The 64,600-nt window shown below is 31.4% G+C and overlaps 1 protein-coding gene across 1 annotated transcript; it reads right to left on the bottom strand.

Annotated features, from left to right (window-relative positions):
* Window positions 1–18,723: 18,723 nt before the first annotated feature.
* LOC132713214 (secretin receptor-like) lies at window positions 18,724–54,559 on the bottom strand. Its single transcript, XM_060695703.1, has 13 exons — window positions 53,929–54,559; window positions 38,691–38,793; window positions 34,793–34,906; window positions 34,333–34,487; window positions 33,741–33,835; window positions 31,221–31,386; window positions 28,793–28,949; window positions 23,196–23,256; window positions 22,475–22,547; window positions 21,599–21,684; window positions 21,014–21,152; window positions 20,569–20,610; window positions 18,724–20,257 (listed from the first exon to the last, which is right to left on the bottom strand). Exons 1-13 carry the CDS (start codon window positions 53,989–53,991, stop codon window positions 19,730–19,732), a joined length of 1,782 nt encoding a protein of 593 aa, XP_060551686.1. The 5' UTR covers window positions 53,992–54,559; the 3' UTR covers window positions 18,724–19,729.
* Between the last annotated feature and the right edge of the window lie 10,041 nt (window positions 54,560–64,600).

Raw genomic sequence — 64,600 nt, forward strand, 5'->3', positions numbered from 1 at the left:
TTTCTTTAGTCATGTTTGTAGTTGTGTATTTGTTTATGTATTTGAATAAAAAAGTCTTGAACAAAGTTTTATTTTACTTTCTTTTCTTTTATTTATCAATTATCATTTGACATGATTTTAAAAGTAATTGGTTTGGTCAATTTATCACTCTGTTTAATGATTTAAAATGTAAAAAGTTTGTCATTGTCAACGAAGTTAAGCCCTAACTAAACTTTCATTTCATAAAATGACTTTACATGTACTTAATTCCGAGATGTAATGTACGTGAATCCATTTTGTAATTAAAAAGAAAAATGTTTATTTGGAATTAACATTTTGAAGATGTAAATGGCCATATTGATAACGTAGTTATTATTTGTTTTTGCAAAAAAAAGTCAAACTATCTTTTTCTTTTTCAACAGTTCACAAAGAGTGACAACATGATACATTCCAAAACTTAAGAAAACACTAAATATGGTTAGTAAATTAGTATATACTGTAGGCTAACAAAGATCGGATTTTAGAAGAATGAGGATCCTTTCTGCATACAATTTAAAGCTAAATTTTATTTCCGAGAAAGTGTGAGGAAATATGTTCAAATTAGACATATTGATAAAATGATAACAAAAAATAAAAAGTAAAAGGCTCATAGGTGGAAAAAAGTTAATTGATACGAAATTAATGTATACCTAACGATTTTTATTTTTATTTCCATTCGTCTTGTTATGTCGATTAAGTTTTTTATTCATGGTAAATTACTATAATTATCCCCCGCCGATGGAATCGGGAGGGGGATATAGTTTTGGCGTTGTCCGTCCGTCCGTCCTTCCGTCCGTCCGTCCGTCCATACGTCCGTCCGAATTTCGTTTCCGGAGTAGTTCTCTGCAACTAATGGCTGGAATTCAACGAAACTTTATGGGAATGTTGATCAGCATGTGAAGTTGTGCACCTAGGTATTTTCGTCTGGATATTTCTAGTATTTTTAGAGTTATTGCCCTTGACTTAGTTAAACGTCCGAATTTCGTTTCCGGAGTAGTTCTATGCAACTGATGGCTGGAATTCAACGAAACTTTATGGGAATGTTGATCAGCATGTGAAGTTGTGCACCTGGGTATTTTCGTCTGGATATTTTTAGTATTTTTAGAGTTATTGCCCTTGACTTAGTAAAATTTTGTAATTTTCAACTTGTGTCGCATGTAAACTCAAAAAGTATTTGACATTGAGTCATGAAACTTTACAGGAATGTTGATCAGTATGTGTAGTTGTGCACCTGGATATTTTCGTCCGGATATTTTTACTATTTTTAGAGTTATTGCCCTTGACTTTAGTAAAATTTTGCAATTTCAACTTGTGTCGCATGTAACTCAAAAAGTATTTGACCTAAAGTCATGATACTTTACAGGAATGTTGATCAGCATGTGTAGTTGTGCACCTGGGTATTTTCGTCTGGATTCATTTAGTATTTTAAGAGTTATTGCCCTTGACTTAGAAAATGTTTGCAATTTTCAACATGTGTCGCATGTAACTCAAAAAGGATTTGACATAGAGTCATTAAACCTTATTGGAAAGTTGCTCAGCATATTTAGTTTGTTCCTGGGGTTTCTCTTGTGGATTTACGCAGTATTTGTAAAGTTATTTCCCTTGACTTAGTAAAAAACTGTTTCATTAATGTTATTTGATCCTTGAGTGCTTGAGTTTAGAATCGACCAACTTTACAGGAATAATGATCAACATCACTAAATTACAGGAATAATGATTCACCTCACTGTGAAACTATGAACCTGGGACTTTGCATGTGGATTTTTTTTCAGTTTTGTTAGAGTTATTGCCCTTGAATTACAGTAGTTTAAACTTGCAATTTTCAACTTGGGGTTTGCTTGGGGATATATTCAGTATTTGTAAAGTTCTTGCCCTTTACTTAGTAAAAAGATTTTTAGTTTTCAAAAAATATTTGACCTAGAGTCATACGATTGACAGAACAGTGGCGCGGTGGGGGGCACCCGTGTCCTATGGACACATTTCTAGTTTTTATTAAAGAAGAATTAAAATGATTTGTTACAATAACATTTAAAAATATTTGAAAATTGTGAGATCCCTTCTTGATGCCTTTGAAAATGGCAATAAAGTCTGGAGATTAAGATGTTTTTACATCTAGGTGAGCTATTGTGATCCCCCACCGTCCATCGTCGTGCGTCGTCAGCAATTTCTTTTAACAACATCTCCTCAGAAACAAATGACTGCACAGCAACCAAACTTTATAGGAATGATCCTAGGGTGGTCCCCTGCAAAAGTTGATCAAATGGTTCCGGTCTGTTGCATAAGTAGGTCACAGGGCCAGAAAAGGAGTTTCAAAAATGCAAAATTAAAAAATCTTGTCTGAAAGTACAAGGCCTAGAGGCTTTGATATTTGGTTTATGATATAACCTATAGGTCCTCTACCAAAATTTGTTTCAAATTTAGCCCTGGCGGTCAAAATTGGCCCCACTCCAGGGGGTCATAGATTTACCTTATATGTATATAGTGAAAACTTCTTTTTGTTTGAAGGTACAAGGCTTCAAGTTCAAAGAATATTACAGTTTATGCCATGATTAATATATAAATAAAGCCTTATGTCTTCAGTTGTTGTGTTAATAATAACCAGTACTCGGCGGGGGATATAAATTCAACAAATTTGCTTGTTAATCAAGCCTTTCTAAAGGCAACGTTTACATCTATTTACAGGCTAGTGTCAGGTCAACGGTAAATGCGCGTGTAGCCCGTGACCTATATATGTGTGACATATACCCAGTCTTTATTAAGTAACAGAACTCTTTCGCTTGAGTAATTTAATTGTAAGCGTTGTAAGCAGTATGTTTACATAAGGCGGTGGAAGTATTTTTTGTTGAAATTAAGTTTCAAAAAGCTGTGGCACCAGTATCTCACTTTAATGTTTGTTTAGACAAGCAGTAACAATGTTGATTTATCGAAGGAGATTAAAGTATGTTATGATTGTTCCGGCCATTATGGCTAATGGTGTCGGGATTGTTTCTGAATCTGAGGAAAATAATTCTGCGAATTCAATGACGTTTGGATGCCTGTAGAAGTATGGTTTAATAAATCGCTTTCTTTCATTATCAAAAAGTGGACAGCGGAGGATATAGCGATAGTCTTAGTAGGCTCATAACACCACATTTTTATGCATACCATAACTTTTTTAAGTTAAGCATTTCTACCTTCTCGGTAACAAATTACCTATATTCACGTTCATTAATATAACTTATTCACAGATCCACTGAAAATACAGTCTTTCAAAATAAACATTGAATGGCATATTCATACAGTCTAATGAAGCAGGGTCAACGTTAACATTATCGTTTCTCTTCAAGCCGACACATACACAAGAAGTAGTAGATAAGTAGTAGATAATTGTTTATTATAGTAACATATGCAATGAACATTTATACAATACAATACAATTTAACAAAGAGTTTTGCACCCGGCCCAATGGACCTATTAGTCACCTTTTATAATAACTTACATTAATCATATAACTTTACATGATATGACAAATAACATTAGGAAAATAGTTATGGCTAAACAACACTAAATTATAAATATGAAAGTAAACACGTACTAGTATAACAATAAATAGTTAAGTGAGACATAATTCTTATTGAAATGCAAAACTAAATTATTTTCATAATCTAAGAATAAAGTATACAACGTTTAAACAAGTAAGCTTTCGTTATATATTTGGCTGACTTTCTTAAAGTGATCAGTCATTAACACACATACTTTTTTCAGAAATGGTTATATTCATGTCCCTGACAAAACAATCAAACATTAAACAAATATATCGTTTCTTATGTGTCTATAAATATCACATGATAACAAAAAGTGTGTCTCATCCTCTACTTTATTTCTTTCACAAAAACGACAAATTCTGTCTTCTACTGCCTTCTCCAACGACAATACGTATAGGTAAAATCTGAAAACTGACATAAAAGTGACCGTTAATGTTTTTCTTAAATTAAGTGGAACATAAATCTTCCTAATCAAAGGTATCTTTAAACAGTTTATATGTACGAAGCTTCCTAAATGATTGCAAATCGGTCTGCCATTTATTACGGCAGGCCGCAGGTCTCGAATTTTATCGCTTAGCAGTAGACAGACTAACTTTGTTAAATCTGTAAAGTGCTGTGTTTAAAAAAATCAGTATCAAAGTATCGAAGTATCAAAACGGACATATAACTTTTTCAAATAGCAACAAATTGAATATCATAATTGTCAGTAAGAAATATAGGATGGAATTTTTTCACTTTTTACCAATCATTACAAACCGGTGACGTTCAATAAACAAGACCTATAACTAGAAAAACGTTATTAAGGTTTGTCTCTCTTTTGATGATTTTCGGTAAGTGTAAAAAACACTGCCAAAAGTAATTTATTATTATTTGACATCGAAACACTACAATTTACAGTGACTGGTTGAACCGTGATATGATTTTGCTTTCAATTAACAATTATTTTTTATGCCTTACTCTATATTCTATGTTAACTTTACTTTGTATCTTGAAAAAGGTTCAACCGTATTATATTTAGGCCGTAGGCGGTTTATTTACAGCTTGACTTCCGGTGAATGTATGAGTTATATGTTCATAATCAAATATTAGAAAAAAAGGTATTGAAATTTAATAATGAGGGCTTTTTATGTCCTGTACGTGTGAAAACACGCAAAAAAACCACAAATGTCAATATGTGCTGAAGACTTATCTTTAAAGAAAAAACCCATAATACGACTTTGTATGTACGTATACAAACAAAAAAGAAAACGGCAACTTTTTATTGTGATAGACTTTTAATTAGTGATTTCACTTACAAGGTAATGGTATTAAAGATATTCTTTATCAAAGTACGTACAAAATCAAAGGATGAAAATGGATTGTGTTTCCACATAGGTTTCCTTTCAAACATTATGCTATTATGATCTTAATTGCTGTGGTTTTATCTTATTAAAACGAAACATTAAAACATAATAAATTAAAAGCAATACATTTTAAACGATTAAAAAGATTTTTAAAAAAGTTCTTTTTCCATCTCACGATTTAAGTAATTATCTTCAGATATGTAGAAAATAAAGAATTAAAGTATTAAAAATATGATTTTAAAGTTAAATCTTTTGATATTTCTTAATAGTCTTGCAAGTGGGTATAAATGTATCAAAAATAAAAAAGAATCAACATGACAATAAGTCATATACATTTCTTGAACAAAATGCGTGCATTTCAGATTTATCTTTATCTTTGATTACTCGAGTGATATCTTAAATGAGATGAGTAAAGAATTATGATTTAAAACACGGTTTTACTAAAAAATTTTGAATAAACAAATCAATCATTCAACAATATTCAAACGCAAAAATGGATTAGGGAAGACGAATTTATTATATATTATCAAGTTTTCTCTCTAACATAATGGCATTTTATCAATATGATTGAATATTATGTTTTATCATTATATTATTTTGTTTAAAAATCACTGGAGGTCCATTATGCCCAGAAAATTACACTCGGCGTTCGTCTCTATACAAATGAACGGGTAGTACAAATAATGGTAGCGAAATTTCAGACTCTTATGCTGTTAATTGCAAATGCCGAAAGTAGTCCGCTTTTTTGAAGCGGTTACTTTCCTTTAAATGTACACTAACGGCGAAAAATTCAGGGGAGATCACTGCGTAAAGATGGTCAAATGAAGGCGCATTAATTTTCAAGCAAAATAATTCCCGAATGGTGGAAAATTTATAATATTGTTTTATTCTTTATAGATATACATGCTTATGGTAAGCGCCATGATTACTTACACAAGTGTTAAACAACAGTAAGCATCGTTACAAACCCTTATTTAGAATAATATGGTTTTCATCAGGCCGTAAACATATAAATTCACCGTGGCCGAGGGGTTTGCGCGCCGTCGCTTAGGAAGTGGAAAGTTTCTGGAGTTCAAATCCCAGTTAAGGCCAAACTCATTTTTTCCTTCAAATTCGTTTAAGTCAAATAAAAAATTGGATTGAATATCATGTTGCCAATAAGTCTTATAGCCAATTTACTACAATTAAAACGCTGGAAAGCAATGGTAGCACTATACAAAAACAAATTGGTTTTATAATCTCACAACCTTCACCTTTCTGACATTCTGAGACCCAAACAAATTCAGCGCCTTCTGTGCTTTGATTTGTTTTGTTTTCTGTTGGGTTTTTTAGTCGCACCAACACAGTAGATATCGTCTAGGGATTTCAGGGAAAGGCGTATAGTGCCCCTCTGTGTATTTTTTCAGGCACGAGCGAGTAGAACTGTCGACGGTCCGTTATCTTCCACGGTGGTTGAAGAAAGAAAATGCCAATAATGAATTTCGTGTTTTTGTGTATGTTTTCTGCGGATAGAAGTGGAATTGAATTGATATAATTGAAACAACCTAGGAATGTTTGTATTAATGTGTGTAGTTAGCTAACAATTTCATTTAATCGGTGAACGTGCGAAACAGACAATAATTGGGTGACGACGAATTTCATGTCTAAAAGAAATACTATTTTTTTCAATTGTGTAACCAAATACTGGATCGCATATGTAGAAATATAAGTTGCCCTTATTTGAAACTATTCAAGACACTGTTTATTTGGTCAACGGTAAACTTCTGTTTACATTAGCTCCTTACACTGGCAAAAACATTTATTAAAGGCATTTTACCGTGACCGTGTAAACAACATATATTTCACCAAAATTGGCTTAAGACCAACTACTCAGAATACAATAATTCCTTACATAGGTCAGCATTTAAATGACGTACTCTGATAGTGTATACGAAAAGACAAGTGAGATAAAAACATGGATACAGTGGTGGAATTTGAATAAGTGTAACATGTAACACTTTTATATAAACGTCCTTCTTTTAATGATGTTCGCATTATTGAAAAAAATAACGTTTCAGGTACATTCATTTTTACAACGTCTGTGTTAGGAAACGTATTATTCTCTTGTCTGATATGATTTAAGTGCCTTTAAATTATATAGTGCCTCTTTTTAATTTTATAGTATATATGCCACTTTAAGTTTCATACCTATTAAAGCTTCATTTAATAAATTTCATAAATACAGAAATAGCGACATTACTTGAATGAATCGGGTTTCATATCGACTCCAAATCTTATTTTGGTGTCCAGACAACCAAAATGAGTTTTATAAGCATAACAAATAGACAACCTCATTGTGGCAAAATCGGAAATACAATATCTGTTTGCATGAGAAACTCCGCCTTCAGGTCATCCGTACATCAATATTACATCAACGAACATGACTATAAGTAGCAGTCCTAATTTTACGGTATATTTCCGCATTGTAACGGATGTTTTGATACAAATTTAATCTTTTTTTATGAGATGATTATTTTTTCTAAACCCCAGGCCTAGTGCACCGTATACTAAAACGGTTAAAGTGTGTTTGCACAAGAAAATATCATATTTGCTGTGTTTTGGATAGCAACTATAACACTGTGACGTAGTGCAAACACGAGCTGATTACTCTTCATTCGCATGTTAAAATTCGTATACGAAACTTTTGTGTTACCGTGGGGTTTTCCATTTAAAATCCTTTTTTTTTAACAATATTTGACGAGATTTACAACAATACTGTTAAAAAGGTTAATGGAACTGTAGAATGCTTGGTTTTTAGGCTGACGGCAAACTATTTTTACATATTTATTTAATGTAGCTTTAAACAGTTTGAGCAAGTTAAGAATGAAGCATTATTAAAAGCAAATATTCAATGTAATAGTAAAAATATTTATTATCATTTTTTATATGTCTGTATCTACCGATCGAACGACGTCTATACAAACAACTAATGATTTTCTGTTTTTAAGAATACATATGAAACAACATTGTAGGAGGAGGACTATCAATGACAGCTTTATTTCCTTTAAGAAAAATCAATTCCCTACCATTTGGTACCAAGATATTGAAAATTGGTGACAAAATGTTGGAATTATGGAGTTCATATTAAGATGAGTGCTGAAAAATGAGCGGCGAGTTGCATACCTTAACTAAATATATATGTATCAATTTTTTGTGAGAAATGAATGTAATTGAATTAAAAGCATATACCAAATATTAAAACATGTTTCAAATCAAATATTAAAACATGTTTCAAATGAAAAATACTGCATTTTACATGGTTTTGAGAGGTAGGAGGGTTGTAGAGTGGGTGTGGGGGTGGTAGTGACCAATCTACGCGCCGACCACCTATGTTTATAACTAGAAGAAGTAGGCATTTCCTAGCTTGGCTACGATCCAGACGTGGAAAGTTAGTCGATTGTTTGTATTGTCAATCCCTTTATAATCAATCGCGACAGATCTATTTTGGTGGCAGCGGTAATTTTTACGAATTCCGTTCCGATAGACGCTACCAAAGCTCCATAATTTTAGGGATTGTGCACGAATTTGCCCTCAAAAAGTTTGTTGTCCAATACTGTAAACACCTTGCATATTTTGCATGTGACATTTTGTGTATTCATTCACAAAAGTTATAAAGAAGAAATGTTCCATCAAAATTAACCCTGCTGTAGTGGTAATTTTGCATTATTTTATTCTACATAGTCTCATTGGAACACACTTGCAACATAGATATTTTTAACAAAGCCTTCCAAATATTAGGGCAAAATATTTAAATTACTAGAAGGGCAAGTAAAAGTTGAGCTGGACTGGTCTTTCAGCAAGTTCATTTGAAAAATAACACTGAAAAACAGTTGTTTCTGGTGAGCGACTCAGGGCCATCATTGCCCTCTTGATTATATCTTCTACGTAGGGGTTTAAAATTCCTACGTAGGAGTTTAAAATTCTTATTTAGGTTTTTTATCTCCTACATTTTTATTTTATATAATATTTCAAATAATAATTAAATAATAGTTTATATAAAATTGTGAATTGGCACCAGGGCGCTTCCGTATGTAAGTGATTAGAGACAGAATTCAATTTGATTAAGTCCACTGCAAATAAATGTTTTTCAATTATTTTAAGTGGGAATTTATTAAAATATTACAATTCATTCTGAAGATCAAGAAAGCTTTTAGTAAAACCTTTGACTGATGAAATAATATATAAATAGGTGCTCTGTTTAGAAAATGAAATTTATGATACAATGACGGTACATATTGCAATATGCACGCAGTATATAAATAGGTGGAGATATTAAAGGCAGTAATACTTAACAAGAAATTTATTAGTAAAATGAAATGATTGTTTGATTGCATCCCGCTTTTACTACACGTTTATTCAAATGTTTTGGGAAGGAGAATAGGAAAATGTTAAAAATGAAAGTGTGTATCTTATTTTGTATGCTTTATCTTAACAAAGTGGATAACGTTTCTATTGGAGAAGGTGTACCACGACTTTCACATGAAGATGTGGATCAGTTTATATTACGGCCTGAGACACAGAATTTTCTAGCCGGATTTACCAATAGCTTCCAGCAACAAATCATTTTAAAACAACTACAAATGTGTCCGTTCACACCACTCTGTACTTTTTCATTTGGTTTAACTTTGCCATCTCAGTTTGTAAGTTGTTGCGAAAACTGTGAATGTAACTTCCCTCAATGTTTAGCCAAAACAACGTGCTGTCCGGATATTTTGTTTATGAACAGCAAAGAGAGGAATAATTCCATAAGCAAAATGGATTACTTGAAGAGTCTAACTGAAACTGGTTCTCGCAAGATATGCATTCCTCTGCTTCTGTCTCAAAGAAAAACTAGTGTGGATCAATTAAAGGGGGCATTTGGGTTAGGAACGTGTCCTGTTGGTTCCGACAAAAGTCTTGTGCAAAACTGCACAAGGACATATTCGAACCATATAAATTCTTTGGCCGATGTAACACCAGTTATAAGTTCAGGTAAATTTTATCGAAATAAATATTGCGCTTTGTGTCATAATAGAACTGAGGAACACATGGAGTTTTTAAGACATAAAATATCATGTAGATCAAGTTCAAAGTCAGAAACAAACGGTGTCAGTGGAGTCATTTTAGCTCTTAACAGCGGCTTTTGTGAGCTAAAGTTTGTAGACAAACCTGAACATAATTTAAATAGCTGTTCTATTGCAGAGTCCAAATGCAAATCTGAGAGTAACAGCAGCGATGTCGAAGCGTGTGGTTTATACAGATTATTAATTGTGAATAGTACTGGAAAGGTTTTCGGTAAATATCAAAACGTCCATTGCATGACATGTAATGGAATCAAGCATGAGATTTACTGCAGACCAAACTCATGGCCCGGCGACAAAAAGGCTTTTGCATTTTCTGGTTTGTTGAAGCAAAAAAGTGTAGAAACGGAAAACACAATCAGCAATCCTGGTGAGCTCTGTTTAGAAAGTGAAATTTATGATACAATGACGGTACGTATTGCAATATGCACGCACTCAATTTCTTTCCTTTTATAATTGCGTTTGATATTTTAATATTCAATTTTACTTTCATTAAAAAATTTATTGAATGTAGTTTTGGAAGCGGTCTGAAATATGGATCACATTTTTTTTTTTATTTCAAATATCCAAATTATTATATCAATTGTGCAACAAAAATGATAATCATGCGTCATATCATGAAAAAAAAATGCAAAATGTGAATATTTTATAAGAAAAAAACATAACCAAAAATATTTAAGTAATGTTAATAATGTTTAGATGTTTGTAACTCGTATGCCATATAACTAGTTGGAACAAATCTTTTACGCTATGAACACACCTAGCTTGCAATAATTTCAATTTTGACATGTTAGCTGTTCAATTGTTTTCTTTTTATTTTTATTTTTATTTTGATCTTTTAATGAAAACGGGAGGCTATGATGAATTTGATGAATATACTTGTACAAGTCTACGAATCGGGCCTATGTCAACTTCTGTGAATATCACATTAGCCAAGTCCATAAACTTGAATATTTTCTTGATCATCATACAATAAATACATATTTTATCACAATCAAAGTCTCTCTTAATGTCTTATCAGCAAATTAGAGATTATAAAATATAGTCTTAATAGATACATTATTTCCCTGAATTGGTATCAAATATAATTGACAAAAATTTAGATAAACACCAACCTATATGTTATCAATTGTATTAAAGTGTGTGATTATGTTAAGTGAATGTTAAACACAAGTGACGCCATATTGACTTTTAATATACGACATACCATTACTTTGAGCCAAATTAAATTCCGATTTTTTCCAAAGTAAATTATCTTCTACATAACTAATTACTGCGTATGTATTTTATGAGAAATGATATGTTTTTGATTAAATCTGTTTTTCGGTATACTGTAGAAGAAATGCAGAGAGCTGATATGTCCAATCACTATGGATTTTTCACACGGATATTGCGTTGACGTATTTGATGCCGTCGACAATGTGATGTACTTGGTACTTTTACGTGTAATACCTATGATCAGAATAACATTACAGCAGGCGATAACTGTCTCTCAAGATGTGCTTCACTATGTTCAAGGATTCTCTCCACATGATGTGAATTGGGTTTCGCATGAAATGATGTTTCAAACAAATCAAGAATTCGTTAAAGCTGATGTCAATTCTTTCATAGAACAATCAAGTAATTCCCACTTATTATTCTTTTATTTCAAAATACGGTATAATGTTGAAGATTTACACATCCTAAAACACCTTCTTTATAATACATTTATAAATCAAACATTTTCACTTCAGATGATTCCTTTTACATTTATTGTTTTTGACAACGATAATGGTTTGTTAAACAATAAGAGTATGGAAAGAAATGAAGTATTTCCTGGCTTTCGAAACCTTTCGGCATTTATATTTAAAATAGATCCATATCATCTTCAGTTTTTTTCAGATGATGTTTATCCCAGTCTGAATGTACTCTGGCTTATGTCATGCCCAAAGGTACAATTATCTTTTCCCGAGTTTCACTGGATCGACAATATCAATGATATTACTTTAAAACCCGGAGACTATCGTCTAAAAAGCGATGCTTTTCATTTTTCAGGATCGAATAGCATAATGATTTGTTTAGAATCTTTTGAGGACTATTTATCGCAACAATTATCCAAACAGCGCAGCTTTAGCCCCCAATCTGACCACGACTTTATATCGACTATTTTATCTCTTATTTGTTCAACTCTTTCTATTGTATCACTTACAATTACTTTTATTATATATTCTACGTTTTCACGGTTGCGATCCAAAATTCCAGGTAAAATCAACATGTCATTGGCGTTCTTTATGCTGATTGCCCAGGTATTGTACATGATAAGTGGCTTCGGAAGTCTTAAAACTGACTCTAAGGCATGTTTTGCATTAGGTATTGCACTTCATTTTTTCTGGTTGCTATCTATATTTTGGATGAATATTTGCATGTTTCAAGTAACTCTAGTGTTAACAAACGTGAGGGTTATAGCAAACGAGTCTGGGAGGAAACGATTTGTCGTCTATCTTATGTTTGCTCTTGTCATCTATTCTGTTTTCGTTGCGTTCAATATAACCTTTTCCATTTTTTCTTTGGACATAAACGGATATGGCGAAAATAATTGTTATATTTCATCACAAATAATGATAAACTTTACTTTCGTTCTTCCTACAAATATTGGTATGTTTGTGTACGTAATCATTACCATAAAAGCAAAATCTTCCATCCAAAGGCATCTTCAAAATGAAAGAAATGATTTGAACGTTTTCTTAAAACTTTCAACAATAACAGGGGCTACTTTGATATTTGGTTACTTGTACACATTTACAAACGTTCTTGTTTTTTCATACCTTTTTATTCTTTTGAATGCTTGCCAGGGCGTTTTTATCATGATTGCTTTTATCCTGAATAGACGCATTTGGAATTTATTGAGAACTTTTTCACAGAATTTGCTTTCAGCTAAAAGTCAAAGTAATATCACTTCTTCTAGGCAATAAATGCAACAGTAAATTTGGTAAATTTTAGGGATTTTTGTTATAAGGCTCTCTAAGTAGAAAAATGGTCAAACACGTGTTAAAATGGATGAGATTGGGTAACACTTTTATACATATTTTATGAATTTTTAGTAGAAAAATTATGTTGCTTATATCGATTGTTAGCTGAATGCAACTTTTTGTTTCTTACCAAAACTTAATGGAAAAACATTTTTACAAGGATGATATTGGAGATTATTCAAATGTACTTTATTTCTGAAAAGGGGTCATTCTAACATCCAAGATTAAGTTCAGACAAGTAAACATAACTTGATTCCAGTACCGTAAAGTTTGTTTAAATTTTGCATTAAGATTTTCTTTAAAGTATATATTGTTCCTATGTTGTCAAATTTTCAGTTCCTTAAAGTTATATAAATCAAAGTTGTGTTTTCATGCACATTTTCTTTAGTCATGTTTGTAGTTGTGTATTTGTTTATGTATTTGAATAAAAAAGTCTTGAACAAAGTTTTATTTTACTTTCTTTTCTTTTATTTATCAATTATCATTTGACATGATTTTAAAAGTAATTGGTTTGGTCAATTTATCACTCTGTTTAATGATTTAAAATGTAAAAAGTTTGTCATTGTCAACGAAGTTAAGCTAACTAAACTTCATTTCATAAAATGACTTTACATGTACTTAATTCCGAGATGTAATGTACGTGAATCCATTTTGTAATTAAAAAGAAAATGTTTATTTGGAATTAACATTTGAAGATGTAAATGGCCATATTGATAACGTAGTTATTATTTGTTTGCAAAAAAAAGTCAAACTATCTTTTCTTTTTCAACAGTTCACAAAGAGTGACAACATGATACATTCCAAAACTTAAGAAAACATTAAATATGGTTAGTAAATTAGTATATACTGTAGGCTAACAAAGATCGGATTTTAGAAGACTGAGGATCCTTTCTGCATACAATTTCAAGCTAAATTTTATTTCCGAGAAAGTGTGAGGAAATATGTTCAAATAAGACATATTGATAAAATGATAACAAAACATAAAAAGTAAAAGGCTCATAGGCGAAAAAACGTTAATTGATACGAAATAAATGTATACCGAACGATTTTTATTTTTATTTCCATTTGTCTTGTTATGTCGATTAGGTTATTTATTCATGGTAAATTACTATAATTAATCAAGCGTTTCAAAAGGCAACGTTTACATCTATTTACAAGCTAGTGTTAGGTCAACGGTGAATGCGCGTGTAGCCCGTGACCTATATATGTGTGACATATACCCAGTCTATATTAAGTAACAGAACTCTTTCGCTTGAGTAATTTAATTGTAAGCATTGTTAGCAGTATGTTTACATAATGCGGTGGAAGTATTTTCTGTTGAAATTAAGTTTCAAAAAGCTGTGACACTAGTATCTCTCTTTAATGTTTGTTTAGAAAAGCAGTAACAATGTTGAATTATCGAAGGAGATTAAAGTATGTTATGATTGTTCCGGCCATTATGGCTAATGGTGTCAGGATTGTTTCTGAATCTGAGGAAAATAATTCTGCGAATTCAATGACGTTTGGATGCCTGTAGAAGTATGGTTTAATAAATCGCTTTCTTTCATTATCAAAAAGTGGACAGCGGAGGATATAGCGATAGTCTTAGTAGGCTCATAACCACATTTTTATGCATACCATAACTTTTTAAGTTAAGCATTTCTACCTTCTCGGTAACAAATTACCTATATTCACGTTCATTAATATAACTTATCACAGATCCACTGAAAATACAGTCTTCAAAATAACATTGAATGGCATATTCATACAGTCTAATGAAGCAGGGTCAACGTTAACATTATTGTTTCTCTCAAGCCGACACATACACAAGAAGTAGTATATACGTAGTAGATAATTGTTTATTATAGTAACATATGCAATGAACATTTATACAATACAATACAATTTAACAAAGAGTTGCACCCGGCCCAATGGACCTATTAGTCACCTTTTATCATAACTTCAATAATAAAATAACTTTACATGATATGACAAATAACATGAGGAAAATATATATGGCAAAACAACACTAAATTATAAATATGAAAGTAAACACGTACTAGTATAACAATAAATAGTTAAGTGAGACATAATTCTTAGTGAAATGCAAAACTAAATTATTTTCATAATTTAAGAGTAAAGTATACAACGTCTAAACAAGTAAGCTTTCGTTATATATTTGGCTGTCTTTCTTATGTGATCAGTCATTAACACACATACTTTTTCAGAAATGGTTATATTCATGTCCTGACACACAATCAACATTAACAAATATATCGTTTCTTATGTGTCTATAAATATCACATGATAACAAAAAGTGAGTCTCATCCTCTACTTTATTTCTTTCACAAAAACGACAAATTCTGTCTTCCACTGCTTCTCCAACGACAATACGTATAGGTAAAATCTGAACTGACATAAAAGTGACCGTTCATGTTTTCTTAAATTAAGTGGAACATAATCTTCCTAATCAAAGGTATCTTTAAACAGTTTATATGTACGAAGCTTCCTAAATGATTGCAAATCGGTCTGCCATTTATTATGGCAGCCGCAGGTCTCGAATTTTATCGCTAGCAGTAGACAGACTAACTGTTGTTAAATCTGTAAAGTGCAAAAATTAAAGTATCGAAGTATCAAAACGGACATATAACTTTTCAAATAGCCAACAAATTGAAATTGAATATCATTATTGTCAGTAAGAATATAGGATGGAATTTTTCACTTTTTACCAATCATTACAAAACGGTGACGTCAATAACAAGACATATAACTAGAAAAACGTTATGTAAGGTTTGTCTCTCTTTGATGATTTTCGGTAAGTGTAAACACTGCCAAAGTAATTTATTATTATTTGACATCGAACACTACAATTACAGTGACTGGTTGAACCGTGATATGATTTTGCTTTTCCAATTAACATTATTTTGTATGCCTTACTCTATATTCTATGTTAACTTTACTTTGTATCTTGAAAAAGGTTCAACCGTATTATATTTAGGCCGTAGGCGGTTTATTTACAGCTTGACTTCCGGTGAATGTATGGGTTATATGTTCATAATCAAATATTAGAATAAAAGGTATTGAAATATAATAATGAGGGCTTTTTATGTCCTGTACGTGTGAACACGCAAAAAAACCACAAATGTCAATAGTGTGCTGAAGACTTATCTTTAAAAGAAAAAAACCCATAATACGACTTTGTATATACGTATACAAACAAAAAAAGAAAACGGCAACTTTTATTGTGATAGACTTTTAATTAGTGATTTCACTTAAAGGTAATGGTATTAAGATATTCTTTATCAAAGTACGTACAAATATCAAAGGATGAAAATGGATTGTGTTTCCAGGATAGGTTTCCTTTCAACATTATGCTTATGATCTTAATTGCTGTGGTTTTATCTTATTAAAACGAAACATTAAAAACATAATAAATTTGAAAAGCAATACATTTTAAACGATTAAAAAGATTTTTAAAAAGAGGTTTTCTTTCATCTTACGATTTAAGTAATTATCTTCAGGTATGTAGAAAAATAAAGAATTAAAGTATAAAAATATGATTTGAAAGTTATTTCTTGATATTCTTAATAGTCTTGCCAGTGGGTATAAATGTATCAAAAATAAAAAAGAATCACATGACAATAAGTCATATACATTCTTGAAACAAAATGCGTGCATTTCAGATTACTTTATCTTGATTACTCGAGTGATATCTTAAATGAGATGAGTAAAGAATTATGATTTTAAACAGGTTTTACTAAAATTTGGATAAACAACATACATTCAACAATATTCAACGCAAAAATGGATTAGGAAGACGAATTTATTATATATTATCAAGTTTCTCTCTAACATATGGCATTTTATCAATATGATTTGTTTATGTTTTTATCATTTTATTATTTTGTTTAAAAATCACTGGAAGTCCATTATACCCAGAAAATTACACTCGGCGTTCGTCTCTATACAAATGAACGGGAGGTTCCGTGGTTAATGGAGGTATTTTTTGTTTTGTTTTCTGTTTGGTTTTTAAGTCGCACCAACACAGTAGATATCGTATAGTGATTTCCGGATTTACTATTGAAGGAAGGCGTATGGTGCCCCTCTGTGTATTATTTCAGGCACGAGCAGGCCCTTGAGTAGAACTTCCGACGGTCCGTTATCTTCCACGGTGGTTGAAGAAAGAAAACGCCAATTACTAATTTCGTGGCGTTTTTGTGTGTTCTGCTTTTGGTACAAAGATAGAAGTGGAATTGATTGATATAATTGAAACAACCTAGGAATGTTTGTATAAATGTGTGTAGTTAGCTAACAATTTCATTTAATCGGTGAACGTGCGAAACAGACAATAATTGGTGACAACGATTTCATGTCTAAACGAAATACTATTTTTTTAATTGTGTAACCAAATACTTGGATCGCATTGTAGAAATATAAGTTGCCCTTATTGAAACTATTCAATACACTGTATCCGGTCAACGGTAAACTTCTGTTGACATTAGCTCCTTACACTGGCAAATAACATTTATTAAAGGCATTTTACCGTGACCGTGTAAACAACATATATTTCACCAAAATTGGCTTAAGACCAACTACTAAGAAAACAATAATTCTTTACATGGGTCAGCATTTAAATGACGTACTCTGATAGTGTATACGAAAAGACAAGTGAGATAAAAACATGGATACAGTAACTGTTGTGGAATTTGAATTAGCGTAACATGTACCACTATTATCAAAACGTCCTCCTTTTAATGATGTTCGCATTATTAAAGGATATAACAGGTACACTCATTTTTACAGACCTCTGTGTTAGGAAACGTATTATTCTCTTGGCTGATATGATATAGATATAAATTTATAAATTATTTTTAGCAGTAGTAAAACAAAGATTAACAGATACATTTATAGAAAATTGGTTTGCAACTTTAAGAGATTCATCAAGAGCAAGAAGTTATGTATTATTTTGTGATTTTGGTTTTAAATCATATCTGTCAATGGTTAATATTGAAAAAAAAATAGGAAATCTTTATCACGTTTCAGGACTTCTTCACATAGATTAAAAGTAGGAACTGGTAGATGGCATAAACCTGAAGCAATTCCTTAAAATGAAAGAAAATGTAATATTTGCTTAAAACTAGAAGATGAATTTCATGTAATATTAGAATGTCCAAAGTACAATGTTTCGGGAAAACAACTCATAGATAAATATTTTTGGAAAATCCCAAATAAACCAAAATTTATTGAATTGTTAACATCTCAAAATGAAAATATTTTAAGAAAATTATCAATGTTTATCATTAAAATGTTTGAATTAAGAACAAATGTTTAATATTCGTAAATTTTAGTAGAATGTTAATGTAATGTTACTTAATTGATATCATTATGCAAAATTTGTTTATTCTGTTCATATTAAACCAAACCTATGTCTCAAATATACAGTAAACGTTAAATATATGTTATATATGTTTAATGACCTTGATATTATGTTTCTGTATGTATGTATGTTTGTATTGTATGCTGTGTACTCATGAGTATAATACCCACATGTATTTGGAAATAAAATCTATAAATCTATATGATTTAAGTGCCTTTAAATTATAAAGTGCCTCTTTTTAATTTTATAGTATATATGCCACTTTAAGTTTCAGACCTATTAAACAGTTTAACCAAGTTAAGAATGAAGCATTATTAAAACAAAAATTCAATGTAATAGTAAAAATATTTATTATCATTTTTTTGTCTGTATCTACCGATCTACAAACAACTAATGATTTTCTGGGTTTTTTTTTGAAAATTAAGAATACATATGAAACAACATTGTAGGGGGAGGGTCGACGCTTGTACAATCAAAATACTATACAATTATATTAAATTACTGTTGACATATTACATTCATCAAATCTATGTAATACCTAGTTCAAAAACATTTTGTCAAGATAATCGGCAGGCACAATATCGTAACAATGACAATTTAAGGTTAAACACACATAGACATACAATTATAAGTATACCAAATTCCGAAAGCGAATGGAAAATATATCAATTGTATGACATATATTATTGTAACTAAAGAGTACTTATGTAACCTTTGGAAACCCCAGTAGGTCCCGTCTCACAAGTTCCAGACCATTTTAACCTCTTCTGATTAAATTGATATCAAAAAGATAGTCGTTTCAGTTTCAGTTTCAGCATATTATTCTCCAATAATGACTCTATCACTCCTTGTGTAATTGGTATTCCGTTTTATATTTGACACTGACCTTCAATATTTCAGAATATGTAAAATGTCATGTTACAAAAAAGACAGACACAAAATGATTGTTTGATGGTCACATTACGGACAATATATGTCCAAACAACAGTAAGAAATTGCTTGTAATCTATATATATATATATATTGGTAGTTACAGACAAGTCATCTCCGTAATACCTTATCTCTATGTTCATCGGAACATTCTTGTTTCCCTATATTTCTGTTGCATAGATACAATTTTATATTTCTATACTCTAACCATTCTCATTCAAATACATGTAACATACCCGTAAAATTATTTTTGGTTTCTCGTTTCTTTCTCAATAATACACACTATTCAGTGTTCCAAATAAGCAATCATTAAATAGAGTATATCACAAGAAGTAGCACTTTATGGATGTTGTATTATCTTGACTGTCGAATTCGATTTGGTAAATCAAGAGCAACACCAATTTTATATTATTCTTATTAACAGACAAAGTAAACCAAGAATCATTACAAATTAGTCCTTTTCATCCATATAGAGCATCCCGTCATCATTTGGGACAGTGTATGTTGTTTCTGCAATATTATTGTTTAAAATGTTTTCAGCGCTTACTGTGCGTCCATTTTTTAATGCTTCGATGTCCAGGGAAGTTGTGTATGTGCTGATACCATCACGCGACTTGCACTCAATATTAACAACATTTATTTTCAGTTTAAGTTTATCAGGATTGAACTGCGCTGATCCATTTTCAGCTGGTGCTTTTGTAGCATTACATATTTCTATATTTTCTATTTTCGTTTTATCATGTTCATTCTCGTCGTCGTTTATTGTGATGAGAGTGTTAGTAAATGGAACCGTCTGCTCATTTTCAGCGTCTGAGCTTTGTCGGCGTCTGAACGCTGAATTCACTCTGCTGACGTCAGATAACCTAGTTGTACTCATTGACCTTGACGTATTTGTCGGATACATTTGACTCGCTCTTGAAACAGTACTCATTCGACGTAAAGAGAATCGGTGCCAGGACTTTCTTATTTCTGTTCTCACCTGAATTTGAAAATGTACAATTCTTTGTACTGGGTTAAATCCATGTCAAAAATAGATATGAAACTGTTTTGTCATAGTAATGCTAGTTGAATAACTTACAATAATTGTAAAATAAAAGTATTGTTGTAACTGATTGTTATTGAATAATGAACGGAATAAAAAAGTGATATGTTTTATTATTATAATATTATTTATTTATTATTATTATTATTATTATTACATTTTTTGCTTTAACATACATGTTATCGCTGAAACTACAAAGTATCACAAATAGTTGTTTTATAACGACAACACAAACATGTATACTATACCTCGGCGTTGGTAAAACATAATAATATAGCGATGAACAGTCCCTGGAACAAAAATATAAAGATTTTTTTATATCAAATATAATATTCTAAAACAAGCGCTTGAAAAAAACTTTCTTAAACTGCTTTATATCCAGAAATTCTTCCCATAAAGTAGCTTTTTTAACGAATTTGTTTTAAAACTTTTTCTTATTAATTTTATTTAGAAAAGCCAATGAGGCGGTATACATGTACAGCCGATAAAATTAAGCTATTTTCAACATAATGAAATTGTATGATTGTAAACCTTAATAAATGTCTCGCATTGATAAACAAATATTTACAAGAGAGAAAATAAACATATTTACAAGAGAGAAAATTTCCTTCCTCTACTGTGTTTAAATAAAATAATATTCAATTTAATATACACATTAAATCATTTTAACATCAGAAAGGAATGTATAATCACCTGGTATGAATTGAAGAACATCTCAATTATAAGCATTATAAATGATGTAGTTGTGTCAACTTGTTTTGTAGGTATAACCACCAAGATATAATAAACACCAAATAACGGTATTAGAACAACAATGCTTTTGGCTAAAGTCCTGAAATTTGAAAAAACTAAAAATGTTAACATAACTTTTTTTTTATTGTATCGTAGAAATATTATCACAGTATGATTATATACGTGGCAAGACAAAAGTTGTTACTACCCGTTTTAAAATAATTATTTACTATAAAGTTATTATAAGATAATTTTAATAAGCACAATTTTAATGCTTCTTAAAATAATGGATCACAATTGTCGTGACGCGATAATAAATTGTGTAGCATTTTCGATTTCGTCCAATATGATCAGGATCCATGCTGTTCGCTATCAATTTCTCTATTTGTTATACGGTTTGTAAGCGAACGGCATGGAATCTGATCAGGTTGCGCAGATGCGCAGGCTGGTCTGGATCCATGATGGTCGCAAACCCATTATGTTGGTTATACGCGGCTTATATGTTACACAAATATGAATCAAATTTGTGACTTGCGGAATATTTACCTGTATCTGTTTGTATCTGAATTTGGAAAAGTATTTAGTTTTGTTAGAAGAACTCGCACGATGTTTATGAAGAAAACAAAGTTAAGCTGAAAAGAGAAAAAGAGGACGCTGTACAGGTGGGTATTTTACAAACATTTTAAGTCCAGTTATGTACAGAAAGGAACCGTTTGTGTACGATCAAAACTTTTCAAACCTCTTTTTAACTAATTAAGATTTTTTCAAAATAAAAATAAATTCATGATTTAACAGCGACTGCGTATAGAAGTTATTAACATGAAACCTGTATATATTCATTTTTGCTTCCTAATTTTACCCAAACTATTGTGGTCTGTCATGAAAGTATCCTTAATTGTATTGTATGTATGATATAAGTTTTTTCCAGTGACAAGAATCAGTGAAAAAAAATCAAAGAAATGATTTATTGATAAGAGTAAGATAATGATGTTGCATTAAAAGTGTTGACAATGGTATTACATAATTAAATGTGTAAATACAAATACATGAACATATTAATAAAAAGTACACTAGTCATTTTTAAACGTTCATAATGATGTTTGACATCTGGCATTAAAAGACATAAAGCTGATCACCCAATAAACAAACATACGTTTACATACATTACTTCTTATTCAACGTTCCAGCTTTAAGAAATACTGTTTGAAACGAGTTCTTTCCCTCGTTAAAAGTTTTGTTTTGTACACTGATCAAAAGTTAAAAAAAACTTTGTTAAAATGATTATAATGTTACCCCGTGAATAAACATTTATCAAATATAATGTTTAAAACAATTTTTTATAAGAATCACATAAAGAACATCTTACCCACAGCTGCTAGTTTGTTATATTTTTTTTACAACATAAATAATTGATATACTTACAATAACAGTAATCATGACAGGTGCCTGTATCAACCAGATTATACCAGTGTAACTTTCCGACAAATGCCAGCAACTAAAATATAGTCACGTGATACAAACTATTGCATACCATTTGGATAATAGTGAAATTATATTACTGCATCAAAGACATGTTATAGAATAAGTTCTAATTCTAACAGTACCTAAAATTGTTTATATCTGAAATGCATGTATAATATGTAATGCTAAGGTATTGTTGAGCTTACTTTACAAACGATAATTGAACGTGAAGTAATGCATACTGAATCATCATTGTAAAGTTCTTTCAAAATACAGCATAGTTACACGCTGTTAGGTTGATAAATCTCAATCTCGATTAGTGAGTTCTAACCTACGTGTATTTACATGAGTATCACAACGAAACCTTACGTAAAAAAAGAAATTTATATAAAAAAGTTGAATTTGTCTATTTCATTATAAAATATTAATCCTTTTTGAAAAAGCATATAAAATAATTCAGATAATAAAAACTGCCTAACATATATTATTAAACGTACAAATACAATTACACACTGAATGTGTTATATTATCAATACATTATCTAATAAGATTTAAAGCTGCAAAATGTTTAACTTCGATCAAAACTTTATACAACATGTTACTTTTAATCTTGAAACAAAATCTCTGATTGTAGTATGTCGTGTGAAAGATATAAGAATAAAAATATAAAAATTAATCTTACTATGTATTGTCCAGTACTGCTCGGGAAATGGCCCATGATATCACAAATGGTAAAGGTAAGGCTGAAAACATTGACAAATATAAATATTTCATATATTGGACAATTCTGAATATATTTGTTCTACATAAAAGTAATGTATTAAAGTGTAATATGACCTAATCATATGGAATAGTTGATTAAAAGATGACTGAAGTATTTACTGCAATAGAATAATAACTTAGATATTTAAAGCATAGATGAAAAAACAGCTAATACTTAAACAATGTCATTATAAAATTCATATGGTGCTGAAAGTAAACTGTTTGTTCATCATTTATTGACTTTGGTTTAAACAAAGGACAATGGAGAACGCTACAAAGTATTTTCTTCCTTTATCACCAATTTGACTGATTGGACGTAAAATTTATATCATGGGTCAAGAGTTCATTTTCATGCAAACAGAATGCTAATTACATTGTGAGTGATATATGTAGTTTTTATAGTTTTGCATGAACAGGAATTACTTCTTTAAATATTTTAAGATAAATTTAATAATGCCATACATAATACAAGTATATTGTTTTTTAACGATGAACTTTGAAACCACTCTTGGATATTTTCCATCGACTTGACTCCATTAAGTTCGTTTTAAAACACTAAAATCTTTCTAACCGTGGTTGATAACAGTATGAAATATCGTGTTCAATATTGAAATCAGAGAATCAGACAATGAAAGCAAACTGTACTTTATAAAACCTAAAGATTTATGAGCCGCATCACGACAAAACCAACATAGTGGGTTTGCGACCAGCGTGGATCCAGACCAGCCTGCGCATCCGTGCAGTCTGATCAGCATCCATGATGTTCGCTATTAGTTTCTCTTCTTGTAACAGTGTTTGCAACCGAACAGTACGGTTTTGTCGTGACGCGGCCTAAATTAGTATGTTTAAATTTGATATTTGAAAATCATGATCTGTACAAACATCGTTGGATTAAACACATGATTTAAAGGGACTCCATTTGACATGTACCATTTGATGAAAGTTTAGACCTTTTATCTTTGTGCAAAATTTCAGATCATTCGCACATTTCGTTTTTCCAAAACAATTATTCAAATTGTAAAAAATGACCCAAAATGAAAAGCGTTTAAACGCTTTTCACTCAACTTGGGTTAAGAACAGCATAAAATACAATTTACTATTTACCGTATTTCAAAAAATATTCCTTAACTACATTTGCATATATTTCTGTTTAAAGTGCAGCTGCTCATTTATGTATGTACACATGCGCAATAGTAATGGACGTTCAAAATTTTGTAACAAAGAAAAATTGGAAAAATTGGGGATATATAAGTGATAAATTAACATAAACTGAGTGAAAATATGCGGATTAAGAGGTTTTATATATGCTTAAAGTATATGAGTGATATGAGGTTTGACTTTTAGAGCTAAATGGGAAGAAAGGGAAAGAAAAGTAAAAGTTCACCTCAGAACAATAACAGAGACAAAAGGTTGGCTATGGCGCATAATGTTCCCCCAATCGCACAAAGCCAACAGATACTTCAACAAAACGGACAATATCAGTTAAATATATATGGATATAATAGGTATAGTGGATTACAACAGTTAAGTCAAAACTTTGGTAATCAAAACCAACAAACAGGGCACCTATCTTTCAGTATTCACCTGTTAATTTGGGGTCACAAACTAGGACACAGTACATTCCACAGCCATAAACACCGACCGCCTCGGAAACAAGTGTGAGCAGTGATCAATTTTCTTTGCTTATCCAACGTCTTGACCGTATTGAATTAAAACTTGCACAATTAGACTCTATACAACCCCACTCGATCATAAAAGGTGTTAAACTAGTCAGAAGTGACATTGATTGTATTATGTGGTTGAAACTGGATAAATATTTTTTCCAGGTACCAGAAGATAACTATCTATGTTCCATACTATATTGCCCCAGAAAGTTCACCTGTTCATAATCTATATGATACTGATTTATTTAGAACTTACAGAATGATATAAATTGTTACGAAAATAAAGGAATGGTATATGTTTGCGGAGATTCAAACTCGAGTATTGGTTCAAAATCTGACAGTATAAATTATGATATATTGTTATATGATCATGATTATTTAGCTATGGATTCATTTATTCTGCGGACGACGACTGTTATGGTACAAATCGGTTTGGGGAACAATTACTTGATCTTTGTAAATCTACCGATATACGCATTGTAAACGGACGGTTGGATAGCGACGTGAAATAACCAGGATCCAGATGAAATGGTTTATATTTTTACAACATATTTATCTGAAAGAGATAATGCGTATTTTGAAATTTGTTGTAAGGCAACTGTTAACGCATGGTTCAGCGATAATAAAACGAATAAATGGTTCAATGAAAGCTGTAAATAAAAGTATACTATATAGAGAAATGCTGTATTAGAATTTAATGCTAACAAATCTGTAGAAAAAAGAAAATGATTCTATTTGAAAAAGAAGGATTATAAATATCATTGTAGAAAAGTAAAACGGAACTTTGACAGAAAACAAGCTGCAAAAATGAATGAATTGAGAAACAAAAAGCCAAAAGAATTTTAGAGGATGTTTGGTCAAAGTAAATCAACTGTGTCTGAAACATAGATTTGGATGACATTTATATTCATTTTAAGAATTTAGCATCTGAATTTTCTGTTTCGGAAGATGCCGAAATTGAAGATCTTTTTTAAATATTTTTGATGAAAATGCAAATTTTAACTCTACTTTTGAGGAGCTTGATGTACCTTTTACAACTGATGAAATAAGAAAAGCTATCAAAAAAACTAGGAACAAATAAAGCTAGCTCTTTTGACCACATTATGTACGAGTACTTTAAAGAAGGTATAGATATTTTAGACAAACCTTTAGAAATATTGAAATATTTTAGATACGGCTTGTTTTCCCAAATCATAGTCACAGGGAGTTGTTATATCTGTTTTTAAAGAAGGCGATTCTAGTGAACCTTCTAATTATAGAGGTATAACACTAATCAGCTTTTTTGCAAAATTATTTACTGTTGTTATTAATGAGCGTTTTAAAAAGTGGGCTGATACTAATGATATACTCACTGATGCACAATTTGGTTTTAAATGTAATTATAGCACAGTAGACGCTTCATTTCTCCTTTATGCTTTTATAGAACGACAATTAAAACAAAAATAAAAATTATATTGCTGTTTTGTTGATCTTATGAAATGCTTTGATTCTATTTACAGACATGCCTTATGGGTAAAATTGATAAAACATGGTGTAAATGGACGCTTATTTTGTGTAATAATGTCTCTGTATGAAGATGTTAAATTATGTGTAGTCATATGGATTTATTGTCTGATTTTTTCAAATGTGATGTTGAATTATTGTAAGGGGAGATAATTTCTCCGAAACTTTTCTCATTATTCTTAAATGATATTGAGTTGTTTTTACAAAAAGATGATAGTTCTTGTTTGACATTAAATCAACTTTCTATATACCTACTACTTTTTGCCGACGATGCAGTCATTTTCTCAGAGACGGCGCATGGGCTTCAAACTTCATTACATAATTAAAAAGACTAATGTAATAAATGGCAATTGAAAGTAAATGTTAATAAAACGAAGGTTCTTGTATCTAAAAAGATAGAATGGCCAATGTACGAAATGTATATGAACATATTTATTTCGACGGAGAAGAATTGATATTTGTTTTAAGTTTTAATTACTTAGGTATTGTGTTATCTAGTGGTGGATCTTTTAAGACAGCAACAAAAATATTTGCTGATAAAGGTCTTAAAGCTATGGGCTCATTATCTAGTATTACAAAAAGCATTGAAGTTCCTGTAAACATTACGTTAAATTTATTTGATTCATATGTTGCATCTATATTAAATTATTCTTGTGAAGTATGGGGGTTTGAAAAAGCGGAAAATATTGAACGAATACATAGACAATTCATGAAATGGATACTCAATGTTAAAATGTCTACTGCTAATTCTGCATTATATGGTGAATTGGGAAGATATCCATTATATGTAGTTAGACAAGTTAGAATTGTTAAATATTTCCTGAAGTTGTATTTTGAAAAGTGTTATAACTGTATTTTATCAAGCACAATGAACGCTTTAAGATATGAAGCTGAACATTGTAACTTTGTGAACTGGGCGTCTAAAGTCCGAGATTTACTACAAAACACTGGTTTTCATGAAGTATGGATGTATCCTTCTTCGGTAAATATTAATATGATTGTTCCTATGTTTTGTACTAGAATTATTGACATGTATATAAATAATTGGAGACAAGATATTAGTACAAAGTCATCTTTATTTTTATTTAAAGAATTAAAGCCAGATTTTGAAATGTCCGAATATATAAATAGAATGAAATGTCGTAGTTTAAGAAATGTTTTAGCTAAAATACGTTTATCTTCACATGACCTACATATTGAAAATGGTAGACATAGAAATATAGATAGAAACGATAGAAAATGTACACTGTGCCATTGTAATGATATTGAAGACGAATACCATTTTATTTTAATATCTCCAATGTATGCTTTAATTAGAAATCAGTATATTCCTAGAGGTATTATCATAGACACACGAGTATGCTCAAACTCACACAATTGTTGAATTATACAAATGTAGAGGTCTTAAACAAATTCGCTCTGTTTTGCAGAAATGCTTTTAAATTAAGAACAAATAAATTAAATTCTTTGTAATGATCTGATGAAATATGTAAAGTTGTTTGCATGAATATAATATGATATTTACATTATTACTACAAACTGTATGTGCTGGTAAAAATTTGTTGTATGTAACGATGAACTGTAAATGTTCAAGTTAGATTCAAATAAAAGTTTTGTTCTGTTATGTAAGAAATTTAAATGTTATGTTTTAGGCTTTTAAACCTCAGTGGAGTCCCTTTTAACTCTACACACTATATTTGATGAAAGTATAAATACATCGTGTGATTAAATTAACAAGTGTCAGTATTTTTAAGAAAGAACCAAAATAACATTAAAAGAGATGCATCTTTCAAAACAAGTTTTAACTAATGGTAGAATTTCCAACATTTTAAGTAAATTTCTGGAATATTATAATTGTATTTTACCAAAACATTTATTTAGCTAAGACCAACAATGATGAAGTCTAAAGATGAACAAAATCCTAGATGAACATAATATATCTTTAATAAAGTCAATACCTTTTAATGACGAGATATAAGTCACGTTTTAATACTAAGACATAGGCATTGTTATGTTTAAATTTATCTTTTATTGGAAGAGAAAACTGTAAAAACAATTTTAATTAAAAACAAGTTATCAGATAACACAAGTGTTTAGAATAAGGAAAACAATCTAAATAGTGTTTCATATATCTAACAACAATGGCCATTATCATATAACATTTAATATTTCTAAGAAATGTCGAGTTGACATTAGCAGAAGTTATTACGAAGCGTTTGACTTATTAATGAAGTGTTCAATCGAGTCTATCATATAAATAAAATGTGTTGCAATCAACAAAATTAATTGTAAAATGTAACTGAAATTAAAAGATATATTAACATCAAGTAGACGGAAACATCATACTCACCCCAGCCTATAATGATGTACCAAATCACCCGTGTTTTCTCTGTGAATACGGAAACAAAAATGACCATATGAATGTATACTGCTTCCATAAAAATCCACATGTAGCTTGCCACCAGAACATATTTATACAGTGTGAAAAATAACCGACATTCCCAGTGCTGAAAAATAGAAAAATACCATCTATCTAAATTGTTTTGAGTACAATAAGTAAAAATACAATACGTTAAATTACAATTAGTTTACGATGTTCGTATTGATGAAACCATTAGTGTACAAGGTCCATTACAATAAGGTGATATTTTCGTACAGTTAATTTATACGTAAGATAAAGTGTCGTACAAGTTTTTTCTCTTGGAATAAAGAAAATCTATAATAAATTAATTGATTAATTAGTTAGTTAGTTAATTAATTAAAACATATAACTAAGCCATTGGTGTTGTTTTTGATGCTGTTTTTTTCTGTTCTGAATTAATAAATCATCACCTTTTGTTCTGAATTTATAAAACCAATTACCTTAAACATTAATTGAAATTAACTGAAACCAGAATTAAATGTAATAACATATTTATGCCAGTCGATATAGCACTTAGACAAAACAAAAGCAAGGTTAGTTTAAGTCTTTTTGTAAGACATATCATGCAATTTATAACTTATGCAAGTTGTGTTTTATAATAAACAAAGTTATGAAAGTATTACATCTTTTTAGATAATATTACATATGTATGTGCCGTATAATATCTGATATTATTTACCAAAGGTATCAATATAGTTATTGTAATGATTCCCAGGACATTCTGGTATTATATCCGGCTTTACCTTTTAAACTTTCTTATCTCAAGAACAAATGTTGGAACTAAAGTAAACTTACCAACACATTATACTATAAATACTTTTTCCATACTTTATATTTGCTAGCTGTGCATTTTCGATAGACATATCTAAAACCATTACTTTATCTGTTTAACACAACGAATTATGACATATTGAGAAAGAAAACATTTGCCAAAATAGACTGAACAAATGTGCAATATCAGAAGATATCAGCTATGTAATTGATTATTACAACAATCTGGAAAATGTTACAGTTTTTCTGTATAATAGCAGATGATGCTGCTTTATATTTATGGAGCACGACTCTATTGTTTTATGTTCTACTTTCACCCATTGATAAATATAATATACATTTAAGAAATAAATCTCTAATATGAAAGGTACATTTTGTGATTCGTATAAATCTATATGCATTAAATTTGGTAATATATTTCTTAAACATGCCCAAAACGTGATATATGTAGATTATTATTGCATATTTATTTTCAAATCATAATTGTACAAAAATAGTTGATGTCCTCTCTGTTAAATTGATTCTCATCTTGTTTAGAAATTGATTAATGACCAACAATAATTTCAAATATCGATCTGCAAACTGAGAGTTAAAACTGTGTGATACAAAAACATGTTTCTTGTCTTGTTTTCTCTTTGTTGAAGATTGACCAACATATTTCATTGGTATTGAAATATTTCTGTTCATGAAACTTTCAAAACAATGTATGCATAAAAAACAACAATAAAAAGACGTGTCTGTTACAACTTAATTATTGTGATAATTAAGTTTAACTATCTGACCCTAAAAGAAAGTTGCAAATGTCCTCGTATCTATATAATTCAAAATAATAAAAAAATGCAAAAAAACATTAATCGCTACAAAAAAGTTTATTCAAAGCATCGGTTCAACAAGTCATTCAAAATGCTTCCTTTTTATGTTTCATAATTAGATACTCGAGCGACTGATTGTTGTGTATGCTTATTGTTTATTCTTCTGTATTATCAGAGAAACGTTGACCTGGAAAGTACAACACATTAGCGACATAATTATGGTTTTCAGTGGGTTTTCTTTCCTGTTTGTCACCGAAATAACGAATAACTAGTTTTTGTCATTTTTTTACGATGTGTTTTTTGATAAGGCATACCTTCAAATGGTGTTTATTATCTCGTACTTTTAAAGGCATTTCCTATAGTGTCTTAATTGTTGCTACGTAATAAAAAAGAAAATGGCATAAGAAAGCAAAGCAAACTCAACTTAAATAATTCACAAAATGGGATTAGCAACCTTGATTGCTTTCATAAGCTTATTCCAATCATGTTTTCCGTAGGCATGAAAAGTAAAAGAACATCATGTTATTCTTTTTCTGCCTATGAAACTGTAGCAGATGTGGTTTCAAAATATTGAGTTGGAACGAATTTTGTTTACTTGGGATAATAAAAAAGACATGATTCTCCATTGTACTCAGAGAAAGACAAATCTTAATTATACGTAAATTCTGTTTTAAAATTTATCCTATCACCAGCCATTTGAAATTAACGTTACATGTCTTTTTGCATAAATCCATCACAAACAATATGGCAGGCATTTTTCAGAAACAACTTACTGGACCATCTGTGTAAACAACAGTTCCGTTCGGCAATGTCTCGACATCTGATGGAAAACCAAGATGATGTTCCCATGCGTTCTCTTTAATAACGCTCACTGCTGCTCGAAGTATAAACGACAGAAACAGGTTCATATGTATGTAATTTCTTGCACAGTGTAACTTCCTACAATACAAAACCGTCTTAGTAAATATACATGAATGCACGACCGTATCAAACTAGCATGCAAAACATTAAAGTATGGATTTTTGATAGCTAAAAGTGATAATTCGTCTTACTACAACTATTTAATGGATGTTATGATATCCGAAATACAATAAATCGCTGTGAGACAAAAAAAAGCCGGAGGGCGACTTATCATAATCATGGCCATGATAAAAATATATGTTCAACATGTTCGATTTGAAACTTTGTACTCATATGTACTAAATGTAGCATTCGGATATATTTTGGTGACGAGTTATTCAAAATACAGAACAGTATGATTGGATTTTAGAAGCAAACAACTATTTTAAATAGATTACACTATTAAAATGTTAAATGCTCTTTTTAAATAACATACGTTATTTTGTAGTCTACATGTTAATATGAAAACATATTTTAATATCACATATCATATTTTTTTTAAAAAAAAGGTGCTTCATTGAAAGAAAATGACATGTATGCGTCGCTTTATTTGGATTATATTTTGGTTTTTATTTACTTATTTTTGTGTTAATTTTGTACAAAACCTTTGTTTATGGTATGAAAATACAATGACTTGTAGGTATATAAACTATTAATTGATACAATAGTGAATAATTTAAGAGTCTTAAACGATTGCTTGTCAATATTTTTGTAAATGTTGGTACCCTACAAATCAGGTAATACAGTTTGTAGGTGGTAATTCACATTTTGGTTCAGTCATGTCATAATAGTTATATTTAGATAATTTAGTCAACCAAAATGGACTTTATTATTATCAAAATAATGCAAAGCTATATATCATTTACCTAAACTTCTTTGCTTATCATAATTGTAATAACCACATTGGTTTCGTATTTCTGTCCATTATAAACAACACATTCTTAAAAACGACACTTTCAAATTATTCTACATAAACATTAACAGATGCATGCTGCTAAAACTTGAATGTTTGGTATGATATAATCAGATAGCACCGTTATATAATTGCTCATATCATTATCATTTGGCTAGTGGTATTTTGAAGGCGTTTGCCTCCTCATTCTAATCGTTAATCGATACGGCATGTCTACATTTGATACACTCGGATCAGAAGAAGGGCGTATTTGCAAACATGTTTACAGATTTTCTTTGAAACTTGTCTTATTTGCATTCCTTAAAATTCCCCGTGCAAGTTTTTGTTAAAAATCTATAACATCACATGTGTTTTCATTAGCCATAGTGAATAAGAAATAATATGAATTCGATTCTGCCAATAAGAAACGATAAAAAAAGGAAGTCTGCCGATTGTTTTATGTATGAAAAAAAAAATGTTAAAGATTCTGTAAAGTTTATATAATCCCTCCGAGAGCAGTGAAGAAAATGAAAAAAGACAACTAGAAGTATCTTTAACAAAAAGATATTTGACAGAAGTAAAATTGGTTAACTTGCATATATTAGTTCTTAGTGTCAATGGACAGTCATATAGAAATTTTAGCATAGCTTGCCTAACATTGACATAATAACTTTATGTAGGGTTATTAATCTTGAAAAATTAAACACTTTAAGATGTGTGTGTTCCTAAGCGAACCTGACGTGGTTCGGTAACCTTAAGTGAATTCAATTTCTAGCACCAACATCTATGCAGTCGGTAAGGCAAATATTTTTATTAATACTTGATAAATATGCAAAAATATATAAAAAAATAGAAACATATTTTCTCAATTGAACACATCAATAATCATGTAATAAATTAAACATTTATTGAACATCATGAACTGAGGATACCTGATGATTTCTGATATTTTATTCGATTTTATTTGTTTTTGGAGAAGACAATGGTAAACCGTCACAGACTTAATAAGAAAAATAAAGAACCAGTCATTTATTAGGGGTACGTTTTTATTGCTTTTTAAGGGGGAATGGGGTCGTAGCAAAAGCTTCACATGGAAATAGAAGGATTAATCTATGAAATTTGTTTAATTGGTTTTATCAGGAAAGATGATTTATCAAATGTCTGAATATTTTACTGGTTTTTTACATGATAAATATTTATTTATAGGATATAAATAGTATCTAAAACATACTTGAATTAAAATAAAAACCATGTATTCTTTCCTCGATTACTTAAGTATATCAGCTTTGGTCGCATATACATTTTTTTTTATTTTTTAGTAAAATGATTAAACATCGTATAAAATAAATTGATAAAACACTGTTGAATTTTAGGTATATTATACATGGGATGCAAATTGTTAATACAATGGATTTTATATACAATTCAATGTGGAATAAGATAATTCAAGTGGTTGAATTGTATAAAATTTCTATTGGTGGGAAGGAAAAATTTGTTTTACCTGAAAAACAACATTATGAAGATGGCCAGCAACAATGACACAAGCGACAGAAAATAGCCAATATTGTACATCAGACGGAACGCGTCCTGGTGTTTCTGTAGAATAATATTGAAAAGAAGTTGTTGCTGCGAGTATGTAAAAGAAAATATGAGCCGTGTCACGACAAAACCAACGTAATGCGTTTGCGACCAGAATGGATCCAGACCAGCTTGTGCATCCGCGCAGTCTGATCAGGATCCATGCTGTTCGCTATCAGTTTCTCTACTTGTAATAGGGTTGGTTAGCGAACAGCATGGATCCTGATCAGACTGCGCGGAGGCGCAGGCGCTGGTCGCAAACGCATTACGTTTGTCTTGTCGTGACGCGGTAAAAATAATGTAAAGTGTTAATGTTGCATTGACACTCTATGAAAACTATCCAAAACAGTTTCTTTTTTACGTTGATGCTCATGATACAAATTCATATAAATTACGTGTTACGTACAATAATTTATGCCGTCTTACCAATTCCCTAGTTGCATTCAACTACATTGATTCTATTCATGACGTACAAATATTACAAAAACTGTTGTAGCAAAGTCTTTAAGATATACCGTCACGAGAGAAACTACTGTTTCACTTTTAGGATAACTTCTGTTTTCGGTAGCTACGCAACGACTATAATTTGTCCATCCCCAAATTTTTAAGTGCCCGTTTGGCCTCGGGTCAAGCCATGTTCCGTTGGATAAACATTCCCTAAATGCAATCTCTAAAAAACAGAAATGATGTCATGAATACGTTATGTCAAACAGTTAGATAAAAGAACAATATTTAACTTAAATGACTACATTGATCTTTAAAACACATTTATTAAAACTATTGTAACCCAAAAAATAACAACAGGTTTTTATGAAATTCGTGTTGAAGAAATGTTTAATCTCAAACACTTATGTACTGGCTTTTTACTAAATAATTTACTCTTTATGCTAATAACATAGTTTTTTCATGAATTCAAATTTAAGTCAAGTCTAAAAAATAGTATTTCATAAGTATTTTGAACCGAAATATCATTACCGTTTCTTTTAAATTTGTTGATATAATATGGACACGGCTGTGATGCTATTCTTCCAGCTTCTGTTTGTGGCCAGCACATGATGCGGTCCCAGATTGGCGGGCAGTAAATACTATCTGAAAAATAGCTATTCTCTTTAGTTAATTGCATTCTTTATTCCGTACAAATTCCGAGTTTACAACAATTATAGTACGTTCCTATATAAAAGCTCAGAGGTAATCTAATATATGGTTTTCTATAAAAGTCTAGATTGTCTATTAAGGAGTATCAATATTTCTATAACAGTAAAGTGCAAAGGCATTCCGCGAGTAGTTAGAACAAAGAGACAAAAATGTTAAACACCGACAAATAGAATCATCATTTGAGCATCTGTTTTATTAGTGGCGACTATATTTGTAACAGTTTAATACTATATCTATGGTAGGAGAAGGCCTTAAAATCTGAATATAAAAGCAAATCAATTACTTAACAATTAAGGACCACAGTTATGTTTCATAATCTTAAAAATTCAAAAATAAAGTAACGCTGCTAATTGAAATGAAATATACAAATATTGACATCTTAAAAAGCAATATTACAATTTTCCTAAAATGAATTAATAACGTATCCCTATGGACCAGTCATTGAATTTAGGGATTACTTTTACTTTTTTCTAAGTGTCAAGCGTTGCTATTTTATGATTGATAAATCATGAATGATATTTGAAGAATGACACATTTAAATTATTTGGTTGTTTATATCTTATGAGACCTATTATATTTCATTATTTTATCTAATTATAAAACAGATTCTCCCTGTTCTTCTTCGTAAGAATCACGGGACTACACGTTTGTATGTTATTGTTATAAAATCTATTAATAGTAATAGATTTGCTGATAAGAGATACAGTAACTTGTGTTTAATTGCAACTTTATATACACTGAAAACTTTTACATTAACGTGCAATGTAAAGAGGAACTAATCCAATGCTAAGGTAGTTACGATATGTTCATGTCAGAAACAATATATCATAGCTAATTGTAACATCATTTCTTTCCCTTTGCCAGATATAATCAAAACTATGTCAAGAGGAAAATATAATGTATTTTTCCTATTTTTTTCAGGCACTTGCAAGAATTGCAAAAACAAAATATACATAGCATTAAAAAAGTTAATTGTTTACTTTTATTTTTGTATAAGTATTCAAGTTTTGTATTTGACTACACTGATTATTTATTCTTGTTTTACTTTGCAAAGAAACACACGATTCGAGCCTTGCCAAGCAAGGGATATAAAAAGGAATGCATGAAATAATAACCATTCACTCGTTTGTCAATCAGACAACCAACAACGGAAATATTTCTAGGAAAAAAAACGGCAAAACAATCATACGCGTGCGTTTTTGTTTGTTTGTTTTTTGCCATTATTGTTAACATTCAATAAATATATAACTATTCTGTTTCTTGGTTGAATGAACTCATGTTACTGCTAGACATACAAAGTCAATGGTGTTTTATATAGCACGAGAATGAAAAAAGGTATCATTCTGTAGTTTCTCTAACTACAGAAAACGTTATTACATGTACATGCTAATTTCGTTTTAAGTATTTTTCAATCATTTTATTAACTATATAAAAATTTAAAAGCACGTCATTTTTCAACGTGGAAAAGATATTAGCTCTAACATGGAATATGCATGAAGTGTAAAGAGACTCTACTAGGATGTTTTGCATGACTTGGCTGATTTTTTATTTCTAGATTAATCTAAAATATATAGATCATGATGCAATATTTCAGATCATTCCCTCATTCCGTTGAATATTTATTGATTTTTAAAAAATGACCCAAACAATAACTCGGACTGTGAAATAAAATAAAATAAGTTTTAGTTTAATCGTGAGTATAATTCTTATGATCAATTGCATTTCTTTTCATTTCAAGTGACCTACAATATTGATCTATGCAAGAAATTCAATTTTAATGTTTTTATGTTTTTCCCCTCTGTTTTGACCTTCTTTGAATTTCTTCAATATGAGCCTTGTACTGAGAGATGTATTATTCTAAATAACAAGTATGGGAATATTTTACGATACAATCGAAGTAATGAAGTTGAACGTCGCCTAATATAAACGCAACAGTTGCATTTGTATGTTTTCACGAATGGGAACATATCCGCTACACCAACCATAAAAAACTACAAGTAATAAGCAATACAACTGCCATGCATTTGTCGCCATCTTACAAATGATCTTCTTAACAAAGTTCATGAACGACACGTAAATATTCAATGAAGAATTTAAATCGATATCTAGAGATACGTGCTTTACAAAAAATGAGTCTTGTAACTTGCTCTACATTTGATTGGACACAGCTACAGCTTACATTGGTTTAAATATGAAAGTTATGTATTTTTATATAAGAAACACATCTTTGTCTAACTTATTGTAAAATTTAAAATGTGTTATATCCCTTCATTTCATAAATAAACATTTATTGAAAAATATCGACTTGATCAGTAATCTTTGTCAAAATGTCTTCTTTTTACAAAATACTCAGAAACTGCATCTTGTAATCTATTACGACAGGTGACGTCATATTTTATCATGAATTCATTTCAAGTACATTATAAAATATTCTAACAAGACGCGCATTTTCCCTTTTGAATATAGAGGAACCGAAAGTATGTGTTATTATGCATACATCACTGTTCCAGTCTTATTTGTATGTGACGTCATCCATTATACAACGTGACGTAATACTGAAAAAATTAGTCGGTAACAAAACAGGCAATTGCTTAATATCAGGTACGCACCTTTATATATTGATGTCTGTCGCTTCTATTGGCATAAAGTTTCATAAAACCGTATAATGACGTAATCAAAGGCCAAATATAGCTTGACACTAAATATGTTAGTGTTCATCCGTTGCTGTTCTACAGAAATTAGAAAATTCTCCTGTCGCTATCGCTCCCGTCGGAGTTTCTAATTTCTGTAGAACAGCGTGGATGAACACTAACATAATAAAATCACTGTTGCCGTTCTATATTTAGATATGTGACGTCATCATTATACACGTGACGTAACCACTAAAAAATCTGACGCGGTTAAGATAAGTACGGAAACAAACAGGCGCAATATTGCTTAATATCAGGTACGGCACCCTTTATATATTGATGTCGTGTTAGATTCGAAATAATATATCCAAATCGGTGATTTTATCGCTGGATTACATCACTGTTTGTCGTTCGGATGCGCATCATTATATCCCTCGTGGTTTTATTCCTCGCATCCGAACTCCAAACAGTGATGTTATTGAGCGATAAAATCACTGTTTAGGATATATTATTTCTTAAATTTGACGACTTTAAGTGATATATTAACATTTACATATTCTGATATTCCCCTGCAAGGATGTTACAAATCGAGAAGAAAACTGCGTTCATAGTGGTTCAAACAAGTTGAATCAAGACAATAAAGTTCCTTGAATTTGAATAAAGAATTTATTTAAAAAAAAAAACTCTCGTATTCGTTCCTGGGACCTACCAATGTAATCTTTCTCACTTACAGAAACAACGGCCAGTCACTGACGGGGATAAAAGATACATGTATGCTATGCTCATTTATGTAAAATACTTATATTGCAGGAATTTATTTAAAATGTAGGAAATCTGATTTTAATAAGAGAATGTACAAGCTATGTTGAGACAGCTGCATTTCCCATACCTGGTAATTTTAATTGGGTGTTTTGGCAGTTGTTTTTTTTTCAGTGACACTATGTATTCCTATTGTGTGTAGTGTTTAAAACATAACATATATTTTCTTCTGTGTGTGTCCGAAATTATCAGTACTTTCAAATATCAAATTTAAGCATAATATCTTTAAACCCACGCGGCTATTAAAGCTAATCCGCCGCATTACTTACCTGTGAAGTTGTTATTTTCTGTCACGTTCATAAGAATGATACATTCGATTTTTTTGTGGATCAGCAGCTCTCGTTGCTTCTTCTCGTCATTATAGGTAATATCCTAGAAAAAATAAAACAACGAATGTTTCCTTATGTCACACAATATGTGACATAATATAATATGTTTACGTCACAAAAAGAAAAATTCTGAGCGTGTCATGCTAAATAGTAGATCTAGTATTTTAGATTATTATATACTTATAAACATTTAGATAAACTGACGAAATAAAATGCGTATATTTTCTTTTTCCGCATTTTCACTAGTGTTTTGCCTGACTATTTTCTACTAAATTCAGCCAATATACGGAAGTCTTTCATATTGTAATTCAATTTTTGTTTTCTATTAATACTTTTTTGTCATCTTACAATATATGAAAATAATTATAATTTAATCATGGCTTTTGTCACTCATGAACCATTTTTTTTTCATACCACTTGGTGAAAATAAACCATGAATTTATAGAAAAAAAACTTGAATATCCTCTATAAAGATTAAGTCACAAATATGTGATATAAAGCATGCCTCCTGATATGTCAAAATATTTCAAGAAAAGCAAACTTGAGAAAATTCTACTAAGATTTTAAGAAAAGTAAATGATTCAAGATTCATTCGAGTAATAAACATGTAATATGCAATGAAATACTGATTTTGCAATTTTAATCACTGTATATTTCTACTACGCGACTAACGCAATAAGGGCTATATTTGCTTTTGCACATGTCAACCTCTTTATTGTAATTTATGTTAATTGTAATTACCGTTTGCAATTTATAAATTACTTTCTTGGCTAACTTCACAATATTTTAAATATATTTTCAAAATGTTCATGAAAATTCTAGAGGCATGTTGCTTTAAGAGTAAGAGCTCCTTTAAGTTTTAATGAATATCGAATTATCTCTCAAACGACCGGTTTCCTGAATTTAACATTAGCTTTGCAACAAGGCAGCATGGTGGAAGCATCTTAATAAATATTTTGAAGTTTATTGTTTTGGAGTGGTTTTTCAGATGTCTATTATTTCCATTTAACAAGTTTACTGCCTCTCTAATATAAAAACGTCTACAATAATGTTTGGTACCTCATTAACCTATCATATTATATTTCTGCCTGCAATTACTTTACAATGTCACCGGGAGTTCAATCTAAATAACATAAGGTTATTAATGAACACTTAACATCCACTAAGCATGTACAAACATTCCTCGAGCTAGGAAAAAACACACTCACAATGTCATTAATACTCGATCTCAGAACAGTAACCACTAGACTGCAACACAGGTACCAAGATGTATTACTAATTAATGCATGAAAATAACATACGCCTCTTTAGCTTAATGGCCGGAGCTCTGGTGTCTAATACATGTTCTGCATTACTTCAGATAATTTTTACCGTTTTGCTTATGATACAAGTATTCAGAACTTCATTTATCACATATACCAAGGCGCAGGAGTGTATTAAGCCATTTATCATATGCACCAAGGCGCAGGAGTGTAATAAAGTTATTTAATAAAATCTGCTTTATTTTGTCCTGAAACCGATATTATTTTGATTTTAACAATACAAAATTAAGGAGACCATTAACACTATTTATCACTTTCGCTGCAGATTTTCGTGCATAACGCTTTTTTGGGTCGCATCCTACTGTCGCTAAGGTATACAAATTATTAAACAAAAGAAATAAATAACTTATTATTCAAGAATTATTATCAATTTAAACTAATGTGCCTGATTATTCTTCACCTTAGTTTAAAATGAAGTCATTCTGTCGTTTTTATAAATGATATGTATACTTAGGATGGCGTCATTACGCTGCTTACGAATTGGCGCCAATCATTCTTATATGCATTTAATAAGTTGATATGGATAAAACTCATGGCTTTACTGTATGTATTGTGAGATGTTATTTTAGCATCATATGAAAAGAAAATATAATAAGAGCGAAAGATATCAATAAAATTCCTTATGGTTGTTGCCTTGAAAAGGCTTTGTTAATAATCTTATTAGATGGAAAAAGATAACAGCTGTATATGCATGTAACCCCTAACCAATGTATATTGGCAGTTTAACGCCAGCAGTTTCCTTCTTTGTGTAAAGACTAGACTAACACTTCAAATAGACCTGACGTTATTTGCGTTATATAGTGTAAAAGCATGCTAGTATTTCAGCCTACACCAAGTATAGGCGCGTCAATGAAAAATGACCAAGTATATGCGCGTCAATGAAAAAAGACCAAGTATAGGTACGTCAATGAAAAACGACTCTTTTTTACACTGTACATCGTTTTCATTGTGCATATGTGATAAATAGAACATTACATGATGTGATACACTAAATCAAAACATCTGTTACATGCAAACATCAGAAAAATAAACATTATAGAAAGAATAAAATATTTAATGGAAAAAACTACAACAAAATTATCTTTAAACCAAAATACTTACCAACATTCGACAAAAGTAAATGTCATAATATTTTTTATTTATTTTTTATATCAAAGTAACTGTATCCGGTACCCTCTTGGCACATCTATCAACTTCACTAACTTCAAGAAAAAATAGTAAAGTCAAGGAAATAAAAGAATGTTCCACAGAATGTCTCTATAATGCACCTTTTATGTAATCATTATATAATCAGGCTTGATATATAATAGTATTTTAGGTAAATGGGCTTGTACTGAGATTGTAACAAGATTTCTCTTATACTAATAAGTACTGAAGCTACTATTTTACACAATAAAGCAAAGTATGAAGTAGAGGCAAAAGGCATTCGATTTATTTAAATATATATCTGTAAACTCAACCAGGAAACGAAAACGTTCTAGTATATATTGTACAAGAAAACAGACGTTTGCTAATCTGAGCGACATTTAAAGCTAGCATAGGATTGAGAATAAACTATGATATTCATTTTATAACAATGGTCACATTTATTTATCTTTTTATTTGTTGATTTGTTACTATTCTAAATTTTATACTATTCTAAGTATATATATATTATACATTTTACTAGACTATTGTACGACTGTAAACGATGATTCTTTGACATTATAGCAAGTGCATGACAATAATGTTTGAATGAGTAAGATTAATAATCAATATTTTTTTTTAATGTTGCCATTATTAAATCTCTGTTTGTCTTCCGTTATAAAGAACATATATCTATCATATATTAACTTTATTTGTTGAAATACTTGTCAAGTAAGCGACTGTGCAATCAAATCATCATAAATATCTGACACATAATGTTTTTCATTTCATTCCATTTACAAGTAAATTGAGCCAGTTAAAATTCATTTTATTCACACATAAAATGTCTCCGCTGAGGTTTTTTGACATGATGGGACTGAAAATATTTTTTCCAGATAAACGTACCATTTGATGTAGGTTTAGACCACTAATCTTTGTGCAAAATTTCAGATTATTCGCGCACTTCGTTTTTCCAGAATGATTATTCAAATTGCAAAAAAAGTCCCAAAATGAAAAGCGTTTAAACACTTTTCACGAAAATCGGGGTAAGAAAAGCATAAAAATTCGATTTTTCAATTTATTTCAAAGTATATTTCTTCACTATCTTTGTATATATTTCTGTTTAAAGTGCCCCAGCTCATTTATGTAAGAAATTCAAATGTTATATTATAATATGATATTTCAAAATACTTGAATACATAATTAGGTAGCATTTTTAAATACCGATGTATGGAATGATGGCTTTGATAAATTTTGCTTGATCTTGCTCTTTGTGGTTAACGTCATTTGATGTAATTGAAATACTTTTTTTTATTATAACATACTCTCGGAAATGCATGTACACAAACTCGTAATGTTTTCATGTTTTTCTTGTTAAATGTATTCAATTTCTAGGATACCAACGTAAAAAACTACAGAATAAAGGCAGTGTATAATTAAACAACTCGTTGAATTCGTTCATTACATTCAATTTAAAAGTGAGTTCATGCAATGTTCTCTTTCATCTTTTTAACAGATGTGAGAAAAAAAATCAAACCACTATTTGAATTTAACAATGATATTTTTATTTCAATGATTTATAAATTCTTAACATGCACATGAAGTGCAGTTGTGACAAATTTGGAAAGGTCATGTTGAATGATCTTTGGTAGAACTCTGTCCACTAAATATATCACGTTACATAACACGCAATCACTTTCTACAATAATTTTCATCTTTTGAAAAAAATAATTTCATTGTAAACTTTAGAAAAAAACAACAATCAAATTGATAAACAGCCGCAAGTTTCTATTTTGCCAAAAGCATAGACTTTTGTTTAGATTCATTTGCCAAGAACATTTACAAACAATTACAGTAACGTATAAACTATGAATTGAATCAAAACGAAGATCTTTCCTACTTGTTGAAGTTTTTATTTTTATTCATATCTATTCCAAAAAGCAAAGATATTAATTTGGTTATCATTTAAACTACTTGATTTTTTCAGAAATGATAAACAGTGACACCTGTCTGTAAATAATGGCATTATATAGAAAAAGAGAGATATAGCTTTATATTTAGGGTCTGTAAAGTATGTCATTGTATAGGAAAAGAGAGATATAGCTTTATATTTAGGGTCTGTAAAGTATGTCATTGTATAGGAAAAGAGAGATATAGCTTTATATTTAGGGTCTGTAAAGTATGTCATTGTATAGGAAAAGAGAGATATAGCTTTATATTTAGGGTATGTTAAATATGACATTGTACAGGAAAAAAAGAGATACAGTCTTATATATTTAGGTTAAATTAGAGATGATGTACAGAAATTAGTTCAATAGAAATCAGCAGGTTACCTGTAAAACGTCTTGTGCGTGTCCTATAATAATCAAAGGGCTGCAACCACTGTGGTATTTTCTGATCTTTGCAATCTAAATCATACTGACTATCTATATGTATTTTCCTATATAAGTTTATTTTTATATACTATAATTAATCTTACGCAGCGACTGCGTCTATAACAGTTTGAGATTGAGATTTGCATGACTAGAGTTGCATCAAAAAAATCATTTTTCATTTTTTATGACAGCCACACTTTATCCTTGCATATCGTAGCTACTTCCTTAAACCCCCAACATCCGATCAGACTATCGGATGCAAATTAACCCTCTCTCTACATTGTTTTATCAGTGATAGACGTCCAGCAAAGTGTACTGATTCTAAAAATAGCTAAAGCAGACGATGGGTTTTTACACACAAAAAAAAATACCTTTTAACTGACTTGTCTCAGAGAGACATCAAAAGCTAATCTTATTTCTGACCACCAGTTGCAGATTTCCTGTTAGTTTATCCCTTGATGCCAAGCAGTCACATATATCTATTCTTGTCATATTTTTGTTTTGAACTTATTACAACATAGTATGATTTCTGATATAATTTTATACCTCAGGTATATTTTTATAAGAAAGTGTATTGCTATGCTGCTATCAGTAGAGATAAAACAAAATATCACATTTCTGTGTTTAATTGGCATATAACACTACAATATAGAAGGGGTGACAGGGCTTGTAAGGTCTTGTTTTTGATTTATTATTTAATAAGTACAGAGTTTCTGAGACAAGCAATGTGATAAGTTGTTTTCTTATTTCAAAGTTGATACAGTTCAGTTGCTAACATAATGATATTTAAAAATAAATGGGACTACTCATTTATACCTTCCATACCTTACATATTTTGCATCTTCTACATTTAGATGACCTTTGTCTGAAATCAGTTTAGGAGGGATTTTTTTGTACAAGGAAAATAGTGTTTTTGTTTGGTGCTTTCATTGATTTGTGTTATTAAATATAAATGGATAAGTTGTTTTGCCGTTGTTACTTAAAGGAATAGAAACATACCTGTGAACCTCTGTTTAACCACACTAATTGGAATTGGTAAAAGTGTGTCACTAATATTATTAGAGGAAAAAATGAGGTCATAGATCACATGTCAAATAAAACTGAAAATATAAATGGTGCCATCAAAGAGATAGCTGACTATATAGTATATTACAAGACAAAGTGCGGATGAAACTAATGTATTTGATTCTAGTGTTAATGATTCATGTGAATACATGTAATGTTTTTGTTCCTTGTGTGTAAATGTGAAAGAATAGCCCTGAAGAGGCAAGAAACCTACATATAAAATTTCAATAAAAATCAGATACAAAAAGTTGTGTTCAATTATGTAAAGAGGCAACGCTTAGACTAAGAAACAATGTATTTCTTCATTGAAGAAATGATAACTTCTGAGCACTCTTTTTGTTCGACTAGACAAATTGTAATCCAAATTTTGTGCTTTAAAAAAGTAAGGAAACTGTATCCACTGGTACAATCCTACACTGCACTATTTCTGACCTTAGTTGATGACATTTAGAATGACTATTAGTATTTATAACTTGAATATAATGTGTCTGTAAAATTGATAAACTAACAATATAGTGAGAAATACAAGTCAAGAGTTTTATCATTTCAGTTAATTTTTATTGTGAAATGTACTGGATTTACGCACTTTTTATCAGTATAAACTATAATTCATTCGATGCAAATTGGATTATTCTGACAAAACTAAGAAAAAAAAATATATCAAGTAAGTAAACCATTGATGTAGGCCTACTTATTGCATGAGCATGGATTCCCATGTTATCACATTGCTATGTTTACAAACAATGTGATCACATGATTATTTACATAATAAACTCCTCCCCTTAGTTAAAATTTGAATTTCTGTTATCATTTGATATTAAATTATAAGAACCTTTTTCTTCATACATTTTGCAATTTCTTATCTAGACTGATAGATTGATCAATTGGCTTCATTTAGGTTTTTTTCATTGGTAAAAATCACCATTTTACATAAATATTTTTGAAAATCTCTCCCTGATCTGAATTCAGTTTGAAAATTCAAGGGAAACCACCCACCAGCCATTACCTCCCTTTTATACCTAGGTTGGGTCTTTAAAAAGGACACTTCAAAAAAATAAAAGTTGCCTCGACTAGGATTTGAACCTTAGGTCTCTCACACCCTAAACGAGCGCGCTACCTCTGCACAACGGTGAAGTAATACATATGTAGCTTGAATAAAAACAAATACATTGTAATTCTAATTTGAGAATTTCCATTTCGTGTTTGTAATCCTTACTAATTTCGAGGTATTTTGTTCACGATAAACCTGTTGCTTAACACTGATGAAAATAATTTAGCGAAAATCTTCTCGCCAAAACAGTACGACATGTTTATATTCCACTACTCGACAGTCAGATTTATTTGTGTACTCCCAGCAAACACATGACGTTAAAATAACGTCGGATTAACGTTAGATTTTGGTCACGACGTCGGCGACCAAAAAACGACATAAATCTGACGTTAAAAAACCGATGTCTATTAGACGTTTCTTTTTGACGTCGTACTAACGTCAGGTTCTGGTCGGTGTCCTGACGGTAGGTAAAAAATTAACCAAAAAAAATCCTTATTCGCTGTTGTAATCATTTAAACTTTTTTTTCAAATGTTATTAAAATTTGGCTTACAAATGAAATGTATATATATACAGACCAAGATCGCGGCGATGCCACCTAATAATAGTATATAGGCAAGTTACATGTGTTATTGTTATGAAATCTATTTATAGCCACAGATCTGTTTACGAGTTCCAATCATTTAACGTTAAAATAACATCATTTGTGGTACATTATATGTATCAAAATCACGAGTTTTTAATAGTGCTTTAACATTTAATCAAAGGGAAAGAAATCATAATTAACCTATAATTCGAATATACAGCCACGTGGATGGAAATTCAAATTCGTAGGCGTTAGGTTTTGGCTGGCGGTCAGGAATCGGGATGCATTGATAAAGTGAATATTCTAGATTTTCTTGAACAAAAAGGTCAGTTCAATTTATTTAAATTTATTTCTACTTTGTATTTGATAAATAATTGCATGATTGCAAGCATTCTTAAATTTAATTATCATTATTTGAACAGCTGAAGCAAAATGTCATACAATTTCGCGATAATGTCTGATAATTAATCTTTTCAAATTTGACATGTTTTAATTAACTCTGCTTGTAAAGAGTTTATAATGTGCCTTTCAGTACTACCAAAGAGAATGCTTAGTTTTCATATTTTTTTAAACTTTGAGTTTTTTTTTTCAGTTAAAATCTGAGAATTGAGACCTATTTATTTATAGGGAGTACACAGGGGAGGTTATTCACTAATGTCCCTCATTTGTTTCGGACCAAGACGTTTCGGTCCCAAATAACCCAAGACGTTTTGGTCCCAGACATTTCGGCATTTTCCCAATTGGCCCAATTTTTGATCAGAATAAATACAAATCTTAATGAACGGGAAATAAATGAAAAAGCGGATTGATTGATTATCTAATTATGATTTTGTAATATAGAATGACGCTTCATTTAATCATTAGTAGGAAAAATGTAATCAAAACAATCAAAACAGAACATAAACTTTTTAACAAAACGTAGTTCATAAACATACATTTATTATCAACAATTTCTTAACAATTTATGAAAAATTTAAGACTTGCGTAACTGTTCTATTTTAAACGTAGAATATACATAAGTTAGAATATAATTTTCTTTTCAGGTAGTTCAAGTGTTGGACATGCTCTCAAAGGTCGGAGGGACAGAAACACGTGTTAATGTAAAAAGAAACATGGGGAAGTAAGATTTTTGTAAATTCTATTACATACTATAATCTATACTCAACTGGAGTTTTAAAGCGGCCTTTTAAACTTTGTGATTGTAACCTCATATTTCTATTGACTACTCTAAACTTTTAATGCACTGTAATTCGTTAACTGCCTACATTAAAAATTATTCTTTCTTTTAAATTGCTGATTTTTATGAGAACTACTTTGCGTTCTTAGGTCTGTAAGGAAATTTTGTGTTAGACTGTGGATGTTAGCTTTGTATTTACTGATCTTGCGATCAGAAAATACAAAAAGTGTTGCTTTGATACAAATGTTTGATTTGATTTTTAAGTACGTTTCTAAAAATCTTCAATTTAGCTATTTAATTACAGTCTTTTACAGATAAACAATAACGATAAGATTTGATTCAATTCAAATGTTATATCGGCACTGTATTTAGTGTTGCGCGACGAAATATGGTTTTTAGTGTTGAAAATACAAATTAAGTTTCTGTTTTTGCACATGCTTCTATAGGTATTAAGTTAATAGAATCATCCTGCAAACCACAGACGAATTGATGACGTTGACATACACTGTCCCCAGTGTTTCTTTATTTGCTTTTTTTCTATTGTTCACGGTCGTTTGTAGATCTTACGTATGTACATCCAATGGTTTAAGCATTTTATTATAATTAAACTATATAATTATAATGTGCTAAAAATTAGCTCCGTAAATTATCTGCCCATTAACCATATTACTATGTACTATCAAATTGCCTTTTAATCAAGAGCAATTAACGTTGATTTTAAATTAATGAATAATTATGATAAGAATGCAAAGGTAACACAAAGTTCATCAACAGAATCTATCATCTATCGATCTAACTATTGAGTAGTTTCTATATTTAGATCGAACAATAACGATAACTAATTAAAAATACTTATCATGCATAGCACACAATGAAATATATATTAAAAGTGATGGCTTGCTCATGCATGAATGAGATTATGCGCGGGATAGAAAATTGGAGCTACATTAAACAACAAACTGATTTGTATCTCTTGACTGTGAGGTAATTAAAAATCGTGGTCCAGAGATATTAAAAACACAATAAAAAAAATTAAACGTCAGGTAACTCGTGGTCATGGAATAATAAAAAAGTGATCTAGTCGATAAGAATTATTATTGTCATTTAATTGTTTATGATCTCGTGATCACGAGTTGATTTTTCTTAATTATCAAGGCCAAGAATTAACGTCTCGTTATTGCTATTATTATCTAAATTATTATCATTATTATTATTATTATTGTCTAAATTATTATCATTATTGGGCACATTATTAGTTTCTCTCTGCACTTCCGTAGGATGGTGGGAGGCACAGATGTTTTAGACAACATTTGCGTATAACATGTTAGCAACTTCTTTCAACCCGTGACACCGTTTCTGTTTTACTTCACTGAGAAAACCAACATAAATTTATCTTAACACAGATTTGATTGCAGCGGTGTTATAATATCTTTTAAATAATATCAAAATACATTTAGCAATTTTTTATGTAAGACACTCATGATACATTTTGATAAATAGTTAGAATGTCATACCTTTATGTATAATGCATGTATTGCTCTGTAACATATTGAACTGAACCATGAAGGAATGTTCGTTACAAATAATGTCAGTGATTGCTACAGTGTTTAATGTGAACAGTCGTGACTCTTTTTTAACCTTACTCGCAATGTTAAGAAGGTGAGATGAATCATCGCCTTTTCATCATGGCAGTTATACCATCGCGTTTATATAATCATACCTTCGCGGTTTTTGCCGCTGCACCATCGCGTTTCATCAACATTACACATCACGTTTCCACAATCGTACCTTTGCGTTTTCACTATCGTACCATAACGATGTTATCCTCGTTCTCTTGCATTACAAGCCACGTACCAACATCGTACGTACCATGGCGGTTATATCCCCGTACTATCGCATTTCCACTATCGTACCATACAATATTACCGTTGTACCAACACATTTTCAGCATGCTTCGATGGCGGTTATATCATCGTACCATCGTGGTATCACCAACGCACTATTGCCACTATCGCGTTTCAAACATCGTACCGTGGCGTTATTTCGGTCGTATCAAAGCGTTTTCACCAGTGTGCCATTGCGATTATATCCGTCGCGGTATTTCCGTCGTTTCAAAGTATTTACCAGTATATTATCGTAGCGTCGCGGTTTCACCATCGTTACATTGAAGTATTACCTTCCTGCTTCCTGTGAAAGTTCCCTTCGCCTTGTCGATTATTGTTGTCATTGTTTTTACCATATTGCCGTCGTTATTCTTATTTTAGTAGTCAGATATTAATGAAATGTTGTATACGCATTGAACTAGAAAACAGGAATACTATTATGTAAATCGGGTACAAGTGTTATTACTTCAGAACCTACAAATGACATAATATATCTGTCTATTATCTAATTTTCTTTTTTCTCTTGTAAACCTTCAATGAGTTTTCTATGAATATCAAATATGCTTTGGGACAATATTGTTGCTATCATATTTCCAATCTAATTCTCGCAAAGACGAAGCCGATCCAATTCACCTACATTGGCGTGTCGGCAAGGCATTCGAAGGAAAAAAGCAGTGTCTATTGCGTCTGGAATATAATAGATGTATACGTGGAAAATATTCATGTGAATTTGTTTATTTTGAGAATGTTCATTTCGAAAAATTAAAATAATTTAAAAGAAAAGACCTCGATGTAATGAGCTTTTATCTTGGTCAAAATCTCAAATGTCAGGATAATTATTTGAGCGTACAATCTGTGGCAGTTTCTGACCAATCAAATACCTGATATTTGAGTTTTAGCATAGAGAAATTTTCTATAACCTCGAACCATCATAACACTCCTACGTGTAAACATTTCAATTTGCTATCGTGGATAGGTGCATCATTTATCACACTTCAACACATTTTATATATTCATATAATATTATAAAATTATAATTATAATAATTATGTTTAATTTTGAACACATGTTAATAAAATTTATAAGTACTTACATTTGATTTAGAGTTTAATTCTCTAGTATTAAATTAATTTGATGAACAGAACTTGTGTTTTACACTATAAAATTGACTTTAAATCGTTAAAGCACATATACATGTGTAAGTACATATAAAATTCAAGACATGTAAAAGTTTATGTATAGCTACTTTTTTCAATCAAGCCGTAAAAAAATAAAAAACGACCCCTTTCAAACCTTATTGAAGATGGACATCTTAAATTTTATTCTTGAGCTTTACTTTTTATACATATAATCGCCATATATTTTCAAAAGTAAGCAAGACAACCCACCTATTATGAAAGAAAAACATACTAGTGATTTAAGAATAAAAACGGCAACAATGGAGATCCTTTTTCAACACATAGACATAGTTTCGTCACACAGTTACAAGTTGCCACTTTTCCGTGATCAAAGTTTTACCCCTTTACTACTATGATCCGTAAAGTGCTTTATTTACCCTAGTCTCTGTTTCAATATTGTTCTCATATTTTTTATGTCAGAAAATATGAAGATGTTTGATTAGATATCTGTTTTGTAAGCTTAAAAAAGAGTGATCCAACAATTTATGACCTATATGTCTCCTGTTCAATCAATTATTGACATCAATCAAAGACACGGTGACAGACTGCAAGAAAACAAATATTGATAAAACCCCCTATCTCTTAACGCAGTAAGTTACTTATTGAATGGCGTTCTTACTTTCCGATCAAATACCACGGATTTCTTTTATTTAAGATTTGCTTATTTAGCTGGAACATGTATTTACGTTTTACAGACATTTTGTAATAGTTTGACGGTCAAATAAGGCTTGAAACTGACTAAAACAAACTAAATTTGTTATTCTCAGCAATATTTTTGTTTCTTTTCCATTGATTTTGCAGTCATCTCCTTTTTTCAATTTAATAAAATGTTCAGCCATTTTTTGCAGTGAAATGCGATTACTTTATACATGTAAAATAGTTTTGCCGTAAAGACAGCTGGAAATAAAACTATTTATAACAAAGCATTCATAATAGATCGACTTTTGTATAAGTTTTTCCTTAATTTAAAAGGCAAAGGATAAATGAGCAAATCACCAAGAAATACGATTTTAAAACATTGAGCACTGGATTTAATTAATAATATTTTTAAACTTGTACACAAAAATCTAATCTTCTCCGATGCAATCTGTTGAACCTTAAACCTAAGTTAATTCTACTTTAAAATTTTACTTTTTTCTTCTGTAAAATATCATTCACTCTCGCAAAATAACGTTAACACTCTCGCAAAATAACCTTCACCCTCACAAAATACCTAAACCTATATCTACAGAAAAGACAAACTTTTAGCAATATTTTTTAAAAATTTTTTTCTCTAAAAAAATGGGTTTTGGGGGAATTAAAAAAACTGTTTTAAGATATTGTGGGTCTTATCATTGAATACTGCGGTAACAAAAAAAATATACGCAAAAAATGGCAATGTTTCCCCCAGACATCAAATTTTAAAATCTGTTAACATTCTTTCATCCAAACATTTTCACATTTTCGTATTATTTTTCTTTTAAAAATGAAAAAAACTGGTAAGAAAAATATAATAGACTTCAGGTGCTAATGATACTGTCAACATTGACCAATCTTAGTATCTTTTCTTAGTACGTTCAGAAATAAGAAAATGCTCCTGTTTTACTTTCTTTACACCACTGTTCGGGTTTAACATAACTTTATCATAATTATGATTATTCAAATTTAATTTAATACAGGGAAAGCATTGATAAATTTTATTTTGTTTAGAGGTATATGTACCATCTTATATACTCGTATAATAGAAATATTTTCAGACAGATTTATATTGTTTTACTTATTTTGAATTTCTCTGATAAAAACTGAATATCGTATTTCTAGATTTATACATTTTCAGGGTAAAGAATACGAATACATTTAAACTTAAGGGAAAATCTGGTAAGTAGTATATATAAAATGTATTATGACTTTATTCTAAAAATATAACCATTTTTCAACAGCCTGATAACAGCTGAAGACAGTTTCAATCTAAAGTGAACTCATTTTTACGCATATTTATATCAGTCAATAAGATTGCCTCTGTATTAATATATGTGAACGTCTATCTAATTTATAAAACTCCGTAAAGAAATACATAACACATCACAGGCCACATTTAGTTGAAAGGTTACAATATAAACAAATTAAGTGTTTGAAAAAATACTGCATACCGTTTTTTACATCATTTACAAATTACAGGCAAGTGTTATCACTTCAGGGTGGTTATATGTTAGTAATGAATGACGAGCCACTTTGCACGTCTGTTATGCCTAATCTAACAATGTCTGGTAACAGACAATTCAATTATACAGTTTATCGTGAGATACGAAACAGTTTAGTTATAACGGATTAATTTGTCGTGAGATATTTTACTGTCAGACCGGTAATTGCATTTATATTTTTATTCAAGACGTCGCTGCTCTCTATGTATAATACTATCACAATATGCAAGTGAAAAATGACGTTTTTGCCGCCATTTGCTCCTTACAATAATTAATAAAGCATTTAATCATGTTCTTTGCAGACCAATCTGTTTAACTGACCAGATAAACAGACGCTATTCTCAGCTCAGTGCTTTTCAAATGAATATAATATATTAACCGGTATTTTCCTGATCAAGATATCTCTTTCAACCATGTCATATAATGTCATATTTCGTGCACACTTACTGTGTGGCTTTTCTTGTTGCTTTTTTTTGTCAAAGATATTTGTAGAAATCAACACTAAAAAAAAGATATTTCCTAAGGAAGGAAATGTACTAAAACCATTTGGCATGCCTAGGTTCTTTGAAGAAAAGTACTTACAGAGCACTTGACATATCAGTATGATTAGCGGAAGTGGTACGACACTTAAAACGTTGTTAAGCCTTTTTATAATGCTCTTTTTTTACAATTTTCATTCGTCTGGCGCATTTTAACTAGACGAGTGAAAACCCTACCTTATACAAAGTGTATACCTTATGTTCAAATAATAAATTTAAAAAAGTGATGATAGTGTCTTTGAAAATACTGACTTTTATTATTATCTTTATTTTTTTTTTCGCATTTGGTTGTAAAATATTTAAGTTTTAATATTTTTACAATAAAGTCAAAACCATTTAAAATGAAGTTAAAACATGCAACATGTATTTAAAAGGTTTTTAGCACGCTTACAAAGTACAGGATGATTTTTTTTCTTATTTAATACTTAGAATGATTCGATTTGGAACATAAAATGTACAGAGGCTTCAAATACGACGTAAAATTTCTATAACGGCTATTTTCTCATTTCTTTCTTCTAAAATTTGAGTAAGAAAGTTTTTGCTCGTTTTTACTGACTTATTAGGATTGTTTAAAACACAGAAATTAAGATAGTTTATATAATATTAACAGACATTACATTATTTTATGCATTGTTCAAATAAAGTGCGTATGATTTTGCGATATTTACGATGTTTGTAGGAATATAATACGGTACTTACTCCATATATCCTATTAAAGGCTAGAATTACAACCACCAGATGAAAACTACTTTTAACATCCATCTTTGTTTCTAACTGAACAGTTCTTTTATTTGATCTGTCTCTTTTCTCAGTTTTTTTTTACAGTTAAATTTCCAATTTTGACACTACGTTTTATCAATATACAAAACAAAACCACACATGAACTATAATATCACGTTGTTTCCGGGATACTTGAACAGCCAGCAAATTATGAAATATAGATAAAAAGCAAGTGTTTTTATCAATTAGAATAGCATCTCATATGTCTTGAGAGCGTTTGTCAGGTATTTAGTCCCTCTTTATTAAAGGCATCTAATCCAAAATTATCTGTTCCTGTAAAATAAAAATTAAACTTTGTGCGTTTAGATTTAGGAACTATTTCTTTCGGCGAACGTATTTTTGTAAGTAAATGTTGTTATAATGAACACATATAGTTACTAGTGTCGTATGACTCGTTCCTTCTCTCTGCTAGTGTGTGTTTATCAACACCCAATTTTTCGCTATTTATCCCGTACAGTGCTAATGTAAGCTGAGTGAATGAATTCTTCCTAGCAAGTCTGTGAGAGCATTGCTGCTTCGCCAATATAAAAACTCTCTGATCACATTTGATTACATCGTGCTGGCTAACTATTCAGTCGAATCAAATAACGTTAATTTAAGTTGTTTATTTTCATGAATACATTAAGGTAACTTAATACATGTAATCTAAATAACGGATGTATATTTAGAAACTTGTATCACTTGTGTAAGATAGGTTTTAATTTTTTTGATAATTTTCGTAATGTAAAATTAAAGTAGAAATACGTCGAACTTTGGTTTAAAAGTAAGAATGTTATATTTATTAAGGCTTATGGGTAAAAAATAAAACTTTATCTTTTATACTTTTTAACATTACTGATCATTAGAGGATATATACAAGTATCTAACCTTTAAAAAATAAACACTGTTTACGCATAGCCTTATACGAGGTATATTACAAAAAGAAATGCGTGGAAAACGTGAAAACGAGTAAGAGTACATTTTGTAATTAAACATTAACCTGCTTTGTACTGTTAAAGACAAATATTTTCTATTTGTTATGTTTAAATTTGTGAGTCGGCTCATTTAAACTAAAGAAAATTTGAATATTTTGTAATAAAATAATGCAATATTTTAGAATCTGATTTTTTACTAGATAATTTAAGATAATGCATTTTTTGAATTTCTCTGTGCAAGGTATTAGATGTGATCATTTCATAAACTCATTTACTGATTCTTACATGTAAATGTCAAGTCTTGTTAAATTAATAAAGACTAATATGTAGATATACAGCTTAACTTTGTTTGCGCAATATATAGCTTAAAGGGACTCCACTGAGGTGTTTTTGACATAACTGGGCTGGAAATATTTTTAAAGATTAATATTTTTATGTAGGGTTATACCAATAACTTTTGTGCAAAAATTCAGATCATCCGCTCGGTCCGTTTTCGCTGAATAATTATTTTAATTGTAAAAAATGACTCGAAATTACAAAGCGTTCAAACGCTTTTCATCCAACTCGAATTAGGAACAGCACTAAATACGATTTTCAATTTTTATCTGAATATAATTCTTAATTATATCTTGCAGATTTTTCTGTTTTAAGTGATCCAGCTAATGTATACAACAAATTGAAATTTTATGTTTTTAAGCTTTTGGACCTCAGTGGAGTCCCTTTAATGAATATAAATGTATCTGCTGTTGGAAATCTCAAGAGCCATTTTTATTATGTGATTTATATAAATATGCATGTACGTTTTACTTTTCTCGTATGAAATGAATTATTTGATAATTTCACAGCTCTAAACGGTGTATCCCTTTATCTGGTACAGTTCATTTACCTTATTAAATAAAATATAGCTAATTTCAAATTTAAAGCTGACATAAGAAGTATAGCTAAATGAATCGTTCATGAAATTGAATTACAATATAGTTGATTTACATTTAATTTAATTTAATGCTATGTTTCGTTTATCAAATGTGTTTCATATCGACTCCCGTTCTTATTTTGGTGTCCAAACAACCAAAATTAGCCTAAAATTGTGCAACCTCATTTTGGCGAAATCGGAAGTACAATTTCTATTTGCATGAGAAACTCCGCCTTCGGGTCATCAATATATCAATAGAACATTAACAAACATTTTTATGTATAAGTCCGAATATAACGGTATATTTCGGATGTTTTCATACAAATTCGATCTTTTTTATGAGATGATTGCTATTTTAAAGAGATTTACAACATTACTGTTAAAAATGTCAACGAAACTATAGATTGCTTGGTTTTTAAGCCGACGGAAAAATATGTTTACATATATTATTTAACCCATTACTTCATATACACGCCTTTTAACGCCTTTTTCAACCCCCCCCCTTTTTGTTGTCTCAAATGATGAAAAAATGCCTTATTTAGGCCCCAAACACTTGATTTTTGTTTGAGAAATGTTGTTAAAAAAAGTGACCTCTTTTTCGGCGCGGCCCCCCAACCAAAAGATACATCAGGGGGTTGCCAGAAGGGGGATGTGCCCCCTTCTGTTTGGGGGGTTTGAAGGGGGGCGGAGTCCCCCTCATCGCCAAGAAAATTTTGGACTTGTGAGAGGCTGTAAATGACCCCAGATTGATCATAAGGTAACGTGTAACCAACGCTGAAAAGCATTTGACTCTATCTCAATCCATTGAGAAATTGCAGCACTTTGAAATCAATTTTGATGGAAAAAATCAACGCAAAATAGTGATTTTTGGCAATTTTGAGATGTCCCCTCGTTGCCATGGTAACAGAAAATTTAAGCCTGAGCAAGTTGTTGCAAGGGCAATGGTCCAGTCAACATTTGTGCCAAGTTTGATTAGTGTTGAAGCAGTTTTAATAGTATTATAGCAATTTGAACTTGTAACGGGAGACTTTTCAATGAAAACAGCCATTTTTCACAAAATGCTCATGAAGTAATGGGTTAATGAAAAAAATAAAAAAATCTACAAAACATCAATTTTTCTTCAAATTTATATGACAGGCCATGTTTTAAACATGAAAAAACGCGATTTAGGGTAATTTCAAGTATTTTCATCATTTTCTGTTAACCCATTACTTCATATACACGCCTTTTAACGCCTTTTTCACCCCCCCCCCTTTTTGTTGTCTCAAATGATGAAAAAATGCCTTATTTAGGCCCCAAACACTTGATTTTGTTTGAGAAATGTTGTTAAAAAAAGTGACCTCTTTTTTCGGCGCGGCCCCCCAACCAAAAGATACATCAGGGGGTTGCCAGAAGGGGGATGTGCCCCCTTCTGTTTGGGGGGTTTGAAGGGGGGCGGAGTCCCCCTCATCGCCAAGAAAATTTTGGACTTGTGAGAGGCTGTAAATGACCCCAGATTGATCATAAGGTAACGTGTAACCAACGCTGAAAAGCATTTGACTCTATCTCAATCCATTGAGAAATTGCAGCACTTTGAAATCAATTTTGATGGAAAAAATCAACGCAAAATAGTGATTTTTGGCAATTTTGAGATGTCCCCTCGTTGCCATGGTAACAGAAAATTTAAGCCTGAGCAAGTTGTTGCAAGGGCAATGGTCCAGTCAACATTTGTGCCAAGTTTGATTAGTGTTGAAGCAGTTTTAATAGTATTATAGCAATTTGAACTTGTAACGGGAGACTTTTCAATGAAAACAGCCATTTTTCACAAAATGCTCATGAAGTAATGGGTTAATGAAAAAAATAAAAAAATCTACAAAACATCGATTTTTCTTCAAATTTATATGACAGGCCATGTTTAAACATGAAAAAACGCGATTTAGGGTAATTTCAAGTATTTTCATCATTTTCTGTTAACCCATTACTTCATATACACGCCTTTTAACGCCTTTTTCACCCCCCCTTTTTGTTGTCTCAAATGATGAAAAAATGCCTTATTTAGGCCCCAAACACTTGATTTTGTTTGAGAAATGTTGTTAAAAAAGTGACCTCTTTTTCGGCGCGGCCCCCCAACCAAAAGATACATCAGGGGGTTGCCAGAAGGGGGATGTGCCCCCTTCTGTTTGGGGGGTTTGAAGGGGGGCGGAGTCCCCCTCATCGCCAAGAAAATTTTGGACTTGTGAGAGGCTGTAAATGACCCCAGATTGATCATAAGGTAACGTGTAACCAACGCTGAAAAGCATTTGACTCTATCTCAATCCATTGAGAAATTGCAGCACTTTGAAATCAATTTTGATGGAAAAAATCAACGCAAAATAGTGATTTTTTGGCAATTTTGAGATGTCCCCTCGTTGCCATGGTAACAGAAAATTTAAGCCTGAGCATGTTGTTGCAAGGGCAATGGTCCAGTCAACATTTGTGCCAAGTTTGATTAGTGTTGAAGCAGTTTTAATAGTATTATAGCAATTTGAACTTGTAACGGGAGACTTTTCAATGAAAACAGCCATTTTTCACAAAATGCTCATGAAGTAATGGGTTAATGAAAAAAATAAAAAAATCTACAAAACATCAATTTTTCTTCAAATTTATATGACAGGCCATGTTTAAACATGAAAAAACGCGATTTAGGGTAATTTCAAGTATTTTCATCATTTTCTGTTAACCCATTACTTCATATACACGCCTTTTAACGCCTTTTTCACCCCCCCCCTTTTTGTTGTCTCAAATGATGAAAAAATGCCTTATTTAGGCCCCAAACACTTGATTTTGTTTGAGAAATGTTGTTAAAAAAAGTGACCTCTTTTTCGGCGCGGCCCCCAACCAAAAGATACATCAGGGGGTTGCCAAGAAGGGGGATGTGCCCCCTTCTGTTTGGGGGGTTTGAAGGGGGGCGGAGTCCCCCTCATCGCCAAGAAAATTTTGGACTTGTGAGAGGCTGTAAATGACCCCAGATTGATCATAAGGTAACGTGTAACCAACGCTGAAAAGCATTTGACTCTATCTCAATCCATTGAGAAATTGCAGCACTTTGAAATCAATTTTGATGGAAAAAATCAACGCAAAATAGTGATTTTTGGCAATTTTGAGATGTCCCCTCGTTGCCATGGTAACAGAAAATTTAAGCCTGAGCAAGTTGTTGCAAGGGCAATGGTCCAGTCAACATTTGTGCCAAGTTTGATTAGTGTTGAAGCAGTTTTAATAGTATTATAGCAATTTGAACTTGTAACGGGAGACTTTTCAATGAAAACAGCCATTTTTCACAAAATGCTCATGAAGTAATGGGTTAATGAAAAAAAATAAAAAAATCTACAAAACATCGATTTTTCTTCAAATTTATATGACAGGCCATGTTTAAACATGAAAAAACGCGATTTAGGGTAATTTCAAGTATTTTCATCATTTTCTGTTAACCCATTACTTCATATACACGCCTTTTAACGCCTTTTTCACCCCCCCCTTTTTGTTGTCTCAAATGATGAAAAAATGCCTTATTTAGGCCCCAAACACTTGATTTTGTTTGAGAAATGTTGTTAAAAAAAGTGACCTCTTTTTCGGCGCGGCCCCCAACCAAAAGATACATCAGGGGGTTGCCAGAAGGGGGATGTGCCCCCTTCTGTTTGGGGGGTTTGAAGGGGGGCGGAGTCCCCCTCATCGCCAAGAAAATTTTGGACTTGTGAGAGGCTGTAAATGACCCCAGATTGATCATAAGGTAACGTGTAACCAACGCTGAAAAGCATTTGACTCTATCTCAATCCATTGAGAAATTGCAGCACTTTGAAATCAATTTTGATGGAAAAAATCAACGCAAAATAGTGATTTTTGGCAATTTTCAGATGTCCCCTCGTTGCCATGGTAACAGAAAATTTAAGCCTGAGCAAGTTGTTGCAAGGGCAATGGTCCAGTCAACATTTGTGCCAAGTTTGATTAGTGTTGAAGCAGTTTTAATAGTATTATAGCAATTTGAACTTGTAACGGGAGACTTTTCAATGAAAACAGCCATTTTTCACAAAAATGCTCATGAAGTAATGGGTTAATGAAAAAAAATAAAAAAATCTACAAAACATCAATTTTTCTTCAAATTTATATGACAGGCCATGTTTAAACATGAAAAAACGCGATTTAGGGTAATTTCAAGTATTTTCATCATTTTCTGTTAACCCATTACTTCATATACACGCCTTTTAACGCCTTTTTCACCCCCCCCCTTTTTGTTGTCTCAAATGATGAAAAAATGCCTTATTTAGGCCCCAAACACTTGATTTTGTTTGAGAAATGTTGTTAAAAAAAGTGACCTCTTTTTCGGCGCGGCCCCCCAACCAAAAGATACATCAGGGGGTTGCCAGAAGGGGGATGTGCCCCCTTCTGTTTGGGGGGTTTGAAGGGGGGCGGAGTCCCCCTCATCGCCAAGAAAATTTTGGACTTGTGAGAGGCTGTAAATGACCCCAGATTGATCATAAGGTAACGTGTAACCAACGCTGAAAAGCATTTGACTCTATCTCAATCCATTGAGAAATTGCAGCACTTTGAAATCAATTTTGATGGAAAAAATCAACGCAAAATAGTGATTTTTGGCAATTTTGAGATGTCCCCTCGTTGCCATGGTAACAGAAAATTTAAGCCTGAGCAAGTTGTTGCAAGGGCAATGGTCCAGTCAACATTTGTGCCAAGTTTGATTAGTGTTGAAGCAGTTTTAATAGTATTATAGCAATTTGAACTTGTAACGGGAGACTTTTCAATGAAAACAGCCATTTTTCACAAAATGCTCATGAAGTAATGGGTTAATGAAAAAAATAAAAAAATCTACAAAACATCAATTTTCTTCAAATTTATACAGCATTTTAAAATCAATAATAAAAATCTACAAAACATCAATTTTTCTTCAAATTTATATGACAGGCCATGTTTAAACATGAAAAAACGCGATTTAGGGTAATTTCAAGTATTTTCATCATTTTCTGTTAACCCATTACTTCATATACACGCCTTTTAACGCCTTTTTCACCCCCCCCTTTTTGTTGTCTCAAATGATGAAAAAATGCCTTATTTAGGCCCCAAACACTTGATTTTGTTTGAGAAATGTTGTTAAAAAAAGTGACCTCTTTTTCGGCGCGGCCCCCCAACCAAAAGATACATCAGGGGGTTGCCAGAAGGGGGATGTGCCCCCTTCTGTTTGGGGGGTTTGAAGGGGGGCGGAGTCCCCCTCATCGCCAAGAAAATTTTGGACTTGTGAGAGGCTGTAAATGACCCCAGATTGATCATAAGGTAACGTGTAACCAACGCTGAAAAGCATTTGACTCTATCTCAATCCATTGAGAAATTGCAGCACTTTGAAATCAATTTTGATGGAAAAAATCAACGCAAAATAGTGATTTTTGGCAATTTTCAGATGTCCCCTCGTTGCCATGGTAACAGAAAATTTAAGCCTGAGCAAGTTGTTGCAAGGGCAATGGTCCAGTCAACATTTGTGCCAAGTTTGATTAGTGTTGAAGCAGTTTTAATAGTATTATAGCAATTTGAACTTGTAACGGGAGACTTTTCAATGAAAACAGCCATTTTTCACAAAATGCTCATGAAGTAATGGGTTAATGAAAAAAAAAAAAAATCTACAAAACATCGATTTTTCTTCAAATTTATATGACAGGCCATGTTTAAACATGAAAAAACGCGATTTAGGGTAATTTCAAGTATTTTCATCATTTTCTGTTAACCCATTACTTCATATACACGCCTTTTAACGCCTTTTTCACCCCCCCCCTTTTTGTTGTCTCAAATGATGAAAAAATGCCTTATTTAGGCCCCAAACACTTGATTTTGTTTGAGAAATGTTGTTAAAAAAAGTGACCTCTTTTTCGGCGCGGCCCCCAACCAAAAGATACATCAGGGGGTTGCCAGAAGGGGGATGTGCCCCCTTCTGTTTGGGGGGTTTGAAGGGGGGCGGAGTCCCCCTCATCGCCAAGAAAATTTTGGACTTGTGAGAGGCTGTAAATGACCCCAGATTGATCATAAGGTAACGTGTAACCAACGCTGAAAAGCATTTGACTCTATCTCAATCCATTGAGAAATTGCAGCACTTTGAAATCAATTTTGATGGAAAAAATCAACGCAAAATAGTGATTTTTGGCAATTTTGAGATGTCCCCTCGTTGCCATGGTAACAGAAAATTTAAGCCTGAGCAAGTTGTTGCAAGGGCAATGGTCCAGTCAACATTTGTGCCAAGTTTGATTAGTGTTGAAGCAGTTTTAATAGTATTATAGCAATTTGAACTTGTAACGGGAGACTTTTCAATGAAAACAGCCATTTTTCACAAAATGCTCATGAAGTAATGGGTTAATGAAAAAAAAAAAAAAATCTACAAAACATCGATTTTTCTTCAAATTTATATGACAGGCCATGTTTAAACATGAAAAAACGCGATTTAGGGTAATTTCAAGTATTTTCATCATTTTCTGTTAACCCATTACTTCATATACACGCCTTTTAACGCCTTTTTCACCCCCCCTTTTTGTTGTCTCAAATGATGAAAAAATGCCTTATTTAGGCCCCAAACACTTGATTTTGTTTGAGAAATGTTGTTAAAAAAAGTGACCTCTTTTTCGGCGCGGCCCCCCAACCAAAAGATACATCAGGGGTTGCCAGAAGGGGGATGTGCCCCCTTCTGTTTGGGGGGTTTGAAGGGGGGCGGAGTCCCCCTCATCGCCAAGAAAATTTTGGACTTGTGAGAGGCTGTAAATGACCCCAGATTGATCATAAGGTAACGTGTAACCAACGCTGAAAAGCATTTGACTCTATCTCAATCCATTGAGAAATTGCAGCACTTTGAAATCAATTTTGATGGAAAAAATCAACGCAAAATAGTGATTTTTGGCAATTTTGAGATGTCCCTCGTTGCCATGGTAACAGAAAATTTAAGCCTGAGCAAGTTGTTGCAAGGGCAATGGTCCAGTCAACATTTGTGCCAAGTTTGATTAGTGTTGAAGCAGTTTTAATAGTATTATAGCAATTTGAACTTGTAACGGGAGACTTTTCAATGAAAACAGCCATTTTTCACAAAAATGCTCATGAAGTAATGGGTTAATGAAAAAAATAAAAAAATCTAAAAAACATCAAATTTTTCTTCAAATTTATATGACAGGCCATGTTTAAACATGAAAAAACGCGATTTAGGGTAATTTCAAGTATTTTCATCATTTTCTGTTAACCCATTACTTCATATACACGCCTTTTAACGCCTTTTTCACCCCCCCCCCCTTTTTGTTGTCTCAAATGATGAAAAAATGCCTTATTTAGGCCCCAAACACTTGATTTTGTTTGAGAAATGTTGTTAAAAAAAGTGACCTCTTTTTCGGCGCGGCCCCCCAACCAAAAGATACATCAGGGGGTTGCCAGAAGGGGGATGTGCCCCCTTCTGTTTGGGGGGTTTGAAGGGGGGCGGAGTCCCCCTCATCGCCAAGAAAATTTTGGACTTGTGAGAGGCTGTAAATGACCCCAGATTGATCATAAGGTAACGTGTAACCAACGCTGAAAAGCATTTGACTCTATCTCAATCCATTGAGAAATTGCAGCACTTTGAAATCAATTTTGATGGAAAAAATCAACGCAAAATAGTGATTTTTGGCAATTTTCAGATGTCCCCTCGTTGCCATGGTAACAGAAAAATTTAAGCCTGAGCAAGTTGTTGCAAGGGCAATGGTCCAGTCAACATTTGTGCCAAGTTTGATTAGTGTTGAAGCAGTTTTAATAGTATTATAGCAATTTGAACTTGTAACGGGAGACTTTTCAATGAAAACAGCCATTTTTCACAAAATGCTCATGAAGTAATGGGTTAATGAAAAAAATAAAAAAATCTACAAAACATCGATTTTTCTTCAAATTTATATGACAGGCCATGTTTAAACATGAAAAAACGCGATTTAGGGTAATTTCAAGTATTTTCATCATTTTCTGTTAACCCATTACTTCATATACACGCCTTTTAACGCCTTTTTCACCCCCCCCCCTTTTTGTTGTCTCAAATGATGAAAAAATGCCTTATTTAGGCCCCAAACACTTGATTTTGTTTGAGAAATGTTGTTAAAAAAAGTGACCTCTTTTTCGGCGCGGCCCCCAACCAAAAGATACATCAGGGGGTTGCCAGAAGGGGGATGTGCCCCCTTCTGTTTGGGGGGTTTTGAAGGGGGGCGGAGTCCCCCTCATCGCCAAGAAAATTTTGGACTTGTGAGAGGCTGTAAATGACCCCAGATTGATCATAAGGTAACGTGTAACCAACGCTGAAAAGCATTTGACTCTATCTCAATCCATTGAGAAATTGCAGCACTTTGAAATCAATTTTGATGGAAAAAATCAACGCAAAATAGTGATTTTTGGCAATTTTGAGATGTCCCCTCGTTGCCATGGTAACAGAAAATTTAAGCCTGAGCAAGTTGTTGCAAGGGCAATGGTCCAGTCCAACATTTGTGCCAAGTTTGATTAGTGTTGAAGCAGTTTTAATAGTATTATAGCAATTTGAACTTGTAACGGGAGACTTTTCAATGAAAACAGCCATTTTTCACAAAAATGCTCATGAAGTAATGGGTTAATGAAAAAAATAAAAAAATCTACAAAACATCGATTTTTCTTCAAATTTATATGACAGGCCATGTTTAAACATGAAAAAACGCGATTTAGGGTAATTTCAAGTATTTTCATCAGTATTTTCATCACCCCCCCTTTTTTTTCTGTTTTCTGTTAA

The sequence above is a fragment of the Ruditapes philippinarum genome, unplaced genomic scaffold, assembly GCF_026571515.1.
Source record: "Ruditapes philippinarum isolate M1 unplaced genomic scaffold, ASM2657151v2 ctg4867_1_1_1_1, whole genome shotgun sequence".
Lineage (NCBI taxonomy): Eukaryota > Metazoa > Mollusca > Bivalvia > Venerida > Veneridae > Ruditapes > Ruditapes philippinarum.

Bases quoted from the DNA above. Each gene is read 5' to 3' on its own strand.
- LOC132713214 (XM_060695703.1), bottom strand. From the start codon at position 53,991: ATGGATGTTAAAAGTAGTTTTCATCTGGTGGTTGTAATTCTAGCCTTT. The intron at 21,153-21,598 runs GTAAATATTCCG...TTCAAATTTCAG, and splicing joins TCAGATACAAACAGATACAG to GACTTTAGCCAAAAGCATTG. The intron at 20,611-21,013 runs GTGATTATACAT...TTTTTGTTCCAG, and splicing joins TGTTCTTCAATTCATACCAG to GGACTGTTCATCGCTATATT.